Source organism: Aegilops tauschii, chromosome 7 (assembly GCF_002575655.3).
Source record: "Aegilops tauschii subsp. strangulata cultivar AL8/78 chromosome 7, Aet v6.0, whole genome shotgun sequence".
Taxonomy (NCBI): Eukaryota; Viridiplantae; Streptophyta; class Magnoliopsida; order Poales; family Poaceae; genus Aegilops; species Aegilops tauschii.
The window spans coordinates 231,457,091-231,529,179 of record NC_053041.3 but is presented as its reverse complement, the minus strand read 5'-3'; the positions used below and the strand labels follow the sequence as shown (position 1 = coordinate 231,529,179).

The window sequence follows — 72,089 nt, the reverse complement described above, 5'->3', positions numbered from 1 at the left end:
TCGCAAGAAGGGTCATCTTCACACAATCCCATGTAATGAACAAGAATGGGATAACGAGAGTTGGCTTACAATCGCCACTTCACACAATACATAAATTAATTCATACATCATCCAAAATCCACACATAGACCGACTACAGTCAAAACCAAATGAAAATAAGATAACCCCAAATGCTAGATCCCCGACCGTCCCAACTGGGCTCCACTACTGATCATCAGGAAAAGAAACATAGTAACGACCACGTTCCTCGTCGAACTCCCACTTGAGCTCGGTTGCGTCATTTGCACTGGCATCGTCGGCACCTGCAACTGTTTTGGTAGAATCTGTGAGTCACGAGGACTCAACAATCTCACACTCGCGAGATCAAGACTATTTAAGCTTATAGGAAAGGATGGTGTAATGAGGTGGAGCTGCAGCAGGCACTAAGCATATATGGTGGCTAACACACGCAAATGAGAGCGAGAAGAGAAGCAACGCAACGGCCGCGAAGCTAGAAATGATCAAGAAGTGATCCTGAAACTACTTACGTTCAAGCATAACTCAAACCGTGTTCACTTCCCGGACTCCGCCGAGAAGAGACCATCACGGCTACACACACAGTTGATGTATTTTAATTAAGTCAAGTGACAAGTTCTCTACAACCGGACATTAACAAATTCCCATCTGCCTCATAACCGCGGGCACGGCTTTCGAAAGGTAATACCCTGCAGGGGTGTCCCAACTTAGCCCATTATAAGCTCTCACGGTCAACGAAGGATAAACCTTCTCCCAGGAAGACCCGATCAGTCTTGGAATCCCGGTTTACAAGACATTTCGACAATGGTAAAACAAGACCTGCAAAGCCGCCCGAATGTGCCGACAAATCCCGATAGGAGCTGCAAATATCTCGTTCTCAGGGCACACCGGATGAGCAGTCCGTACAACTAAAACCAGGCCTCAAGTTTCCTCGAGGTGGCACTACAAAGGGCTCTAGTTTGGACCAGCACTCAGAGGAACACTGGCCCGGGGGTTTAAATAAAGATGACCCTCGGGCTCGCGAAAACCCAAGGTGTCATGGAATTGTCATGGCATATGTCCTCGCGCAAGGACTTAGTCGCGGAGCCATCGCAGCTAGGAAGCTTAAAGGGGTTAAACGGGACAAGGAACAAGAGGGTTATACTGGTTCGGCCCCTTACGGTGAAGGTAAAAGCCTACGTCCAGTTGAGGTTGTATTGATTAGGGTTTCGACGACCAGGAGCTAAACCGTCCTGCCTGGTTATCGATTTGGTCTTTCTTGTTCCTAAACCGCCGCCGGGTCGTCCCTTTATATAGAGAGGTTGACGCCCAGCGGCTCTCAGAGTCCCGGCCGGCTCATAACAGTGTCCTGCTCGGACTCTTAACTATTCTTGCCTTACACTACAAGTTTCACCATAACGGCGTTTATCACTACGGGCCTTAAGCCATCTCCGGGTCTTAAGCCCACTATTGACCCGCCGTCTTCAAGTTTGGTACTGGGCTTCGCGTGATGACCATTATGACGTAACCCGGCCCCTCCTGGGCGGGTGACTCTAATGGTTATATCCTCAACATTAGGCCCCAGATTGATTTGAACCGGTTCATGTCAATCTTCAATCCCTTTGAGAGAAAATCTTCTGGCTTATATTTGTGCGAAGGTTACAACCCGCCGTGACGTCATCTTCTGGATTCCTGGTAACCCGCCATGACGTCATCTTCCATTAAGTTCATTTTTTATTCTGCCATATTCCAACAGATCTTATCTTTAATGGCCATCCCGAAGATCGAGGCGCTTCTGTAGCGAGATAATCACGCCTTGGCCTCCTCGTTTCTCGCGCCCACTTATTAGCCGCACCTTATAAATAGGCCCGACCCGTAGCCTTCATTTACTTATCTCCTCCATCGTCTTCCTCCTCTGACACCCGAGAGCTCGAGCTCCGCCGCCGCCGCCGCTCCCCTGGTCTTCGTCAACCTCGGCCGCTGCATCACCCTGACCGGTCCAGAGAAACGGCGGCAACCTCCGCATCTCTTTCCGCACCAGTAAGTTCTTGCCACTCCATAGCGTAGATCCGCATTAGGGTTCTTGTCGTTCTCCTCTGTTCTTCGCAGTTCGTCGCCATTTCTTCACAGTTTTTCCTACACGGCCCCCTTGGATCCAGAAACCATATAGAACTCGTGCGGCTGTGGTTTCGCACCCATTTTCAATAGTAGCATGTCCCCTTTTCTTGCAAAGAGATCCCCTTAGAGCTCATGAACTTCTCTGTATCAGCTTTCTAGGTCTAGAAATTTTTCTTTCTAGTCGATCGTTTGATCCAAAATAATTACTGCAATCTGTGAAACTTGTTTGTGCCACACTTAGTCAAAAATTGCATCTGTTAGCTATGGCGGCTCATATCTCCGGCTTAAAAGAGGCCATGCACTGTGAAATTTCCAGCTCATTTATGATAGAGTTTTAAACAACTTGAATTACTCACGATGCCCACAGCGGCTTAGATAACCCGACACAATTAGCCATATGTCATTAGGCCCCTTCATAAGCCGCCATCTTGAATACTGAATTGTAAACTTCCTCCGGCTTATAGTTGAACCGGACATTTCCTTTTGTCATAGGCTTTCGTCTTTCACAATGCCGCCCAAGGCTCCCAAGGCACCCATCACGCGCAACTGGATGAGATCCAATGTTACTGATGATACTTTAGCTGATTTCGTGAAGACGGGTTACCTGCCAAAAAAGGAGGTCATGTCCTATCGGGCCCCTGGCCCGTCAGAAGAAAGACCTCAACCAAGAGACTGAGAGGTCGTGATATTTTCTGATCACATGAGCCGGGGCTTTGCTCCTCCCGGCTCAAAATTCTTCAGAGACGTTCTTAACTTTTTCGATCTGCGACCTCAAGACATTGGACCCAATTCCGTGTCGAACATTTGCAACTTTCAAGTGTTTTGTGAGGTATACCTTGGAGAGGAACCCAGCCTGCTACTCTTCAGGGAGTTATTTTACCTGAACCGCCAGAATGAATGCGCCAATGGGCCTAGCTTGGAACTTGGCGGAATTTCAATCCAACGACGGAGAGCTTGCCTCTTTCCCTATGCTGAACCGCCAAGCCACCCGAAGGACTGGAACCAGACATGGTTCTACTGCCAGGATACTTCTCCGGCTGATGAGAACCCTCTGCCCGGCTTTCGCGCCCTGCGTCTAGAGCCAAATCACCCCCTGCCAGACAAACTATCTCAAGCTGAGCATCAACCACTGATCCCCACCATCAACAAGATTAAGGCTCTCCTGGGAAATGGCCTCAACGGCATTGATCTGGTCCGGGTCTGGATTTCTTGGCAGGTGATTCCCTTGAGCCGCCGCCACGGCTTAATGTGTGATTATACGGGCCGGAAGGATGACCCTCTGCGGCACAGCCCCAATGACTTACCTGAGGACGTCGTTGATGATATGAACAAATCCCTTCTGAACGAGAGCTTGGCAGACTGCGGGAGGACAGGCTTAAACCCCTTCTGCAAAGCTAACTCGGCTCCGGCGGTAAGCCACTGTCCTGAGCACCTTGCTTTTCCTTTTAATAGTTTTCATCTGAACCTTAAGAAATCTTTGTTGTATTTTTCAGGCTAATGATAAGTTCTGGAAGGTCAAGTATGATCATGAAGCGGCTAAAAAAGCCAGGAAGGCTAAGAAAGCCGCTAGGAGAGCCGCTCCCCGCAAGAAGGGGAGTAAACCTAGCGCTTCAGACCTGCTTCATCTGGAGGACACCTCCGAGTCAGAGGTAACCCTTCATTCTTATGCTCTTCTCTTGTTATTTTGTTGTTCTTAACCACCTTATCGACACTGATTATCAGCAGGAGGACACCGGAGCGAGTAACCCGGTGATTGAAGAGGTAACTATACTTTCCTCCTACTCGGAGCCCCTTGCCAAGGCTGAAAGTCCGAAGAGTAACCCGGAAAGTAAGATTTTCACATCCTTTAGCTTATCAAGATCCTCAATTTCTTTTGAAGCAACAGATTCATGAGAGCCGGAGGCACACCCAGACCAACAAGGATGCAGACCTCTCCTCCGGCTTACCTGAAGCATCAAGGAAGCGCCGGACTGAGGTTATCTCCAACTTATACCCTTTCCATCCTTTAGCGGGCGTCACTCGTCAACCACTCAATTCGTCTGATTCAAACTATCAGGAAACTTCACCTTCCTCTGGTGACTCCATGCAATCTAACCTGCCGGCTTTCAAGACCGCACCCGGGTAATGATAATCATCTCATTTTGTGCTTATCTTATTTATGTTTTTGTACTAACCTTTTGACTTTCAGTGCACAAGCAAAGCTCAGCAAGAGGGCAAAGAAGAGTCACCCGGTCGAAGAGCCGGTCTTGGCTGAACCGGAGGCTTCTGGTCATGAGCCGCCGTCTGCCTCAGCCCCTGAAACCACCGCTCCAACTGACGAGCAAGTCATAGAGGGTTCTAATAACCCGGAGATCCCCAGCCCAGCTTAACAGGTCGATGATCCGGACATTGTAATCACCCGGACAGAGTTTGTCGAGCCGAGGAGACCCACTGTGCAGGCTAAATGCTCTGCCAAGGAAGAGCTGCTAGAGCGCCGCAGGGCCAAGATGGATATCACCAACTATGCTACCTTGAGCATTGGAGATATCGTCCCCGGCTATGTTAATCAGGTGCGCAACAGCCGGGACCTGGAGATTGACATGGTAAAGCAGATACAGCAAAAATCTGAGGTACAACTCTCTTGCTTACTCCATAGTCATCCTTACCATGCAAGCCCCCAAGTCTATTACTTATGATAGAATACGTTGTAGACTTAACTTCCGGCTTACCTTCATGAACCGGCAATTTCCAATAGAATCTTTCAGCATACATTAGCCCCCAAGTGCCAAGTGTCTTTGCTTGGAAAGTGCTTGGGACTTTAATGTTGCATAATAATCACTCATACTGTAACCCGGAATTTGTACAGGCTGCCTGCAAGAAATTTGAATCTGAAATCTCTGAGCTGAAGAACCGCCTGAAGACTCAGGAAACTGAGACCCGAAAGGCCAATGCCAAATTTGAGTTCAGTGTTGCTGCACAGGAAAAGCTGAAGAAAAAATTTGAAACAGAAAGAAAAACTTGGGCCGAGGAGAAAATTGCCTTGCTCAGCCAGGCCGAACAGGCAGAGGCTGCTCTGCTGAGAGAACCGCCGAACTCTCCGGCTTAAAACGCCATGTGTCACAGATGGTCTCCGCAATCTTTGGTGAGTCATTCTGCCAGCCTTTAACAAGTTACATTCTTTATGTCTTATAAGTCCCACTATTGCCATTCAGCTCACCTGACTTTGTTAAACAGGTCCCAGAAGCTCCAACCTTAATCAGAATGTTCTGACCAAGTTGAAGGCCGTGTACACCTTGGTGGAGCAACTCTACACCGGGTCACAGCGTGCTTTAGCTGTTGTGGCCCTGTCCAATGAGGTTCCGACTCACCTGGCAGACGTACTCAGGCGGCTCGCCGTTCTTCCTCAGCGCTTCCAAGAGCTAAGACGGGCCTCTGCAAGAGCCGGAGCTATAGATGCTCTAAGCCGGGCCAAGGCCTTCCTCCCAGAGCTAGACCCGGCCGACATCGCTCTTGGATACCCCAGCCTAAAGGAAGACGGGACCCCCTTCGATCAGAAAGACTTTGCCGCTTGCGTGAAAAGCATGCGCCCGGTGGCTACCATGATCGGGAACGACACAGATCTTACCAAGTATCAGCCGGGCTACGACGCGGAAAATCAGAGGATCCCAACTCCACGCTATGAAGCAGTCAGCCTGATCCCGCCGACTCGTAAGCACACCTTCGCCCCGGAAGTTGACCCGGCCGGGTTAATTGATGATGAGGCTCAATTTGAAGCTTTGAGCGGCATTGACTGGAAATCATCAACCTTCCAGGTCATGGGAACAGCCGGAGGAGCGGAGAGGGATGAGCCGGAAGCTTCGACCCTACAAGCATCTTGATTTTTGGTTAGGCGGCTCATGGTTACACTTTAAAACAATGCCTCACCTTTTGGACTCGGGGAGTCTTGTAATAGAGTAGGACAAACACTTAATTTTGTCGTGCCATCGTGCACGTGTTGAATGCTTAACTCCATTGAAGTTGCTTATTTATACTCCTCTGGGTTATGTTCGACCATCTATTCTCCTTAAGTTAAAGAGCTATCTTTAATCTTCTTGCATAGAAAACAAATCACAAGTCTCTGGGCGGCTTATCGCACTGGGAGTCATATACCTTATATATAACCCGGAATATGAACCAAAGTCACCAAAGACTGGCCCTCAAACTATATCTGCGATGTAACCATAATAGCATACTTGCCAGCCTTCAAGCATACTCCCGGTTTATGTAACCCGAATAATGAGGTTGAGAACTCAACTCCGGTTCACCAGCATCGATAATGCTTATTATGTACTATCAACATTGTTAATCAAAGTTAAGCCGGCGGAGCAAGAACCGCCCTTGCACACTGTTGATGTGATCAAAAAAACTTGTTGCAAACCAAAAGATCAAAACTTAAGGGCTTCCAGTTCGAATACGACCAGAGAACCGTCCAAAGGGGTTAAGCTAAGATTCGAATGCGATCATATAGCCCCCAGTGGCTTTGGCGTTGCCGATCAAGAGGGTACCGACAGCTATGTTCTCTTTGGTTTGAATACGACCTATGTTTGAACAGGAAGCCCCCAAATGACTTTGAGATTTGTTTAACGACGCTGATTCGAATATGATCCACGTCGGTTCCCAAAGGGGGTTGAGCTATGATTCAAATATGATCAAGAAAAACTCCCCAATGAGCTCGGCAATTTGCCAATCAAGTGGGTATCGACAGCTATGTTCTCTTTGGTTCGAATACGACCTATGTTTGAACAGGAAGCCCCCAAGTGATCATATTGTTAACGGCTAGATCCAAACACGATCATAAGCCGGATCCACCTCCAAGTGACCATGTGATGTTGTAATGGAAATAACACGTTTACCTTTGGAGGAGAAAAAAGGACAGAGGTCCTGCTTTATTATTTATCATAATATATACATGGCTATAGAAATATGTACATTATGAGAGCTGGTGGCTCAAGTGTAATAAGGCCGAAGCTGAGCTATGTTCCACGGCCGACGGGTCTCTTCCTCCGACTTGCGTGAATCTTTGTGCTCCCGAACATCAATAAGGTAGTATGACCCGTTGTGCAAGTTCTTGCTGACCACAAAGGGCCCTTCCCAAGGCGGGGATAACTTGTGTGCATCTGTTTGATCTTGGATGAGCCGGAGCACCAGATCACCTTCCTGGAAGACCCGGGACTTAACCCGGCGGCTGTGATAACGGCGCAAGTCTTGTTGGTAAATCACCGAGCGAGCTGCTGCCACATCACGTTGTTCGTCCAACAAGTCAAGAGCATCCTGGCGCGCCCGCTCATTATCCGCCTCAACATAAGCCGCCACTCGAGGCGAGTCATGACGGATGTCGCTAGGGAGGACTGCTTCCACTCCATAAACCATGAAGAAAGGCGTGTAACCCGTAGATCTGTTAGGAGTAGTATTGATGCTCCATAACACGGAGGGTAACTCCTCCACCCAACAACCCGGCGTCCGTTGCAAAGGGACCAAAAGCCGGGGCTTGATGCCCTTCAAAATCTCCTGATTAGCTCTCTCAGCTTGACCATTGGATTGAGGGTGAGCCACTGAGGAAACATCAAGTCGAATATGCTCTTGTTGACAAAACTCCTCCATGGCGCCCTTGGACAGATTGGTACCATTGTCAGTTATAATGCTGTGTGGAAAACCAAAGCAAAATATCACCCTTTTCATGAACTGAACCGCTGTGGCCGCGTCACACTTGCTAACTGGCTCTGCCTCAACCCACTTTGTGAACTTGTCAACTGCCACCAAGAGGTGGGTCTTCTTATCCTTGGATCTTTTAAAAGGCCCAACCATATCAAGCCCCCAGACTGCAAACGGCCAAGTAATTGGAATCATCCTCAATTCTTGAGCCGGCACATGAGCCCGTCACGAGAACCTCTGACAACCGTCACATTTACTGACCAAGCTCTCCGCATCAGCATGAGCCGTCAGCCAATAAAAACCATGACGAAAAGCCTTGGCCACAAGGGATTTTGAGCCGGCATGATGGCCACAATCCCCTTCATGAATCTCACGTAAGATTTCTTGACCCTCCTCAGGGGAAACACAATGCTGGAAAGTTCCAGTAACACTGCGACGATGCAGCTCGCCATTGATAATGACCATTGACTTAGACCGCCGGGTTATTTGTCTGGCCAAAGTTTCATCCTCAGGCAAATCTCCCCGGGTCATGTAAGCCAAGTAGGGTATTGTCCAGTCTGGGATGATGTGGAGAGCCGCCACCAAGTGCGCCTCCGGGTCAGGAACAGCCAAGTCTTCCTCTATAGGCAACTTGACAGAAGGGTTATGCAAAATGTCCAAGAAAGTATTAGGCGGCACCGGCTTTCGCTGAGAACCCAGCCGGCTTAAAGCATCAGCCGCCTCATTCTTCCTGCGATCAATGTGCTCTACTTGGTAACCCTGAAAGTGTCCAGCAATGGCATCAACTTCGCGGTGATAAGCCACCATGAGAGGGTCCTTGGAATCCCACTTTCCTGACACTTGTTGGGCCACTAAATCTGAGTCGCCAAAGCACCTTACCTGGCTCAAACTCATCTCCTTAGCCATCCGAAGACCATGGAGTAAGGCCTCGTACTCAGGTGCATTGTTAGTACAGGGAAACATCAACCGTAGCACATAGCAAAACTTGTCACCTCGAGGGGAAGCTAATACAACTCCAGCCCCCGAGCCCTCCAATTGCCTAGACCCGTCGAAGTGTATAGTCCAGTATGTATTATCCGGTTTCTCCTCAGGCACCTGCAGCTCTGTCCAATCATTGATGAAATCCACCAATGCTTGAGATTTGATAGCAGTGCGTGGCACGTATTTCAGACCATGAGGCCCAAGCTCTATAGCCCACTTAGCCACTCTTCCTGTGGCTTCTCTGTTTTGGATGATATCTCCTAGGGGAGCCGAACTAACCACAGTGATAGGGTGACCCTGGAAATAATGCTTAAGCTTCCGGCCTGCCATGAATACCCCATAAACAAGCTTCTGCCAATGTGGATACCGTTGCTTGGACTCAATGAGCACTTCGCTGACGTAGTAAACCGGCCGCTGAACCGGATACTCCTTACCCTCTTCCTTGCGCTCCACCACTACAGCCACACTGACGGCTTGCGTGTTAGCGGCTACATACAACAATAAGGGCTCCTTGTCAACAGGAGCAGCAAGAATCGGGGGCTCAGCCAGCTGTCTCTTCAAATCCTCAAAAGCAGCATTGGCAGCATCATTCCAAACAAAGTTATCTGTTTTCTTCATCAACTGGTACAGCGGCATGGCCTTTTCACCCAAACGGCTTATAAACCGGCTTAAAGCAGCGATGCGACCCGCCAGACGCTGGACTTCGTTTATACACGCCGGCTTAACCAGAGAGGTGATTGCCTTGATCTTTTCCGGGTTAGCTTCAATGCCTCTGTGAGAAACCAGGAAACCCAAGAGCTTGCCTGCAGGAACACCAAAAACACACTTGGCCCGGTTAAGCATCATCTTGTAGACCCGGAGATTATCAAAAGTCTCTCTCAGATCATCTATCAAGGTCTCCTTCTCCCTGGATTTAACCACGATATCATGCACATAAGCATGAACATTGCGCCCAATCTAGTTATGAAGACAATTCTGCACGCAACGCCGGTAAGTCGCCTGTGCACTCTTGAGCCCAAAAGGCATAGATACATAACAGAAGGCTCCAAAAGGAGTGATGACGCTGTCTTCTCCTGGTCCTTAACTGCCATTTTAATCTGATGGTATCCAGAATATGCATCCAAAAAACTTAAGCGCTCACAACCCGCCGTAGCATCAATAATCTGATCAATACGGGGGAGAGCAAAAGGATCAAACGGACAAGCCTTGTTTAAATCTGTGTAATCCACACACATCCGCCAGGTGCCATTCTTCTTAAGCACAAGCACCGGGTTAGCTAACCATTCTGGATGAAAAACTTTAACGATAAACCCGGCCGCCAAGAACCGGGCTACCTCCTCACCAATGGCTTTCCGCCTCTCCGCATTAAACCGCCGGAGGAATTGCCTGACCGGCTTAAACTTCGGATCAATATTGAGAGTGTGCTCAGCGAGTTCTCTAGGTACACCCGGCATGTCAGAAGGTTTCCATGCAAAGATGTCCCTGTTCTCACGGATGAACTCGATGAGCGCGCCTTCCTATTTCGGGTCCAGATTGGCACTGATGCTGAATTGTTGAGATGAGTCACCTGGAACAAAGTCAACAAGTTTAGTCTCATCAGCGGACTTAAACTTCATTACCGGCTCATGCTCCGTGGTTGGCTTCTTCAAAGACGTCATATCTGCCGGGTCAACATTGTCCTTGTAAAACTTCAACTCCTCTGTTGCACAAACAGATTCAGCGTAAGCTGCGTCACCTTCCTCACACTCCAAGGCTATCTTTCGGCTGCCATGAACCGTAATGGTCCCATTGTGACCCGGCATCTTGAGCTGCAAATATACATAACACGGCCGTGCCATGAACTTGGCGTAAGCCGGCCGCCCAAATAAAGCATGATACGGGCTTCTTATCTTAACCACCTCAAAGGTTAATTTTTCCGCCCTGTAATTGTACTCATCTCCAAAAGCCACTTCCAGCTCGATCTTACCAACTGGATACGCCGACTTACCAGGCACCACACCATGGAAAACAGTATTGGACTGGCAGAGATTCTTATCGATCAATCCCATACGACGGAAAGTCTCATAATAGAGGATGTTGATGCTGCTGCCTCCGTCCATGAGTACTTTAGTGAATTTATATCCCCCCACCTGAGGAGCCACCACCGGGGCCAGGTGACCCGGATTATCAACTCGGGGAGGGTGATCTTCCCTACTCCACACAATAGGCTGCTCAGACCATCTTAAATAGCGTGGAACCGCCGGCTCAACAGCATTCACAGCCCTCTTATGAAGCTTCTGATCTCGCTTGCACAGACTGGTGGTAAACACATGATACTGTCCACCATTGAGCTGCTTTGGATTGGTCTGGTATCCCCCCTGCTGCTGCTGATGACCCTGGCCAGACTGCTGTTGATTAAAGCCCCCTTGAACATTCTGAAGATTGGAATTTGAGCCGCCGCCCGGGCCATGAAAGCCGCTGGCGCCTGAGCCGCCGCTCGGGCCACAGTTGCCATTAAAAGCATTGGAATTCTTAAAGGCCTTCATGATCGCGCAATATTTCCATAGATGAGTAGCTGGCTTCTCCCTAGAGCCATGCCTTGGGCAAGGCTCATTCAACAACTGCTCCAGCGTCGGGCCTGACCCGCCGGCTCGGGGAGGTGGCCTCCCCTTACGCCGCTGGTTGTTGCCTTGTGAGCTAGCGTTGGCCACAAACTCTATGCTGCCATCCGCTTTACGCTTGCTACCTCCTTGGCTCACCGAGTTATGCTGAGGACCCTTGCCATTGCCGTTCTTCTTTCCCTTCCCTGTCCTTTCATCATCCGACGCGGGGTCCTTGGTACTATCAGAGTCGGCGTACTTGACGAGAGCCGCCATCAGCGTACCCATATCATTGCAATCGCGCTTGAGCCACCCGAGCTTCATCTTCAGGGGCAGGAAACGACAATTCTGCTCCAACATTAAGACTGCAGAGCCGGCATCCATCTTATCAGATGAATGTATTATCTCTTTGACCCGGCGAACCCAATGGGCTGTAGACTCACCCTCCTTCTGCTTACAGTTAGTCAAATCCACAATGGACATAGACTGCCTACAGGTATCTTTGAAGTTTTGGATGAACCGGGCCTTTAGCTCAGCCCAAGACCCGATAGAATTCGGTGGCAGCCCTTTCAACCAAGTGCGGGCAGTCCCATCTAACATCATGGTGAAGTTCTTGTCCATTGCCGCTTCACTGACCTCCAACAACTCCATAGCCATCTCATAACTCTCGATCCATGCTCCGGGTTGCAAATCAGCTGTGTAATTAGGCACTTTACTTGGCCCTTTAAAATCCTTGGGCAGACGTTCGTTACGGAGAGCCGGCACTAGACAAGGGACGCCTCCAGCCCTCGTAGATATGCCCACGTCGATGGAAGCCATCGGATAAGCCGGGGGTGGCTGGTAAGCCGTCAACTGAGGCACCTGCTCCGCCTCTTGCCGTGCTCTGTCTTGGTCTACCGCGTGAAAGGCTCCGTTATGAGCCGGACCGTGGCCTGGAGGCAAATCACGGTGTCGGACGTTGCTAGAGCCGGTTGCTGAGGCCATATGCCTGCTATAACTCGGGCTCCGGCCTGGACGAGGAGTTGAATGAATCCTGTCCCGGCTATAAGAATATGCCTCTTGCTGCGCCAAAGCCGTCTAAAGGAGTTCTCTGACCCGGCGGGTTTCAACCGCCGTCCGAGAGTCGCCCTCAATTGGGAGAGCTGCCAGTCGCGCCGCCGCGGCGACCATGTTTTCCAATGGGTTGGCATAATGACCCGGTGGTATTGGCACGTACTGAGGTGGGGTAGCGTTGACCCGGGGAGGCCCCATCACTTGGGGCTGAATTGGTGTTCCAGCCCCGGGCGCCATGATCTCTGGCGGGTTACTAGGCCCTGCACCGGGCGTGTTGAAGAGGTTTCGAGGATCGTAAACCAGAGGGAGTCGAGATTGGGCCTTTTGATGCCTCCTTCTCATGACCTCATCGGACGCGTTTTGATCCATCGTGGGCCGGAAAGACTATGCCTGAATCAGCTGAGTCTGGGCGTCGAGAGCCGCCCTCTCTGCAGCCATCCTGATCCCTTCCACCGCCAGATCCTCCTTGGCTTTTGCTAGATCCAATTTTAACTGTGCCACCTCCGCGTCATGCTGAACCTGATCCGCCGGGGCAACCGTAGCGGTCAATAGGACCGTCATCTTGTTTGTGAGATCCATCAGCACCTGAGCCGGCGAGGGCACAGGGCTTCCTGACCCGGCGGCGGGGTTTTGAACAGGTTGTGCGCCGGCCATGAAGATTCCAACCCGGCTCGGCGACTCAAAGGGGTCCGGAATGCTGTCACCGTCAGAACAACCCCTGAGCCTGCCATCTTGAAGTTGATACAACGAGTTTGACTCATCCGTAGACGACTCGCCGTCAGAGCCGGCGGCCGTCTCATCACCAGACCCAGATCCTTCAGAGAGTCCTCCATGGACACATCCCACAAAAGCATGCTTCAAGGCAGGTAGAGCCCGGGCGGGTCGTGCACGCTGAGCCATTTCGATGAGATCGGCGCAGAGGTCCGGCTCAGGGCCCGGCTCACCAATCTTGCCAATGAAGACATGGATTCCGCTGAAGGGGACCCGGTACCCGTACTCGATTCAGCCGGCGCCGGGGCCCCAGTTTGCATCGTCGATGTAAAGCTTGCCGCGACGACTCTTGGTCATCCGGCCCACAGCGTATCCCTTGAGCCCTTCGAAGCTGCCCTTCAAGAACTCAAATCCACCGTGCGCTGGCCCCACGGTGGGCGCCAACTATCGCGGAATTGTCACGGCAGATGTCCTCGCGCAAGGACTTAGTCGCGGAGCCATCGCAGCTAGGAAGTTTAAGGGGTTAAATGGGACAAGGAACACGAGGGTTATACTGGTTTGGCCCCTTACGGTGAAGGTAAAAGCCTACGTCCAGTTGAGGTTGTATTGATTAGGGTTTCGACGACCAGGAGCTAAACCGTCCTGCCTGGTTATCGATTTGGTCTTTCTTGTTCCTAAACCGCCGTCGGGTCGTCCCTTTATATAGAGAGGTTGACGCCCAGCGGCTCTCAGAGTCCCGGCCGGCTCATAACAGTGTCCTGCTCGGACTCTTAACTATTCTTGCCTTACACTACAAGTTTCACCATAACGGCGTTTATCACTACGGGCCTTAAGCCATCTCCGAGTCTTAAGCCCACTATTGACCCGCCGTCTTCAAGATTAGTACTGGACTTCGCGTGATGACCATTATGACGTAACCCGGCCCCTCCTGGGCGGGTGACTCTAATGGTTATATCCTCAACACAAGGGAAAAAGGCTTAGGTGGCAAATGGTAAAACCAAGGTTGGGCCTTGCTGGAGGAGTTTTATTCAAGGCAAACTGTCAAGGGGGTCCCATAAATCACCCGACCGCGTAAGGAACGCAAACTGAAGGAACATAATACCGGTATGACGGAAACTAAGGCGGCAAGAGTGGAACAAAACACCAGGCATAAGGCCGAGCCTTCCACCCTTTACCAAATATATAGATGCATTAATTAAATAAGAGATATTGTGATATCCAAAATATCCATGTTCCAACATGGAACCAACTTCAACTGCACCTGCAACTAGCAACGCTATAAGAAGGGCTGAGCAAAAGCGGTAACTTAGCCAAACAACGGTTTGCTAGGAAAGGATGGTTAGAGGCTTGACATGGCAATATGGGAGGCATGATATAGCAACTAGTAGGTAGCGCAGCATGGCAATAGAACAAACAACTAGCAAAGCAAAGATAGAAGTGATTTCGAGGGTATGGTCATCTTGCCTGCAAGGTTCTCAGAGTTGTCGAAAGCTTGATCCTCATAAGCGTACTCAACAGGTTCCTTGTTCACGAACTCGTCTCCCGGCTCTACCCACAGAAAGAACACAAGCAATGGAACCACAACCAATCGCGGGAAATGCACAAGCAACATGATGCAAAACATGAATGATATGCAAGATATGATATGCGATGCATATGCGTGCTCCGGAAGAAAAATGATGAACAAGGCAGTAACATGGCAAACCAAGCATGCCACTGGAAATATGAGATGATTTCAGTTGAAATCGATATAAAGATCACCGGAAACGGATGCACGGTTTGCAAATGGCAAGCAAAACAAGAATGACACGAATCTGCGATTAACAGCATGATAGCACTTAGAATACATTAAGAAACTTTGCTACAGCACTCCAACATAGCAACAAAGCATATGACAGTAATCTACAGGAGATGGTTGACAAAAGAGGAACAATGAGCTACGGCTAGATCACAACATAACAGGTTCAAACAAGCATGGCAAAAGTGCAAAAGATATCAGGTTCACAGACTTGGTGGAATTACTGGACATGGCTGAAACAGCATCAGGTAGCAATGTTCAGAGCAAGAAATCAATATGCTACATGAACCTAAGATCAAAAAACAAGGCATGGAATAAATCAACTAAATGCATAGAACAAAAGTCCCTTACTGACCATGAGCCAATAAGGACCAGAAGATATGATGGCAACCATGTAAACATAGCAAGTTTCGTTAACAGGTTTCAGACTTAGCAGAAAACAGAGCATGGCAGAAACAAACATTACGAGGGCATCTTGGTGAGCTTGATGCACTCACCACAAAGCAATTTATGACAAAAACCGCACACCTACAGCAAGATGGCATGTTTATGAAGCTATCCATGGCAAGAGCAAGTACATAGCATGTATGGATCAACTACAACAACCTTGGCAAAATTGAATATCATGTAAATAATCTGCCAGGAACATTTTATAGCAAAAGTAGAGCAAGATTAAGACATGCTATAGCACTCCATAATTGCAAACAGGGGCATGGATGGATATATCACAACTATATCTACTAAACATCCTTACTGGACATCACCAAAAGAAGCATGGATCTCTCTGTAGACACATGGATACATAGCAACAAAATAACAGCAGTCACAGACTTGGTAAAATTACAAAGTCCCTGAAAACAGAAACATCACGAAGCCTAGTTTGCATGCTTGTGCTAGTCACCACATAGATTAAAAAATTACATGGCATACACCTCTGTAATATGGCATGGCATACATCAAAACACATGTAGAGCTCATGTCCATAAGATGCACACATCAAATGCATCAAAAATAACAAATCCTCAAGTTCTGATAAGTAACAGCAGGTAACAGCATATAGCCCTCTTGCACCAGAGATTTCGGCATCAAGATGGACTCAAATGAACATGGAATGCTGAAATAAAATGAAGAGCATCTCGAGACGAACATTTAGATATATTACACGCACGAAACGGAGCTATATGCAGGGAGTTACGATGCAATGAACAGAGGCATATTATGCAAATATTTCCAGACTTAGAGAAATTCGAGCGGGAAGGAAAAAGTCAACCTCCACTATTTGGATCGGGATCTGGCGAGCTCGAGCTAGGGAGACGGAGCTCGCCGGAGCAGTGGCGGCCAGAGGAGAGGAGGGAGACGGCCGGCGGACGAGGAGGGGAACGGCGGGGCGGCGACCGGAGCAGGGGAAGGGGGCGGACGGCGGCGATGGACGGCGAGGCGGCGGGCGCGGGCTCCCGCAGCGGAGGCAGTGACAGGTGCGGCGACGCCGGCGAGTTGGCAGCGAACGGCGGCGGGGCGGCGGGGTGGCGGCGCCGACGGAGAGGACGGGCGGCGGGGCGCGGGAGGAGGAGGAGCGGGCGCGCGGGCGAGGAGACGGGCCGGCGGGGGCCAGGCGCGGCCTCGCGGGCCGCGGGCGTACGGGCGGCGGGTGCGGCCACCTGGCGCGCTGTGAGTGGGCGAGGGCGGTGGCGGCTGAGGCATCCGGCGGCGGTGGACACGTCCGGTGGCGGCAGGGCGATTTGATCTAGGGTTAGGGTGGTTTTTGCCCGAGATTTTTGAGGGGGGAGGTATTTTATAGGTAGAGGGAGATAGGAGACTCCAAATGGAGCACGGTTTTCGCCCACATGATCGTGATCGAACGACCGGGAGCATGGAGGGGACTTAGGTGGATTTTGGGCTGTTTGGAGGGGGGTTTTGCTGCAACACACAAAAGGACTTTGCGGTTACCCGATTAACCGTTGGAGTACCAAACGACCTCCAAATGGAACGAAACTTGACAGGTGGTCTATCGGTGGTATACCAAGGCAACTTGACAAGACTCGGTCCATTCCGAGAACGTTTAACACCTGCTCACGAAAAGAAACAAGAGGGACGCGCCTGTGCGCGTGGGAGTGCCGGATTGCAAAACGGACAACGGGGAAAATGCTCGGATGCATGAGACGAACTCGTATGCAAATGCAATGCACATGATGACATGATATGAGATGCATGACATGAACAAAATGCAAAACGAAAAACAAAACCCGACCACGAAGGGAATATCATAACACATAGCCGAAAATGGCAAGAGTTGGAGTTACAAATATGGAAAATTACATCCGGGGTGTTACACAAGCGCAAGGCCGTACCCTGTAGTGCCACGGATGTAGCGCAAAATGCACTTCACCATGGCGGAGAGGATTTAGGGCACGCAATTGCGGGGGCACGCGGATTCTGTGTCGTTGATCCGCGCCAAGATTTGCATATTTACGGATGTATAGACAAATTTCTATTTTCACTTTTATCCATAATGTGTTTGTATATCATGCGAATATACATGTTTGTGTGGGGTCGTATAATTGTTCCGTGGGGTGCCTAAACAGTGCAAAGGGGAAATAACAAACACTTATAGAATAGATAAGGAAAAACGATTAACCATGCTCTAGCTCTGGTTCTCGTTGTGCTTCCTCTTTGTTCTTTTGAGGGTGTCGGCGAGGTTTGGAGACGAGTGCCATACTCATTGACGGGGAGCTCGTTCTGAAAGAGCCCATGGAATTCCTCCAGCGCCAGCCCCCCTGCTGATTGCGGTTTTGGAGAAAGAGGCATCGAATCGCAATCTAGAGTGAGTGAGTCGTGGGATTCCGGTGGTTGACGATGCATGTGACTTGATCGGAGATGCGGCCGAGGACCCACCGGATGATGCACCAGTCCAATGCGTCCAGACCAAGTCATGGAGGCGAGTCCGGGCGTCCATGGAGCCGTCGACGTGGTCCTCGAGGTTGAAGGACATCAGCAGGGTGTGGAAGAATGTCAGCCATGTGGTGTAGTTGGCGACACCAGGTCGAGGACGACGTGCACCTGGGAGGGTATGTTCATGGTGAGAATGTTGGCTAGGGACACCAACAGAGAGGTGGAGGAAGAGGGCTCAGTGAAGGGTTTTGCGTCGACAAAGGGGTTGCTGCCGGAGGCATATGAGAGATCTGAAAGATCCATGGCGGAAGTGAAAAGGAGGATTGTGGGAAACATGACCAGTCTGATACCATGTAGAGACGAGAGCACACGCGATGGTCGAACTTACGGTTCTATTCAACAATGTTACGTGTATATACAGAGAGCAGCCCATACAAGCGAAAATGCTCTTTAGAGCTCGGGCTCCATGGAGCCCGAGTTTGACTCGATCAAAATTCAAATTTTCACGTTTCAAAAATTTTTGAAAAAAATACACACATACTTAGAGGCATAAAGCATATGTGTGTAAATTTTCAAGACGAAACACCTTAAAATGAGTGCTACACAAAAAGAACAAATATGAGGCTTTTTAGTAGATGCACTATTAATCCTCAAAGTTCATGAATTTGTTTTTTTTTTGCACAGATCGCATTTTAGGGTATTTCATCCTCAAATTTTACACACATACACATAACACCCTTGTTTACTTGTATGATTTTTTCAGATTTTTTTGAAACTGAAAAGTGTGAATTTTGAATTTTTCAAAAAATCCGGCCTCCATGGAGGCCGAGCTCCAAAACGCCCTACTCCCCATACAAGTCTCTAACCAACTGACTAGCTAAACTCTAGGAGATGAGCTTATCCAATCGTGGTTAGTGGGAGACGTTGGGCGGCAATGTGCAAGTGTGGACTGGTTCCAACATATTTAAAGGTTGAAATATAGTAGTGAATATGATTTTACACGCAACCGAGTCAGTCTTCATATTTTCTGGCGATCACGTCCCTGTCCATTATGAAAATTATGCCTGAGTTGCTTTCAGTACGACACTGAAAGCATAAACCAAGTCTAACAAGCGGGATGGGAGTAAAAGGGACCGACTAAAAGGCAGTCGCCTTAATTCAATTTGGTTTGGTCTTTTTATTTCTGTCGTGTCCAACAGAGTTAGCTCAGCTGGATGGTGAGAAACAAACGAAGGTTTGACGTGTACATGCAGGTGCAGCTCACCCAATGGGTACATGACAATGAATTCGTTCACATACCCGGCATTTACATGGTGTATGTGTGTGTCTCTGAACTAACGTACCCTCTTGATAAAGGGAGACACAATTAGTGGCATTGGTATTACCCTTTAAAAAAATATGAAAAGCAATAAAACAAATAATGACAAAATTTGCATACAATTTACACGTAATTTGTGTTTTTAAAATATACAAGAATAAACATATAATAGTGGAATTTGCACAGAAAAGGAAGTTTTCTAATAATGAATAAATTAGTTACAATGGCATTGCCATTAAAGAAGAAGGACATGAAAAACAAAATCAAAATCAAAATAATGATTTTTTGTAAAAAAAAGAATGAATTAGTGGCATTGATATTACCCTTTAAGAAGAAAGAAAATGAAAAGCAATTAAAAAATATCAAAAAATTGCACACCTTTTATACATAAATTGTGCTTTTTATAATACACAAGAATAAACATAAAATAGTGGAATTTGCCTGAAAAGGAAAGTTTCCTAAGAAGGAATAAATTGGTGACATTGGTATTACCATTAAAGATGAAAGAAATAAAATAAAAAACTGAAACTAAATAAAAATAGTGAATTTTTTCTAAGAAACGATGAATTGGTACCCTTTAAGAAGAAAGAAAATGAAACAAATACTAATACAAAATCAAAATAGTGAAGTTTTCTAAGGAAGAATGGATTACTAGCATTGGTATTATGTTTAGGAAGAATAAAAATGAAAACAAATCTAAAACAAAACACCAAATTAGAGAAGAAAGAAATTAAAATAATAACTAAAACAAAGTAAAAGTAATGAAGTTTAATATGCAACAATGAATTAGTACATTGGTATTATCTTTTAAAAGAAGAAGAAAAAGCGTGCACACAACCTTGCACTGAAATTGCACTATTTTATAGTATGCAAGAATAAACATATAATGTTGTACTTTTGTATATATTTTATATTTACACTCAGCCAACATCCCAAATATACCCAAAAGGACTAATAAAGAAAAGATCAAGAGCAAAACACATAAAAATGAGAAAACGGGAAAAAAAATCAAAGGGAGAAAGGGGTTGGCTGGGCCGCACAAGTAATGGGCTTTAACTAGCCCATCAAGGAATTGACCGTCCCAAATTGGTGTCAGTCAAAAGAACCAGCCCAAAACAATTCAGAACAGTCCAAAAAGAATATGAATGATATTCCAAAGGAATAACTAAAAAACTTAATAAAACTAATATGACTGCCATAGAGGGTCCAATGCTAAATAAAGAAGTATCTCCCCGGGATGGTAGAATATCTTCTTTAAAAAGTAGTTAATGCGTGACTTACCTAAAATCAATTTTCAGGCGACATGCATATAGCTAAAGTGCTAGAATTTTCAGACAATCATGAGTTTAGCTGTGTTATATCGTTGTTTGGGGCTGAGCATCCCTTGACCTTCTGCTCTAGGCATCATTCATACCACCTTTCGTTCGTGTGATGTATTGTACCACCTCTTTGTACTCATTTCACTCACTTCTATCAATGAAAAGATACGCAGTTTTTGCGTGGCACGGATGAACTCAAAACGCAAAACTGATGTGTAATTATTCTGGAAGCAATAACTAGCTGAATTTACTTACACTTTCGTCAACGACATCGTGGTTAATTATCAAATACTACTAACAATCACTGGTCTCGTATGCAGTAGTCGATGTACTGGTAGCTAGGAGAGAACTACAGCTTTGCTGAGGATCCAGAGCACGAGGGTCATCTCGAAGGCGAAGATGGTGTGGAGGAGGCCCCTGTCGAGCGTGAAGCCGAACAAGGTGATCCCGCCACTGTTGTGCCACAGGTACGTCACTGAACACACAGCAAGCACATCAACAAAGTTAGATTGTTAGATTAAGAAAATTCAGAAATCGATTGCTCCATTATTCCTTTATATATCTTCCTAAGAAAATAGTTTTGTTACCAAGAGCTTGTCTGCTTTTGTAGTCACATCCTGCTCCGGGGAGCAATGGCGCCGTCAGAGCGACCGGGTCGATGTCGCTCGCCGAGGTGCTGACGCCTGGTTTGCCGTGGTGCAGAGCGGCGGACACCATGCGCATGTGCCACTGGCTGGCGATGGACACGATCCGTTGGGCTCGGTGCGTGATCCTGGCCGCGCCGAACAGGCACATGAAGAACCCACTCAGCTGCACCGACGAACCAACCTGCAACAATGCAGCAATGCTTGTATTACTTTCCAGGCACGTACTCGCTCATGGACACATGGTGGTACTCTCCGTACGTACAAGGAGGTCGCCGGAGTTGGCGAAGCTCTTGCCGTCCTTGGAGGAGAGGGCGACGAGCAGGGCGCCGAGCTGGCTGACGGTGATGGTGACGAGGCAGCAGATGATGAACACCCTGTACCGGTGGCTGGTGGCCAGCAGCTGCGTCCGGATGCGGCGGTGCTCCACGAAGATCTCGTCGGCGGCGGCGCACGCCTCCGCGTCGAACATGTGGTAGATCCCCTCGAAGCGCAGGATCTGGAGCTCGCAGGTGAGGCGGAACAGCACGCACACCAGCAGGAACACCCCCGTGCGGTACACCCACGACGCCACCGTGGCCACCAGCGCCACCCCGCGCCACGGCACGTGCGGGAGCGGGAGCGGCGGCTCCACGCGCACGGTGGAGAAGAAGAAGACGGCCTTGTGCGCGGCCTCCACGCAGAGGGCCGGGACCAGCAGCGCCGCCAGGAGGCGGAACGCGCGGTCCAGCTCCCGCTCGTAGCGGCGGCGGACGAACGCGGTGTCGTCGCGGAGCCCCCCGTCCAGGAACAGCAGCTGCCGGAGGCCGCCGCAGCGGCGGAAGAAGACGGCCAGCGTGACGAAGGAGACGGCGGCGAGCCCCGACGCGGTGAGCGTGGCCACGCGGTTGAACGTGACCGCGGACGCGGAAGCCGGGGACAGCGAGGCGTCGGCGCGGAGGGAGGCCGTGACGGCGGCGGGCACGGCGAGCGCCAGCGCGAGGAAGGCCGTGTACGAGGCGGCGCGCGCGGCGGGGGAGGAGTGGTCGAGCGCGCACCACTGCAGGAACACGCGGAAGCTGCGCAGCTCGTCGTGGATGACCGACTTGCTCCGCGCGTAGGCCGGGTCCAGGAGCAGCGGCTGCGACGGCCAGGACATCGGCGTCCGCGGCGGGGACGGCTCCTCCAGCGAGCTCTGCTCCTCCTCCGACGCCATGTGTACGGGCTCCGGCTTGCCCACGCCGTGTCACCGCCGTAGGCGCTACTGACTCCGTTGACTCGCAGTTTGGCCCGCGCCATGTATATAGCAGCGCTCGGAGAGGAGAGGCCGGAGATGGATGGACGGGGGGAAAGGAGAGGCGCGGGGAGGGGAGCTCGTGATGATGGTTCACAAGGGCGGCAAGGCGCGTGACGCATATGAGCGCGCGGCAAGATGTGTGACTGGAAAAGCTACGTGCAGAAACGAAGCTGGAAAGGCTCGCGGGCTGCATGGACACCGGGACTCACACGGGAAGGTGCTGGTCACCACCGGCCGGCCTCAGATTGTTGCCTGTGGCTGTGGACGAACGGAGTAGTTCTTGGTCAAATGTTGTGTCAAGTGTCAACGTGTGGCGGGGCGGCCGAACAACAGTGTTGGAGCACCTCGGCATGGACTGGTCTACTGTAGCATTTGTGGCTAGGAGCTCTGTCCATGTGATCTGAATCAATGCCCTGAACAGATTTACGCAACAACAAAAAAACACTTTATAAATAAAACAGTGTAAAATCTTCAGAAGTTCAGGTTTGTAGAAAATAACTCGAGTAAAATACACAGAACCACCACTTTCGTGTCATAGCTCTCGGAAAACCACCACTCTTACAAAACGTGACACTTTGTACTGCACCGAAATTTTGATAGTGGCAAAAAACACTGAACACAAAAATGATCTCGTTTTGACGTGGCCAATCGCGTGCGGGCCGACAGCGGAGACGATGCGCTGCTAGCGGCTGGTAATGGTCGTTCAGAAGCGACTGACTCAACTCGGGCGAAAGCGGGCGGCGCGGGCTGGTCGACGCGCTGGCCGGCTGGCTCGTTCGTCCCGTAGCCAGTCGGTCCATGGGTCCGCTCTTTTTTTTCAGGTAGCCGTCGGTCGTTCGCAGCGTAGCCCTGGCCGTTCTGTTTCACATTGAATTCAAAAACCCTTGTCTTCCCCCCACTGCATTCAGTACCTGTCACTTCACTCGCACAGAAAATCACCACCGCTCCTCTCTCCTATCCTCCTGCCTCTATTCTCTCACCACCCACCACTCAATGTCGACGCCGCTGGCACCGCTGGCGCCCTTGCCGATGGCGAAGTCGAAGCTGATGCGCAGTTGGGAGAGGGCCACAGACGACTGGGCCGGCGATGACCCAACCAAGAAGGCCATCGGCAGGGACCTCGCCGAGCGGTTTAAGAGCTTGCTCGCGCCCGTCAACCACGCAAGAGGCCTCTTGCCGGTGTTCACGAATGACGAGAGGGCAAGCGTCTTCTAGGATGGCCGCAAGGCCATGCCGGCGGTAGCGGTCCTCGTGTGGTGCATGCTCGAGTCGATGTCCGGCCGCTGTAACACCCTGGATTTTGGCTTTTTCTTTTTCTTTTGATTTCATTTGAGTTATTGTTTTGATTTGCTTCTCCATGGCTCTGTGATCCAAAAACTTGGGAAGATCTTGTCTTCCTAGGTTTCATAGTGACTTGTCATGCTCTAAATCATCCCAAGACCCTGTCATTTCTCATGCTAGCCCAAATCCCAATATTCTTTTTATTGGGAATATTCCTTTTTCTATTAAAGGAATAATCCTTTTAGCCCTAGGTTGTGAAACAACCTATATTTCTATCACTCCCAAAATTCCCAAATAATTCTCATAAATTGCTTGGGTCATATATTCCACAGATATGTCAAAACCCTTCCTTGGCATCATCAACGATAATTCACAAATATTCATTTTCTCATTCTGCCCTAAGTGGTTTTTTCAGAAGGAAGTGTCATTTATCTTTGCTTGATTGATGTGATGACCTCGATTCAATCGTACACTAATCATACACGCAAATGTGTACGATCAAGATCAAGGACTCACGGGAAGATATCACAACACAACTCTAGACAGAAATTAAAAATAATACAAGCTTTATATTACAAACCAGGGGCCTCGAGGGCTCGAATACATAAGCTCGAATACACAAGAGTCAGCGGAAGCAACAATATCTGAGTACAGACATAAGTTAGACAAGTTTGCCTTAAGAAGGCTAGCAAAAAAGCATCTATGATCGAAAAGGCAAGGCCTCCTGCCTGGGAGCCTCCTAACTACTCCTGGTCATCGGCGGTCTCCACATAGTAGTAGGCATCGGCGGTGGCATCTGACTCCTGGGCTCCGACATCTGGTTGCATCAACCGAAAAGAAGAAGAAAAAGGGAAAAGGGGGTAGCAAAGCAACCGTGAGTACTCATCCAAAGTACTCGCAAGCAAGGATCTACACTACATATGCAACATTATCAAAGGAAGGCTGTATATGTGGACTGGGCTGCAGAAATGCCAGAATAGAGGCGAGGGCCTAGTCCTATCGAAGACTAGCATCTTCAAGCATCTCCAATGGTCTTGGAGCATTAGAAGAGTACATAATAGCATAATATAAAGTAGCGGTGGTGTTATCATCCTCACCCAGAGATCCTTCCTCGACTCCCAGCTCGAAAGCAATCCCAGAGCCATACTATCCATTTCTCATCACAAGTGTCCAGTTCTAGTTGTATCGATCGGGGTACAACTCCGAGTGTCCGTTACCGTAGGACAGGCTATCAATAGATGTTTTCTTCCCTGCAGGGGTGCACCAACTTACCCACCACGCTCGATTAACTCCGGCCGGACACACTTTCCTGGGTCATGCCCGGCCTCGGCCAAACACACTTTCCTGGGTCATGCCCGGCCTCGGCCAAACAATACGCCGCAACCCGACCTAGGCTTAATAGAGAGGTCAGCACGCCGGACTAAACCTATGCCCCCAGGGGTCATGGGCCATCTCCTCGGGAACTCCTGCACATTGCGAACGCGGCCGATGAGCAGACCTAGCTACCTCCTTAAACAAGGCAGGTGCTTACGCAGTCCAACCCGGCGTGCGCCGCACAGTCGCTGACGTCTATTAAGCTTCGGCTGATGCATACGACGCAGAACGCCCATACTATGCCCACGTGATGGTTAGTGCTATCAGGCCAGAGGCCCCTCGGATCAAATATCCAAATCGTAGTGGATTAGGAACGCGCGGTAACAAGCAGAGACTCACGAAAGATGTGCCTGTTGCCCCGTCTTGAGGACTTGCGACAAGGGCTAGGAATGCCCGGCCACGCCTCGTAATTATCTCGCGGGCACCCTCCAGGTCAACCCGTCTCCACATCACTCGCGGGTACCCCTCAGGGTCGACCCGCCTTTCCAAGTAACAGCTGTAAAGTCCAAGTATCCGTGTGTCCAAACATCAAGGGGAAAACCCGAGGAATCACCCCTGGCGAATTCCACTCGATGTAATAATCAAGGTGAACGTAAGAGGATCCACCCTCGAGGTTCACACTTGAGGGGTTGCACGACAGAGCCGTATCGGAAGTGGTTAAGGAGGAAATCACCCTCGATGACCACGACCGAATAGCTACACTATAGAGATCTCATCAGGAGTGATGTAAGAGGTTCCACCCTCGGCACTCGATGGTAACTCTGCAGAGTTGAGAAACAAAAGGGGCGTGATGTGATGTGAGGTGTTGGGGCCTGGTCTTCGATCCCGTTGATCGGGTCTTTGATGATGAAGCAGGGGCAACAAGGACAAGGTGGGGGTCACTGGTGGATCACTAACCAACCTATACTAAGCAGTTTAGGATAAGCAGGTAGGTAACAAAGCAGGTTACAAAAGCAGGCTATGCATCAGAATAGGAGCAAACAGTAACAGTAGCAAAATCTAATGCAAGCATGAGAGAATGGAATGGGCGATATCGGGATGACCAAAGGGGAGGCTTGCCTGGAAGCTCTGCTGAAAAGGAAGAAGTGTCGTCGTCGACGTAGTCGATCACAGGGGCATCATCGGTCTCGGGGTCTACCGGAGAGAAGTGGGGGAAGAAACAGTAAATACATAGCAAGCAAGGTATCACAAAGCATAACATGGCAATATGATGTGTCGGGTGTGACCTAACTTATGTCTACACGATAAAGGTGAAGGGGGAAAACAACCGGGAATGTTTTCCCGGTTCCGGACCTGTGTCAGCCAGACAGATGACCGAAGGGTGAATGTTCCATGTTCAGATAGTTAGAGGCATCTGACAGGTAAACGGACCGCGTATTCGGATTCATCTCGTCGTTCTGAGCAACTTTCATGTAGAAAACATTTTCATCCGAGTTACGGATTATTTTCTTTGAATTTTTAAAGTTCTAACAATATTCTGAAATTGTTTTAATTAATTAATTCGAAACATTTTAAAACTAAAAAGCTAGGTGTTCCCAAAAAGGTACCCAGCAGAACAGCACAGAGGCTGACTGGTGGGGCCCTGGTCAACTGTTCCAATCAAGGCTTGACTGGACCGTTGACTGGTCAAAAAGTGAACAGTGTAAGAAGGGCCCGCATGCCATTCTCACAACAGCTAAACTAACAGTTAAATTAGTCTAAAAGTAATTAGGGAAATTAAGTTTTAAATAGTTTAATTAAACCAAAATAATTAAGTTAATTAATTCACTAATTAATTAATTAAATTGTTTATTTATTTACATTACTATTTCTTAAACATTTTTATTTTCGTTTTAGGGGTTGGGCCCACCGGTCATTGCCTCAGGTGCCTTAGCGGGCAAAACTGCGCGGGCGTAGGCGTAACGGGTGGCGGCTAATGCGGCGGGCGCCGGACTGGGCATGTCCAGCCGGAGCCACGGCGAGGGGCACGTGAATTACATACGAAACCAAGCGTGAGGAACAATTTTGGAAGACAGGGATGTACAGAAGAGTCGGTTTCGATCCAGTGGAACTGTGGGTTATGGGCCCACCATGTGGGTTAAAAGCAGGAAAGCGCTAATCATTTTGCATGGTCATGGTAGCAAGGCATGGCAGAGGATAGCCTGTCAGTTATGTTGGCAACAATGTTGGTACCAAGGGCGAGGGACGAAGAGAACCATTTTCCTGCTCGTTGAACGAGGCGGACCAATAGGCAAAGTTCTCGTCCATCGGGGGTTACCAGGATGGCATCAGCAATAGTAACAGGGTCACACTGATAGAGTTGTTAACCGAGGTGTTTCCATAAGCAGGGAATTATTTCTGCGTATAACATATATAGATCACAAGAAAGGTTAAGCAAACCAATGGAAAGGAAAATGTGTTTATACACAAGATTTAGGAGTGTATCTTTTCCCAAGGAAAAGTAGAGCATGATATACATGTTAGATCAACAAGTACATCACCATTTGCATAAAGGGGCAAGGGAATTCATGATGTTATCCATACAACGATGTTTGGATAATAGAGCAAGAAACATTTGGCAATGCACTTCCAATGTTCTTGTTGTTGTTCGGCGTACCACAGTCATGCTTCGAGGTAACATTAACATGGTGTTTCAAGCAAAATTGAATCTGCAGGTCATAAGAAGTACAAAGGAATAATTCCAAGAATGTCAAGGAATGTAAGATATAATCAAAACATGACGAAGTCTGTATTGGCAGGAAGTCAAGGATGGTGTCGATGACAACACGAATCATCGACGGGCAAGGATGGTATTTCTCCTCAAGAATTCGATTGATATCTTAGAACAAGGCAGTATATTGATGGTGATCACGACAAAAATTTTGTCGAGAGGCTCTATGAAGATGCCATCGAGCAGCAACGACATCAAGCAAAAGGAATGATGAAGCAAAGGCTATTGGAACCACGTATAGGACACAAGCTCGGATTCAAGCTTGTTGTTCAAGGTGGAATGATAAGATGAGGAAGATCGACGTAAGCTTCGCTCATCGTTGAAAAGTTGTGCTCCAGGAATAAGGACCAGGTAGCACAGTTAAAATTTGCTCGATAATGATATAGCCGATCAAGATAGGAATGATGTGGAGTATCATTCCAATGAGAATTCACAAGAGGTAGTGCAATGACACACTATCCTCGAGATAACAGGGGGCAATACTCGAGGTAGATCAAAATAGAGGTTGGAGGATGAAATGATCTGCAGAAGACAAGTATTTTAACTTGTCCGGGAAATGGAATCAAGGAGAAAATATGGTCGGAACCACGATTGCAAAGGATAAATTCATGGATACAAGATGAGCTTGTACCAAGGAAATAATTATTTTTACGAGCAGCTTCCATGATAAGTTCTACATCGGGTCCATGGGCATGAACACAAAGATTCAAGGTCGACTCCCACTTCTTCAATGCATAACCTTTCATTCACTCCTCGTTTTCGAAGAAATTGTAGTGCAGAGGATTTATCTGGCGAAGTACCAGAAGAGTAAGACTCGTGAGAACTCTCGGGTTCACACGGATTATGGAAGGCATAAGTTCAACCCATCTGGGCATTTTTACGAATCTATACAACCATCAACCAAGCAAAAGATACGAGTTCAAAAGCAGAGTATCGAAGTCAAAGCAGATGATACAATTTACCGAAGGTATTATGTATCAGGGAAAAACTCACAAGATTTTGGATGTGAAGGACACTGTCGGATAACAACCCAGTAATGAATCTGGCGATTCACGACGGAGTTGATGTGAGTATCAGTATTCAACCAGAAGAAGAAGAAATGCAAAGGCATCGGCTTATATAAACGTCTGAATGATTCGATGCTTGGGTACAAAGGAATTATGATTTCAAGATGAAGGATCAGAAGCAGAGGCTCTGATCAAAAGATGAGTAAGTTGAATAGACTTAGAGGTGTACCCGATCAAATCTGGATTGGGCAAGAACCAGCTCATATCTGGAAGGATGTCCGAGCCGGAAAGAAAATTTCCAAGGATTGATTGATGATTGAGAGTATTCGCACACACGCTGAATCCATAGGAACAGAATGACAATCACAGAGAATTTTAAAGAATATTGCTAGACATATGGAATTAATTCCTAATGCAAGTAGGCAAGGAGAATCAAGAGCAATAGGCTGGAGAGGATTTTGAAAGATCAGATAGCCTTTTCAGGTATTTTGGAAAGCAAATGAACAACTGGGGATGAACGAACCCCGGTTAAGTGAATTATCCACAGTTCGAAAAGAAGCTGCAAAGCAGAAGGCACAAAGGATTCTCGGAACAACGGGGAGTACTAGTGGTATCTTGTAATAGCAGGAGCAACTAGGGATGAAGGTACAAGCGGCAAGGATGTTATTCAGGGGGATTATCGGTGGTCAGGAACTGCAAGGCAGTTGGCACAGGGTCTCGAGGAGCATCGAGGAGTATCCGCAGAATCTTCTGGCGAAGCAAGCGATCATCGATAATGTCGGGGCTCTCTGGGAGGAAGTGGGTACGAGAACCTAATGTCAGAGTTAGTAAAATGTTTAACCCGAATAGACGAGAGATCAGAGTCCCAGAGTATAGACGAGTAATAAAAGATCCTAATACCACCAAATGGCGACGTGGGCCCGTAAGACGCACAGCCATGTTAGTAAAAGTTTTTGTAGTGACTAGACTCGACTTCGGCCAAGGAGTTGGCAAGGGGGCTACCTACAGGCAGTCGGCTCTGATACCAACTTGTGATGCCCTTCATTCAATCGTACACTAATCATACACGCAAATGTGTACGATCAAGATCAAGGACTCACGGGAAGATATCACAACACAACTCTAGACACAAATTAAAAATAATACAAGATTTATATTACAAGCCAGGGGCCTTGAGGGCTCGAATACATAAGATCGAATACACAAGAGTCAGCGGAAGCAACAATATCTGAGTACAGACATAAGTTAGACAAGTTTGCCTTAAGAAGGCTAGCACAAAAGCATCTACGATCGAAAAGGCAAGGCCTCCTGCCTGGGAGCCTCCTAACTCCTCCTGGTCACCGGCGGTCTCCACATAGTAGTAGGCATCGGCGGTGGCATCCGACTCCTGGGCTCCGACATCTGGTTGCATCAACCGGAAAGAAGAAGAAAAGGGGAAAAGGGGGGTAGTAAAGCAACCGTGAGTACTCATCCAAAGTACTCGCAAGCAAGGATCTACACTAAATATGCAACATTATCAAAGGAAGGCTGTATATGTGGACTGGGCTGCAGAAATGCCAGAATAGAGGGGAGGGCCTAGTCCTATCGAAGACTAGCATCTTCAGCATCTTCAAGCATCTCCAATGGTCTTGCAGCATTAGAAGAGTACACAATAGCATAATATAAAGTAGCGGTGGTGTTATCATCCTCACCCAGAGATCCTTCCTCGACTCCCAGCGAGAAAGCAATCCCAGAGCCATACTATCCATTTCTCATCACAAGTGTCCAGTTCTAGTTGTATCGATCGGGATACAACTCCGAGTGTCCGTTACCATAGGACAGGCTATCGATAGATGTTTTCTTCCCTGCAGGGGTGCACCAACTTACCCACCACGCTCGATTAACTCCGGCCGGACACACTTTCCTGGGTCATGCCCGGCCTCGGCCAAACAATACGCCGCAACCCGACCTAGGCTTAATAGAGAGGTCAGCACGCCGGACTAAACCTATGCCCCCAGGGGTCATGGGCCATCTCCCTGGGAACTCCTGCACGTTGCGAACGCGGCCGGTGAGCGGACCTAGCTACCTCCTTAAACAACGCAGGTGCTTACGCAGTCCAACCCGGCGCGCGCCGCTTAGTCGCTGACGTTTATTAAGCTTCGGCTGATGCATACGATGCAGAACGCCCATACTATGCCCACGTGATGGTTAGTGCTATCAGGCCAAAGGCTCCTCGGATCAAATATCCAAATCGTAGTGGATTAGGAACGCGCGGTAACAAGCAGCAACTTACGAAATATGTGACCCCGTTGCCCCATCTCGAGGACTTGCAGCAAGGGCGAGGAATGCCCGGACATGCCTCGTAATTATCTCGCGGGCACCCTCCAGGTCAACACGTCTCCACATCACTCGCGGGTACCCCTCAGGGTCGACCCGCCTTTCCAAGTAACAGTTGTAAAGTCCAAGTATCCGTGTGTACAAACATCAAGGGGAAAACCCGAGGAATCACCCCCGGTGAATTCCACTCGATGTAATCATCAAGGTGAACGTAAGAGGATCCACCCTCGAGGTTCACACTTGAGGGGTTGCACGACAGAGCCGTATCGGAAGTGGTTAAGGAGGAAATCACCCTCGATGACCACGACCGAATAGCTACACTATAGAGATCTCATCAGGAGTGATGTAAGAGGTTCCACCCTCGGCACTCGATGGTAACTCTGCAGAGTCGAGAAACAAAAGGGGCATGATGTGATGTGAGGTGCCGGGGCCTGGTCTTCGATCCCGTTGATTGGGTCTTCGATGATGAAGCAGGGGCAACAAGGACAAGGTGGGGTCACTGGTGGATCACTAACCAACCTATACTAAGCAGTTTAGGATAAGCAGGTAGGTAACAAAGCAGGTTACAAAAGCAGGCTATGCATCAGAATAGGAGCAAACAGTAACAGTAGCAAAATCTAATGCAAGCATGAGAGAATGGAATGGGCGATATCGGGATGATCAAAGGGGGGGGGCTTGCCTGGAAGCTCTGTTGAAAAGGAAGAAGTGTCGTCGTCGACGTAGTCGATCACAGGGGCATCATCGGTCTCGGGGTCTGCCGGAGAGAAGAGGGGGAAGAAACAGTAAATACATAGCAAGGAAGGCATCACAAAGCATAACATGGCAATATGATGTGTCGGGTGTGACCTAACGTATGGCTACACGATAAAGGTGAAGGGGGAAAACAACCGGGAATGTTTTCCCGGTTCCGGACCTGTGTCAGACAAATGACCGGAGGGGGAATGTTCCATGTTCAGATAGTTAGAGGCATCTGACAGGTAAACGGACCGCGGATTCGGATTCGTCTCGTCGTTCTGAGCAACTTTCATGTAGAAAACATTTTCATCCGAGTTACATATTATTTTCTTTGAATTTTTAAAGTTCTAAGAGTATTCTGAAATTGCTTTAATTAATTAATTAGAAACATTTTAAAATTAAAAAGCTAGGTGTTCCCAAAAAGGTACCTAGCAGTACAACACAAAGGCTGACTGGTGGGGCCCTGGTCAACTGTTCCAGTCAAGGCTTGACTCGACCGTTGACTGGTCAAAAGGTGAACAGTGTAAGAAGGGCCCGCATGTCATTCTCACAGCAGCTAAACTAACAGTTAAATTAGTCTAAAAGTAATTAGGGCAATTAAGTTTGAAATAGTTTAATTAAACCAAAATAATTAAGATAATTAATTCACTAATTAATTAATTAAATTGTTTATTTATTTACATTACTATTTCTTAAACATTTTTATTTTCGTTTTAGGGGCTGGGCCCCATCGGTCATTGCCTCAGGTGCCTTAGCGGGCAAAACGGCGCGGGAGTAGGCGTAACGGGCGGCGGCTAATGCGGCGGGCACCGGACTGGGCACGTCCAGCCGGAGCCACGGCGAGGGGCACGAGCGCGCGGCTGGCGGAGCGGCGCGGAGTCGTTGGCCAGGGGCGGGCCGGAGTAGCAGGCAGCGGCTAGCACAGCGAGCGGGGGAGCGAGGCCGGACACATGCGAGCGAGACTGGGGCGCAGCGACCGCGCGATGACCGCGGCCACGGTCAGAAGCACGGACGGCGCGAACGGCGGCCTACGACGGTGAATCGAGGAGGGGGGAGGAGGAGGCCGCTCACAGCGTTGCAGGGGAGGCTCGGGGAGGCCGGTGGTGAGCGGCCCGACGGTAACGGCGTGCGGCGAGAGGTCGGGGCGGCCATGGACGGAGCTCGAGGAAGACGGGCGCGGTGCAGCATGGAGAGGAAGGAGGCCGGGAAGGGTAGCGCTCGAGGTGGTCGGAGGCGTTGGAGCGGGTCGGAGAGGAGGCCGACGGCGAGGTGGTGGTGGCAGGGCGGTGAAGCATCGTTAGAGTGGCTGTCGGTTGCAGCGGCGACGACACGAGGGCGGAGGTCAGGAGGGGCGGCGCTCGGCGCCGGTTGGCTACTGCTCCAGCAGAGTGATGGCGGTCCTCGAGCGCGGGGGTGCCGGGTGGAGGGGATCGAACAGGGGGCGCCCCTCCTCTGTGCGTCTGCATGTGTGTGTGTCGTGGGTGATGGCGCGGGGAGGGAACGAGGGAGAGTGGGGATCGTGGGGGGGGTGTGGGGTGCAGCAGTTAGGTCACGGGGGAGGGGTTAGGTGTAGGCTGGGGGTGGGCTGGCCTGGTGGCCTCTTGGCTAGTTGGGCCGGTTGGCCATCTGGGTCAAGGCCCAGCAGGGAGGGGGAACTTTTCCTTTTGTTTTTGCTTTGCCTTTTCTTTTTCTGATTTCTCTTTTATGTTAAAGTCAGAGACAACTAGGGAAAAGTTTGGGCTACCAAAATACTTTGAAAAAAATGCGGGACTAGGCCACTTAAATTCTATCTAGTATTAGGCACTGCCACAAAAAGTTTGGGGCCATCAGGAGTTGTCCAAGCATTTTTAGAAAATGAAAAGGACATCTTAAATACTGCTGGACTAGATAATAAATTCCCAGGGGCAATTTGGGAATTCCAAAAATCTTGGCTTCAACATGACAAATATCTAGGGATTATCTGCCATAGGATGAACCATTTTATTTGCATGAAAGAAGAAGCAAATATTTGACATGCAATTAGATTAGAATTAGAATTTGAATCAGATTTTGGACAAGTGGCATTTTGGCATGATGATCATGATGACATGACCTTCATTAGGGGGAGATTACTGTAGTGTGATGCTGGGGATGTTACAATTGACCCTAAACTTTTTGGACACCTTTTCATGTCCATATCATTGCCTGCTGTCAAAATTCAACTCAATTTTCCTAGTGAATATTCCTGAGCAATTTTTTAAAGTTCCTGTCTGAGGGAATTCTTTGTGAAGGAAGTACTAGCTAGGTTAATCCAAATGAGTTGAAATTTTGCAAGGTCCTTCATATGAGCAAATCACCACTCTCCTCAAGATTTGGGCTCATGTCATCACTCTATGTGAGCTCAGCATCAAATCTTGGTTTCTGTTCAGATTTTTAGGTTGTGAAGCAACCATATTTTATATTGCTTCAGTTAGGCTGAAAATTTACCAGGAGATTATCCTATCCATATAAACTCTCTCCACAATTTTTTGGCTCATTTTATCTGCCCAATTTTCCTCAGCTAATTTTCTTAAATTCTGTCCAGAGAGCTGCATTGTGAAGCAAGTACCATTTTGGTATTTTCAAATGGCATGAAACTTTCACAACAGCTTCATATCATCAAATAACTCATCTTCTCCAATTTTAAGCTCAATAAAATTAGCCATGAGAGTGCCACTTCAAGATTTGCATTTCTGACCAGTGGGGTGCATTGCACAACAAGTGCTAGCTAAATCCTTCCTCTTAAGCTGATTCTTGGTCATCTCAGTCATCTTGGTATGTGATCATCACCAGACAAATCCATTCCTTCGTTCGCAAGCTTGTGTCCCCACTGCACAGCACAAACACTTTACTGTTGATATGTTTTGGAGCCTCCTACCAGTCTCTTATTTGCCCCTGGACCAAATTCTTTCTTCATTTGGACTAAGGGTAGTATGGACTATCTACTGGACATGGTCGGTCTGGCCAAAACACGCCGCTTGTACCAGTGCATGCGGTGGTCACGCTTGCGTCATGCAAATAGCGAGCTCTGGCTCGTTCCGGCCGCTGTTCTCGTCCGCTCCCTCCGCGTCTCGACGTCCCTCCATGTCTAGTAGCTCCCCCATGAGCCTCTGCATCGACCCGTGCCTCTGCCTCGTCCTGGTTCGCCATGAATGCGTCACCGACGAGCTGCTCGTGAAGCTAACCTCCCCTGTCCTCCATTAGAGCCACACTCAAGCTCGCCCGTGAGCTCTAGAACCCTCCCCGCGGCTATTTAAGAGCCCCTGACTCCCTCACAGCTCTTCACCCCTCCCCCGCCTCTCTAGCCCACCGGAGCAGCCTCACCCCGCCTCTGTTCGCCGCCATCCACCATGTCCACATCGCCGAAACCGCCGCCGACGCCCATCCTCTGTACTCCTCCCTGCCGCCTCAACTCGTCGCTGTTTTGCGCCTCCCCAGCGCCCCCTCTGGCTGGGAGTGGGTGTGGTTGGCCGAGCCGTGCCCGCCGGTGCCCCCGCCCCGGCCGGGGATGGCCGGAGCCGGTCGGGCCCCTCGCCCCCACTCCTCTGTTTTCCTCCTCTGTCCCGTGCGGGGCAGGGAGCGAGGAAGACGACGACGAGCGCAGCTGTCCCCCCTGCCTGTAGGCCCCGCGCTGCCCGACCCCACACATCAGTGGCTCAAGCTTTGCCACGTCACGTAACTAGATACGGCTTTCCGAAAATACGTTTTCTTACTCTGAAACCGTATTTCTTTCGTCCTTTGGCTGAAATACGCTTTCGCTTCTCTGAAAGCGCATTCCCTTCTTGTGCAGCTCAAATACGCTTTTTCTGTTCTAAAAGCGTATTCTTTGAAAAAGCGTTTTCTTTTTTTCAGCCCAGGGACCTGTTTGTGGGGAAACTTTTTACAAATTGGTCCCTGGTGTTCAACCTCTCGTATCTTCGCGACCGTAGCTCCGTCTGAGGTAAATCCAATGCCTACTTCTTTGTCTCGTCGAGCTCTATCTTTTGGTATCATTTTCACTAGGTGGTCCCATTGTGAAAATGACCTTTATGCCCTTGCCCTATTCTAGCCCCCTCCGAGAGTGAAGCGTCCGGCGAATCGTCCCGTGACTTTGCCGTACCTCTTCCCAGAGTATCCGACAATCCCAGGCAAGCCATGACAGCCACTTGCATGATGGATTTTCAGTAGCCATGGTTTTCAACTTGAATATTTAAATAAGTTGTGCATGTTAAAGTTTTCATGAATGCTTTATATGCTTATGGATCCATGTTTATGCCATGATTATTTTCATCTCCTTGGTTACATGCTTACTTGCTAATAGTGTTGTCGTGTTCTTTTCTGGTAATTATGTTTTGGTGCTAGTGATCATGTTATGCCCATCTAAAGTGTTATTATGCTTGTTCTATTCATGATCATCAGTATGCCATGCTCATGTGCATCAGTAGTATAAATATTGTTGCTACGATTCATATGTTAATTGTTATGATTACCATCCATTTTCATGTTGTTATCATGCTCATATGCATTGTTGTTTCATCATGTTATTTTATTATGACTCAGCTTATTACATTCAAGTTTAACCGGACTTTAATCGAACTTGAACACCTGTTGGCTGAGTCGTAGTGCCATGGAATCGAGCTGACCAGTGCAACAACACTTGCCTTTTATGTGGGGGGGGGGTCCTAACTGGGTCTATTGTCATGCCTCTCACCGGTGCCTCCAACTAGGGACGGTTATAAGCGTGCGCTACCCTGATCAGGTAAGCCGGTATAAGCCTTGTGAGCCCGAGTTTGGTTATGTGCACATGTCCCTGTTTGGGACCGTTTTGTTTTGCCACGACGGTGGCCGTTGGGTGTCACGAGGTGACATCGGGGCCACCCATGACTTAGCCCAAAGGGGAGTTTGTCGGAGTGGCCGGGAGATTGTCATGGCGATAGATCGGTTTTATCGGAACGCCGTTGGTCCACCCGAATGGGAGCACGAGGCCTTGGGTTTCGTGGTGTGGGTATAGTGTGCTAACCTCTGCAGAGTGTTTTTAATCTACCGATAGCCGTGCCCACAGATAAGGGCCCAGTTCGTAGTAGGTCACACTATGGGTCAACAGTAATAATAACCTGTTTAACAACAACCCCAGTTTGATGATGAAAGAAGTGGTTGATTCTTATGTGATCGCGAGAGGATCACAGTAATATCGAGGGTACCGAAGATGGTTGAGGTTTATGGTATTATGCGAGAATCAAGGGTAAAGATCAAGATCCTTGTGTTCATGTAATGATTACTACGGTATTGTTAATACCAAGCTTGATTTGATCCTGAGGTGATCGTGTGATGACCATGATGGTAAGTGATACATGTGGTGGTTACGAGATAACCCCGAACAGAGTAAGTTGGTGCATAATATTGTCAACATGTTGCATGATAGTATCCTCATATGTTCATGCCATGCTCATCTGGTATTGTTCTAGCTATATCATGTTCATATTGTGCATGCCATGTGTTCTGCTAGTGTCATGTTCATCTTTGTTAAGTAACCTGTAAATGCCATGCAGTTGTCTGTCTTGATTGCTTTGGTTGCTGTGAGCTTGCAAGTACATTCAATGTACTGATCTGGCATGTCATGCCAGTTTGCAGGTCATGCCTTGTCTGTTTGCTTGTCTGCTGAGGATCTTGAGTTTGCGAGCTAGGATAAACGTTCCAGCCAGCGTCCTTGCGAAGTGGAGTCCATCGTCGTCGTTGTTGTTCCGTTGCTAGAATTTATTCCGCTGCTATGTGTTGTTCTGCTGCTTGCATAGACCAACCTTGGCAGGCGTAGCGTCGTTGTGCCGATGTAATTATATCCATGTTGTAATTAAGAGCTGATTTGTTCTATGCCAGCAGTGCCATATTCAAGAGGACTTCTCGATCTCTGGGCTGGAATACGGGGTGTTCCGGTCTCTCCGAGTCGGGGTGCCGGAGGTTGCTGAAAAGCAGGTTTCCGCAGATCTAGCAGATGCAGACGTGTTGGTCAAGGTGGCCGTGTCGGATCGTGTTGACCACAAGTATGAAGCCCACCTCCGCAATCCCCCATGCGGCACATCCTGTCATTTCCATCGATGGTGAGGATCCTGAGGTGCAGGTCGTCGCTCGCCCTCGCGTCGCATGGGCGGCCATCGACGAAGGAGAGACAAAAGCTAGTCGACATGGAGGTGATGCCTGGCATGGAAGTGCCCGATGTGGAGGTCCCAGTGAAGCTGGAGGAGCAGGAGGAGGAGCAGCCGGAGGAGGTGGAGCCCTTGGTGCAGAAGCAAAAGGAGAAGAAGCAACCTCTTCGACGCTCTGCTCGCCTCACCGGTGCGCGGCCGATGCCTCGCCGTTCTGCTCGTCTAATGAACTAAAGCAGTTCATCGGTCTGAAGACTTAAGAAAATTATCCTATGTAGTTAGTACTGATTAGTTAGTAGCGATCTTGATCATGTTTAGTATGAACTGGAGTACTGCTTGAAGTGTCTTTTGGAGTTGCAATGTGATGAACTTGCCATACTGAAATATCTCCTTTTTCTATCTGAACTATCTGAATTGGGTACTTCTGTTTATTTGTCTCTGTGTGTCCATTTTTGGAAGATGGTATGTTTGTCAGATAGTGATATTTGGCAGCAAGTAGGTTTCCAATTTGGGGAGTACTCCAATTTTGTAGCATCTCCAGCAAGTAGCTTTCCAATTTGGGAGCATCTTCCAGTAGCAGTTGCAGCTAAAATCGACACCAAATGAGTACAATAGAATGACCTCTTGCATTGAGTAAAACTGACTCCTACTATGTACATGTTTTATGATAAAAGTGGATCAAATTGGTACACCAAAATGGCCATATTGGTACAACACAAAATGATCAAATTTGGCAGAACAGAAACACTCATTCATGCATACCAAATTGGTACAACAAAGTGACCATATTTTATGATAAAAGTGGATCATCACATAGATAACTCACACATACATAATTTATTTAAAGCTAACACAATATCACATTACATTACAATCATCCATACAGTAGCATACCACATTCAATACCATATCACATTACTTCAGTTTGGACTCTGACAAAGCAAATAATTTAGTTTGCATAGACCATGACGTAATACATCACTCCCACTTTGCACCAATTGTTGTCAGGTAATCTCTCGTCTTGATAGTTGGTTTAATCAACCTTTTCGAAGGACCTATGCCAATAGTTGCTCTGGGGGCACAAAAAGTCCTAGACCTATTTGTTTTAGTCTGCCTGATAGCTGCAGCCCTTGATCTTGTGACAGGTTTGCCTACTGCTGCCATTGATCTTGTCACAGGAGATGTAGGTGGAGGCCTGGTTGCTGATGGAGCCCTAGCTGCAGGAGATGATGGAGCCCTGGTTGGAGCTCTTGTTGTAGCAGCTGATGTAGCCCTAAGTGGAGCCCTAGCTTCAGGAGATGCCCTTGGTGCAGTAGTTGCTGGAGCACGAGCTGCAGCAGTTGCCGGAGGAGCAGAGCTTATAGGAGTTGCCCTGACAGGTACATTTGGTCCACTCTTTCTTGTTGTACTTGAGGTTGTCTGTGCCCTGTCTTGTGCTGATGATCCAAGCTCCTCACTGTAGGAGCTCTTGTTTGGCTGCACATGAAAACAAATTGTAAGCATGCTACCTTAAGAAGTGAGAAATGAAAGAAACCAATTCCGAAGTACGTTATATTTGTTTTTCCTCATCTGAAGAGATGGTGAAAGAGTGATACCACAATTTGCGTATCTATGTCCTTGCTCTTTGCAATTACTGCAGGTTATGGTTGCCATCCTTGAGGAAATTTGGCCACGACAAACTCATCCTTGCCTTTCCTCCTAACAGTTTGTTGCACTCCTTTCTTGCTCTTGAAAACACATGGATTAATGTCCCATGGGTTGGTTTTGGGCCATAGGTCAGGACCAGGCACAAGATAGATGATGTGCTTGTAGGCTTCTCTATAGAGTGGCTTCTTGAAAAAGTCCAAGACAAAATCCTCAGGGTGGAGCTTGGCTTTAATGATGGCCGTCACAGCATGGGCGCATGGCACACCAGTCATATCCCACCTCCTACAACCACACGTCCATGCCTCAAGCTTCACTGCATATACCTTATCACCACTACTTACTTGCCACAATGGTGAGCCAGATTGTGCTACTTTGCAAAACCTAGAATACTTCTTGGACTTCTCTAGCCTCTCTTCATAGGTAGGGGTTATCTCCCACCTAGCCTCCTCTATCTTGTTCTTGGTTCCTTGATACTTCACCGTCAACTTTGATCTTATTCCATCTGTCATGGTTTTAATTGGCTTTGACCTCAACTCTAGTATGCACCTGTTGAAGACCTCACTAATGTTGTTCACAACCAAATCAATTTTGCAATTCATGTCCATTGCATGACTAGCCCAAGTTTCTTTTGGGATTCTAACCAACCATTTTCATGCTTCTTCATCCTCATCTTTAAGTTTAGACATTGCAACATCAAATCCATTTTCAGTATATGAATAACTAGCCTGATCCATATATTGCTTCAATTCCTCAGCCCAAAATCTAGCTGCTTGAAAATTTGCATAGATATACCTAAGGCAATACCTATGTGGTGAATTTGAAAAAAATTGGCCAACAACATTTAGCAAGCCCTAAGGAAATAAATACAAATTTCTCAATGTGATAATTAAACAAAAAAACATTTCTTGATTTAGTACCAAGTGTATGTTGTGCACTAATCTTCTGCCTCTCTGACATGAAAGTCTAATTGCCAAATTTATTACCCTCTCCAATGCGTTGCTTCAATTAATACAAGAACCAACTCCAAGATGGGGTATCTTCCTTGTCAACCACACAAAATGCAATAGGAAAGAGATTGTTATTTCCATCTCTGCCTGTTGCTGCCAGGATTTGCTGGCCACTGCTCAACTTTATGAAACATCCATCAACCCCTGCATCAAATAAGCAATGATTTGCGACAACTACAATGCACGGTAAAGGGTTACACCAAAGGTGCACTAATGAAAATACCTATGAATGGCCTTACAATCATTGAGAAAGCCTTCCCTAGATGCATTGACGCATATAAACATCCTATGGAACCTAGGGTTTGGGCTTGGTTGTTCTGCTACTCTTCTTGTTGTCACAATATACCTACTACCAGGATTTGTATCTAAAACTGCCTGCAAATAGTCTCTGGATCTAGTGTACTGTGCTTTAACATCTCCCTTAACAACTTTAAAAGCCTTCCTCTTAGCCCCGTAGGCCAAAATCTTGGGTATTTCCACCTCATACTTCTCCTTTGCATTTTTCTAATATTGTGTCAACCTTTGTCCTAGGATCTGTTCTAATTGCATGCTCACATTCCTTAGCAAACCAATCCGCTGTCACTTTTGTGTTCTCACTATCCGTAGGGCATGTGTGTGGCAGTCTCAATTTTCTAATGGTAAATGTCTTTTCATTCCCGATTTGAGAAGCTTTCATCATGAAGGGGCATCCATCAACTTTGCAATGAACAATTACCCCATCTTTGCAATTCTTCCAATAACTATAATTCCTCAACTAAACAACATGGAATTGTCTTAGAGCTCTTCTGAATTGGTACACATCTTCAAAACATCAGTGCTCACATATCTACTGATGAGGATTTTCGGCTTCCTCGTCATACCAAATCATGTCATCTTTCTTCTTATACCTTCTTTTCCTCTTGCCACAAAAAACTAAATTCCTCTTGACAGCTCCATCATAATCACTGTCATTAACATCTGAAGGATTGATAAGTTCATCATCATCATCTAAAGGCACCCAGTCATGAAAAGGAACAATTTCTTCATGACGAGCTCTGCTAGAATGCCCAACTCTCTTTGGCCTCTTCTTCTTTGGAGGAGAAGGCGCAGGCTCACTATCATCCATTTCCTCTTCCCTAGGCTGGTAAAGCTCATCCACATCCGTATCTACTTCATAGTGGTACAAGGATCCTCTCTCTGCAACTTGAGCTGCTCCAATCTATGAAGCAACTCAACCTCTTCTTCATCAACACCCAATGGTCTAGGATCGTAACCAAACTCAGGTGGCCAAATAAAATCCGCACTAAAAACCCTTTTCTTCTTGATCATCTTCACTTTCATCATCATCTTCCTCTGAATCCTCAGAATGCAACCCTAACTTGCCCTTTCTCTGAAAGTTACTGCCCTGCTGTGTGTTGATAACCCCCTGGCTACCAACTACATATACAACAGGCTCACATATGTTACTGATGGGGATCTTCTCCTCACATATTTGTGGAGCTCTATTCACACCAAGTGGAGTTGGGGCATGTCCTTTAAGTACAATGAATTTTTGCAGATCTATTATGCTCAAACTCTTTTAGCATTTCTTGAACCATTGCATTGTTGTCAAGAAACTCTAAACCGGCTATGCCAGTTCCCTCTTGCTTCACATAATAAATATAATCTATACTCCCAAAGCCCTCCAAATCCATAATAGCCAAAAGTGTGTTGTGTGTGATTTCAGAGCTAGGCATTGTCATGTCCAAGTTACCCCTACCATAGAATTGGAAACTCACTTTCCAAATGTCAGCTTCAACCCTAATTACATTAAAATGCAGCAACATTCAGTTAGTTCAGAAACAAAAAATCCATTACTAAGCTACATTCAGTTAGTTCAGATTCAGTACTAAGCTACATTCAGTCAAAAATGGGTAGCCATATTCAGTTAGTTCAGAAAGATTTAGTACTAAACTACATTGTGTAAAACATATGGCACCAACGTTCAACTGTTTCAGAAAGATTTAGTATCTCCTCCAGCTAGCATTGCAAATATGAAACCCTAGTTATAAGGATGGGTTCAGAAAGCTCAGGTGGGTGGCACTTTTGCAGTGGGTACGCCCTACACCACCCTGCGAGTGACATCAGCTGACGACTGTGTTCCCAACGAAGAGCAGAACACGCTGCTGCCGCAACAATCCTCCTCGTTGCAGCTGCCCCTGCCACGCCGCCATCTGGCCCCATCCGCCCTTCCTGCGCATTCCCCTCATCGCCAAAGGATCCGACGTCCCCGCCTCTGCGATGCCGCCTTAGTGAGGGTGAGGAAGAGCGGAGTGAGTGATGAGAGAGAGAGGGGGGAGGGGAGAGCGTGCGGGTTCGATCGGACCGAGTCGCTTCCGGCAGCCGACCGAACGGCCGTTACTGGCGCGATGTCTCTGTTGTTGGCCCGCGCATGATTGGCCACATCAAAACGAGATCATTTTTGGGTTTAGTGTTTTTTGCCACTGTCAAATTTTTTGTGTGGTGCAAAGTGTCATGTTTTGTAAAGTAGTGGTTTTTCCGAGATCTATGACGTGAAAGTGGTGGTTTTATCCATTTCACTCAAATAAATTGGAGCCATATAACACCATATCACGTGCATGTATCCACCGTCCGTCCACTCCGCTTGGAGATTCATGCCATTTTTTCGTAAAAAATATACTCCCTCGTACAAGGTTTTAGTAAATTAGCGATGCTTATTTTAAGACAAAGAGAGTAATATCTTACTTTGTGCTGTTATATGATGCTTCATGACTCCTTTGTCGTTTCAAAGTGTATCATAATGTTTCATTCAAAAAGGCTAGACCTATGAAAATCTTCATGTGTAACCTCCTCCCCCGCTAATCAACCCCCCCTAATTTTGAGGGTGGTCCCGCGCCCCAACTAATGATCATTAAAAAGATGACAAATCTTCCTCTTACTACGTAATGTTTACGTAGGTGTAGCAAATTTATGTTTCATTTCAGAGTGAATTGGCTGGTACACAATGAAATATTACATTTCAGAGTGAATTGGCTGGTACACAATGAAATAGCACAATACATTTTGAAACAAGATATAATAGCAACAAAACTTCTTGCATACTAAACACGAAAACTTTTTGTTGGGTGGAAATAAAGAATCACGTATGGGTCCACTAGTCTTATGCGGCTAGTCAGCATAAGTTCAAGATAGTCAACAAAAGTCCGAGCAAGTTAACATGACCATTAGAACAAAAGAGAAGGCGAAATAAAGGCAAAAGTCAGCGGTGAATGCAAGAAACAAAGGAGCCCAAGACTAGGTAAGGCCTAACTAGTTAAACACCCATTATTGCAAGGATAAAGCGTCATGGTGCACCCTAGGCTATGGACACGCCGACCCACCCACCCACCTTTGGCTAGTCTTCATGGACTCATGCACAAAAATTTGCCATACTGCCCCTTCTAGCTACCTACCACCACCATAGATATCCTTAAAACTGTCAAGGCACCCTCCCCTGTATAAGGCATCCGTGGGGTGCAACTTTTTCACTCACGCTTGAATAGACTCGAGGGGAGGGCACTATTGCTATTCGGCCTTTCGATAGCCTCAAGTCACATTAGAATTGATTTTGAGGAATCGCATTATGACTCGGATCGACCTCCAGTAGGGTTTGGGAAAGGTTTTCGAGGGGACAGGGAAGAAATCTCAAATTACAAGGCAAAGCATGAAGCGCTTTGACTTGCTTTGGTCCATAATCCAATTCGCCCGATGCCAAAGTCAATCTCACTCAGTCTTCTATTCATGAATAAGTCGGCTGATATGATTTGAAGCCTCTGATACGTCTCCAACGTATCTATAATTTATGAAGTATTAATGCCGTGTTTACAACAATTTTATATGGTTTTGGTATGATTTGATTAGAACTAACCCGGACTAACGTTGTTTCCAGCAGAACTACTGTGGTGTCGTTTTTTGTGCAGAAATAAAAGCTCACGGAATGGGATGAAAATTTACGGTGATTTTTTATGGACCAAAAGAGACTCCCGAAGCATCGAGGAAGGACCAGAAGCTTCACGAGGAAGCCACAAGCCAGGGGGTGCGCCTAGGCAGCTTGTGGGCCCCTCGGGCACCCCCTTGACGTAAGACTGATGCCAAAAATTCTTATAAATGCCAAAACCCCCGAATAGAACCCTAGATCGGAAGTTCCGCCGCCGCAAGCCTCTGTAGCCATGAAAAATCAATCTAGGCCCTCTCTGGCAGGGTGCCGGAGAGCGCCATCATCACTGGAGGCCATGGAGGGGGAAGCCGGAGGGGGCCATCATCACCATGGAGGCCAAGGACCAGAGGGAGAACCTCTCCCCATCTAGGGGAGAGGCCATGGAGGAGGAAACACATGGGGAGACTTTCTCCCCCTCCCTCTCGGTAGCACCGGAGTGCCGCCAGTGGAACCATCGACGCGGTGATCGTCTTCATCAACATCACCTTCTTCATCACCTTCCTCATCTCTTTTAAGCGGTCTACTCCCCCGCACCCCGCTGTAATCCCCTACTTGAACATGGTGCTTTATGCCACATATTATGATCCAATGATGTGTTGCCATCCTATGATGTTTTGAGTAGATTTCTTTTGTCTTTTGGGTTGATTGATGATCTAGATTGGTTTGAGTTGTATGTTTTATTTTGGTGCTGTCATATGGTGCTTAATACGTCTCCATCGTATCTACTTTTCTAAACTCTTTTTCCCTTGTTTTGGACTCTAACTTGCATGATTTGAATGGAACTAACCCGGACTGACGCTGTTTTCAGCAGAATTGCCATGGTGTTATTTTTGTGCAGAATAAAAAATTCTCAAAATGACCTGAAACTTCACGGAGATAACTTTTGGAATTAATAAAAAATGTTGGCAAAAGAATCTAGTGAAAGGGGCCCACACCCTAGTCACAAGGGTGGGGGCGCGCCACCCGACCTTGTGGGCCCCCTGGACCTCCGCCGACCTCAACTCCAACTCCATATATTATCTTTTGGGGAGAAAAAAATAAGAGAGAAGGATTCATCATGTTTTACGGTACTGAGCCGCCGCCAAGCCCTATTCTTCCTCGGGAGGGCAGATCTGGAGTCCGTTTCACGCTCTGGAGAGGGGAATCCGTCGCCATCGTCATCATCAACCATCCCCCATCACCAATTTCATGATGCTCACCGCCGTGCATGAGTAATCCCATCGTAGGCTTGCTGGACCGTGATGGGTTGGATGAGATTTACCATGTAATCAAGTTAGTTTTGTTAGGGTTTGATCCCTAGTATCCACTATGTTCTAAGATTGATGTTGCTATGACTTTGCTATGCTTAATGCTTGTCACTAGGGCCCGAGTGCCATGATTTCAGATCTGAACCTATTATGCTTTCATGAATATATTTGTGTTCTTGATGCTATCTTGCAAGTCAATAGTCACCTACTACGTGTTACGATCCGGCAACCCCGGAGTGACAATAGTCGGGACCACTCCCAGTGATGACGGTAGTTTAAGGAGTTCATGTATTCACTAAGTGCTAATGCTTTGGCCCGGTACTCTATTACAAGGAGGCCTTGATATCCCTTAGTTTCCAATAGGACCCCGCTGCCACGGGAGGGTAGGACAAAAGATGTCATGCAAGTTCTTTTCCATAAGCACGCATGACTATATTCGGAATACATGCCTACATTATATTGATGAACTGGAGCTAGTTCTGTGTCACCATGTGTTATAACCATTGCATGATGAATGCCATCCGACATAATTATCGATCATTGATCCATTGCCTACGAGCTTTTCACATATTGATCTTTGCTCCGTTACTTTTCCGTTGCCACTGTTACGATTGCTACAAAACTTCTACTGTTACTTTTGCCACTATTACCGTTACTTCCATGCTACTTTGCTACTAAACACTTTGCTGCAGATTTAAGTCTTTCAGGTGTGGTTGAGTTGACAACTCAGCTGCTAATACTTGAGAATATTCTTTGGCTCTCCTTGTGTCGAATCAATAAATTTGGGTTTAATACTCTACCGTCGAAAACAGTTGCGATCCCCTATACTTGTGGGTTATCAGTGCTCTTAGTGTTGCGCAAGCGTGAGGAGATGATTCGCTTATAGTGGGTTGCTAGAGTGACTGAAGCTTAAACCCGAGTAAGGGGGTTGTTTGCATATGGGAGTAAAGAGGACTTGATACTTTAATGCCATGGTTGGGTTTTACCTTAATGATCTTTAGTAGTTGCGGATGCTTGCTAGAGTTCCAATCATAAGTGCATATGATCCAAATAGAGAAAGTATGTTAGCTTATGCCTCTCCCTCATATAGAATTGCAATAATGATTATCGATCTTGTTAACAATTGCCTAGGATAATTCTGCACACCAATCCATCATTATTCCACACTAGCTTTTTGTAATATATTGTGATATATTCTAAATTTATGATAACAACACCTATTTTTATATTTTATTTCTCCTATATCATGCAAATCTATCCTCTTCATACCCACAACGTAGTTTTATTTCTTGTTTCTAGATGGAAGCAAACGTTTGGTGTACGTAGAGTTGTATCAGTGGCAGATAGGACTTGAGAGAATATTGATCTTACCTTTAGCTCCTTGTGGGTTAGACACTCCATACTTATCACTTCCACCTTTGGAAATTGCTACGATGATTCCTTGCACTTGGGGATTATCAAGCTCTTTTCTGGCGTCGTTGCCGGGGAGCAATAGCGTGGGGTTGATATTCTCGTGTGTGCTTATTTGCTTTCTTCACTAAGTAGATTTAGTTTTCCCTTTTGTTTTTGTTTTCTTTAGTTGTGGGTGAAACATTTTTTTAAAATAATTCAAAATACAAAAAAATTTACTTGCCTCATATGCCTAAAAACTTTTTCAAAAAGAGAAGTGATTGGAAGGTTATGCATTGGAGAAGTGAGGGTTGACCCTGAACACGTGTGTTCATGCTCATGGAAACAATGTAGATTTTTTCATGGAATTTTCTCAAAAATAATTATCCCCTTGTATATATCCGTTAAGATTTGCCTTGAGGATGATTAGATTGCTTTTTTTGCTATGTGCAGTGAAAAAAGCAGAAACTTTGGCTATAGTGCATGAATTTACATTTTTTACTGGGACGTCAAAAGTTTCTGAAATTTTTACACAGTACTGCTATGCAAATATTTCATTTTTTCCTAACTTTTCAGAATTTTTGGAGTTACATAAGTTGTTCAATGTTTAGATTGCTACAGACTGTCCTGTTTTTGACAGATTCTGTTTCCTATGTGTTGTTCACTTATTTTGATGAATCTATGGGTTGTATCGGGGGGTATGAACCATGGTGAAGTTGGAATATAGTAGATATAATGCTAATATGAAAATGAAATGAGTTTACAACAGTACCTAAAGTTAGTGATTTGCTAACGGATGTCACAAGGGTTTTGTTAAGTTTTGTGTGGAAGAAGTGTTCGAAGATCGAGCAGTTATCAACATGAGAAGAATAAGGAGAAGCGAGAGTTCAAGCTTGGGGATGCCCAAGGCACCCCAAGAAAATATTTCAGGGATACTCAAGCATCTAAGCTTGGGGATCCCCCGGAAGGCATCCCATCTTTATTCTTCAACAATTATCAGTATACCTCGGTTTTTGTTTTGTTCACATGATATGCATCTTTTATGTTTTTTTTCTTTTATTTTACTTTATGCACCTTGCTAGTATGATATAGTCCTTCATTGATTTATAGAATGCTTCATGCGCTTCACTTAAACCTTTTGAGTATGGCTTTATAGAATACTCTTTGTGCTTCACTTAAATCTTTTGATTATGGCTGTCTAGAATGCCTCGTGTGCTTCACTTATATATTTTGAGCATGGATATTGGTCAATCTACATCAATTGTAAATGCTCTATGAACTTCACTTATATATTTTAGAGTATGAGTAAAACTATCATCGAAATTGGGCTTGTAAGAGTATCATTAAAATATCACTACTTAGCTAAAAAGCTTTAAAGAAAAGTTCTTGTGTAGAGACAATCTAATATTTATCCTTACTATTTTTGTGTGTTCACATGGTTAATATACTGTAGTAATCACGTTTACAGTTTTTTTCAACAAAGTGCCAAGTAAAGCCTTTGGGACAGTGTGGATGACAGTTGACTTGATTCTGTGCAAAAACATAAACTTTTGCTTCCAGTAACAGAATTGTTTAAAATCACTAGAATGTGATAAAATTATGAATTTTCTACACATGATTGGTATACAAATTGCCTACGTTTTACAAATTTTTCATAATTTTTGGATTTACAGAAGTATGGTCATTCTCCAGATCTTTACAGACTGTTATGTTTTCGACAGATTTTGTTTTCAATGCATAGTTTGCTTGTGTTTTATAGTTTCTAAGGCTTATATTGGTCAATATAAATTGTGGAAATGATAGAGTACAGTAGGCCTTGTGTGAGAACAATTATGAATCTTGTCTTGATAGTACCCTAGTGAATGATTTGTTTTATCATACTAACCTATCTCACGAAGTTCCGTTAAGTTTTGTGTGATTGAAGTTTTCAAGTTTTGGGTGAGATATCGATATGAGAAGAATGAGGAGTGCAAACACCCTAAGCTCAGGGATGCCCAAGGCAACCCAAGGTAATATTCAAGGAAGACTCAAGCACCTAAGCTTGGGGATGCCCCGAAAGGCATCCCCTCTTTCGTCTTCAAAATTATTGGTATACCTTACTTGGAGCTATATTTTTATTCGTCACATGATATGTGCTTTGCTTGGACCGTATTTTCATTTTACTAGATATTTGAATAAAATCATTGGATCTGAAATCTTGAATGAGAGAGAGTCCTCACATGGCTATTTAACTACTTGACTACTTGATGAGGCTTGAACTACGTCGGTATTTCCCCAAAGAGGAAGGGATGATGCAACACAGCTACGGTAGGTATTTCCCTCAGTGATGAGACCAAGGTTATCGAACCAGTAGGAGAACCAAGCAACACTATGTAAACGGCACCTGCACACAAAGAATAAATACTTGCAACCCGATGTGTTAAAGGGGTTGGCAATCCCTTTTGGGTAACGGTGCCAGAAATTGTCGAGTTGTCAAGATAATTTTTTTGATAGATTGGATAAATAGATCTCGATAAAACGTAAAATAAAATAAATTGCAACAATATTTTTGGGTTTTTAATAATATAGATCTGAAAATAAAAGAAAAGGAAAATAGTAATGTAGATCTGAAAATATATGATGAGAAAATAGACCCAGGGGCCATAGATTTCACTAGTGGCTTCTCTCGAGAAGAATAGCATCGGTGGGTAAACCAATTATTGTTGGGCAATTGATAGAACTTCAAATAATTATTACGGTATCCAGGCAATGATCATTATATAGGCATCACGTCCAAGATTAGTAGACCGACCCCTGACTGCATCTACTACTATTACTCCACACATCGACCGCTATCCAGCAAGCATCTAGTGTATTAAGTTCATGGAGAAACGGAGTAATGCAATAAGAACGATGACATGATGTACACAAGATCTATTCATGTAGGAATAGACCCATCTTGTTATCCTTAATAGCAATGATACGTATGTGTCATTTCCCCTTCTTTCACTGGGATTGAGCACCGTAAAATCGAACCCATCACAAAGCACCTCTTCTCATGGCAAGAAAAATCGATCTAGTCGGCCTAACTAAACCAAAGATTTAAAGAAGAAATACGAGGATATAAGTAATCATGCATATAAGAGATCAAAACTCAAATAACTTTCATGCATAAAATAGATCTGATCATAAACTCAAAGTTCATCGGATCCCAACAAACACACCGCAAAAAAGAGTTACATCAAATAGATCTCCAAGAGATCATTGTATTGAGAAGTACTCACGCATCATCGAAGAGGCACCAATGAGGATGATGAACCCTCGGTGATGGTGTCTAGATTGGATCTATGGTTTCTAGAACTTGCGGCGGCTGGAATTTTGTTTCGTCGACTCCCCTAGGGTTTTTGGATTTTTGGGGTATTTATAGAGCAAAGAGGTGGTGCGGGAGGCGGCCGAGGTAGGCGCAACCCACCAGGGCGCGCCTGGGCCCCCAGGCATGCCCAGGTGGGTTGTGCTCCCCTCGGAGCCTCCCTCTGGTACTTCCTTGGCCCAACTTGTGCCTTCTGGTCTAGAAAAAAGCTCCAAAAAGTTTTGTTGCGTTTGGACACCGTTTGGTATTGATTTTCTGCGAAGTAAAAAACAAGCAAAAAAGAACAACTAGCACTGGGCACTATGTCAATAGGTTAGTCCCAAAAAATGATATAAAGTTGCTATAAAATGATTGTAAAACATCCAAGAATGATAATATAACAACATAGAACAATAAAAAATTATAGATACGTTGGAGACGTATCAGCATTCCCAAGCTTAATTCCCGCTCGTCCTCGAGTAGTTAAATGATAAGAACAGAATTTTTGATGTGGAATGTTGTGTAACATGTTCATCACATATTATTTTCTTTTGTAACATGGACATTTGGAATTTTATATGATTCAAAGCAATAGTGTAGTTTTGACATGAGGATTTCAACACTCAAGCATATCAACAAGCAACCATGTCTTTCAAAATATCAACACTAAAGCAATTTATCCCTAGCCCATTATGCTCAATCATTGATCCATTCATGAAACACACTCGCATATTAGCTACACCCAATGCTCAAGTACGATCATAGTGCCCTCAAATAAAAATAAAAATTGCACAAAGTAAAAAAAAAGAAAGGCCCTTCGCAAAGGGAAGTAGGGATTCGTAGAGGTGCCAGAGCTCAAAGCGAAAAATTAACACTACAGGAATCAGGCACTTTGTCGTCTGCCATGGCTAACGGCAAAGGCATGCCCGACGGACGACAAAGGCCTTTGCCGTCAGCCAGCAGACGGCAATAGGTCCGGCTGAATAAGCTACGACAAAGGGTTCTTTGCCGTCTACTGGCGGACGGCAAAGATGAAACGGTCTTTGCCGTCCGCCATCAGACGGCAAAGAGCCTGAACAGCACACGTGGCAGGTTAGGTCCATTAGGTGGCTAACGGCGTGCTTTGCCGTCTCCTAGCAGACGGCAAAGTGTCCAAAGTGTCCAGATGCACAGACGGCAAATCTCCTTCTTTGCCATCTCTGTCATTGATTTACCGTATGTTCAACAATTCATATTCATATGTATAGCCCATGCATATATCACAAATAGCAACACAGACCACAGGAAAATAAGAACATCACAAGATCATCCATACAAACATATATATCATACGACCTGTATCACAAAGTAAGACGAGATCACACAAGTGTTGACAAATAAGATCACAAAGGTTGGCCTCCACATAACACAAAACTTAGGTGAGCATCATTGGATCTAGCAACAACAACACCTAACCTACTGGATGGACACTGCAGTCCAGACCCAACTCCACAAGCACACTACATACTGATTTGCGACCGCGCCGGTGATGCAACCACCACAACCAAAATTAAAAAGTCAAGGGAGGTGGGTGGTCCAGGTTGCTGTCTCCACGCCGCCTGTGTTTGGCATCTCTAAATGCCAACAGGTCCACGTTGTGGTCATCAGCCTTCTTCATGCCATTAGCATGATCACCATTGCCTCCCGCACCCCGTCATCATCAGGCTGATTTGCTGCTGCCGCTCATCCTCCTACTCCATCTGCATGGACAAGAGAAAGTTAGTTGAATGGAATGCACGATAAAACTGCAAGGCATATATATTCATCTACATTAATTCTACTACAGTACATATTTTGCATGGATGGGTTTGACTTCAATAGAGACTGAAAGAAGAGCATTTTCCCCTCCCAATCCAAAACTGGTTGTACAAGTACATCTCTAAGAGAAGGAACCGTGGTACAACAAGAGGCGCTCCAAATCGAACTAAATCTCGGTTTCTTTATTTGCCTAAGAAACAACACAACCATAACTTCTGCCAAGCAAGCAGTTATCATACTATCAACTAAAGCAAAACAAAGGAAGATCACATGTCACTTTTAGGGAAAACATCAGAAGTAGATGACATGCAAAAGTAGATGATCATCAAATTCCCTCACACTCAACAATGAATAATGCTACTACTATTGATAGCAAGGACTGACTCTTCCCACTACCTGGATGCAGCGTCCTTCATTTTGCAAACAAAAAAGAGCACATTATCCAATTCCTTCACATACATAAATGAATAGCAGCAACCAAATTCAACGGTACTACCAAAATCAAATTACTAATATAATAGGTGAACTCCCATCATCAAAGTTGGTAACATAATCCAAGAAGTCCAGTAGCTAGTATTAATTAATATAATCTAGTTGATTAAGAGGAGCAAGCACGGATTGGGTTTGAAGCAGTCAACTTACATCTGGCGCTGCTTGAGGATGGTCTCCTACAAGGGTCCAGACCTCATCTTCTCGTCGATCTTGAGGATGGTCTCCTACAAGGGTCCTACGAGTAGCCTTTTTTCATGAAAGGAGTACAAGTAGCATTGCTTTGATTCTAATTGTAATTCCTAGTTGATTATCAAAATTCTATATGAGCAAATATCCATTGCCAAATACTCTTACATGACAGATCTAGCACATGACCAAAAGAAGTGCTCCATAGCCACAACCGGACTGACCAAAATGCAACTAAATATGACCAATAACTACCAATTCATGGATGATCTGAACCTCTACCCGCCTATGCTCGCCGTCGACTCCGCCATCAGTGCCGAGACGCCACCGTTGAGAATCTTGAAGGGCTGCGACCATCCCGACCACGCCCACGTCACTGTGCCCGCAGCAACAGCAGTTCGACGCCGCTGGGGCCTCCTCTAAATAAGACTGGAATAAAAAGCATGTATCTGCATGTAGAGACATTTGAAGTTCATTTCATCAGTAGTAGGAGTGCAAGTGGCAGCCTGCTTCGTCCCACGAAACTCATCCATTAGTTCAAAATTTGCTCAACATTTGCCTAAACGTAACACTACATTTGTACTACTATGTTACTGTTGGGAAACGTAGCATGCAATTTCAAAAATTTCCTACGCTCAAGCAAGATCTATCTAGGAGATGCATAGCAACGAGAGGGGGAGAGTGTGTCCACGTATACCCTCGTAGACCGAAAGCGGAAGCGTTTGACAACGCGATTGATGTAGTCGAACTTCTTCTCGTTTCAACCGATCAAGCACCGAACGTACGGCACCTCCGAGTTCTCCACACGTTCAGCTCGATGACATCCCTCGAACTCTTGATCCAACAAAGTGTCGAGGTAGAGTTTCGTCAGCACGACGGCATGGTAACGGTGATGGTGAAGTGATCCACGCAGGGCTTCGCCTAAGCACTACGTGAATATGACCGGAGGCGTAAACTGTGGAGGGGGGCGCCGCACACGGCTAACAATGTTTGTTTTATGTTCTAGCGGTGCCCCCCTCATATATATAGGTTGGAGGGGAGGAGAGGTAGCCAAGGGGGCTCCCCAAGTAGGAGGAATCCTACTTGGGCACCTCCCAATTTGACCTCCCCCCTTTCCTATTCCTATTTGGAGTAGGAAGGGAAGAGGGGGAAGGGGGAATCCTATTCCCTTTTTCCTTTCCTCCTTCCGCTTTCCTTCTCCAATTTGGCCAGCCCATATGGGGGGGGGTGCAGAAGCCCCTTGGTGGCTGGTGTGTTTCCCCTCTTGGCCCATAAGGCCCATATAGCTTTCCGGGGGTTGCCCGGAACCCCTTCCGGTGACCCGATACGTACCCGGTACCCTCAGAACAGTTCCGGTGTCCAAATACTATCGTCCTATATATGAATCTTTACCTCTCGACCATTTTGAGACTCCTCGTCATATCTGTGATCTCATCCGGGACTCCGAACACCATTCGGTCACCAAATCACATAACTCATATAATACAAATCATAATCAAACGTTAAGCGTGCGGACCCTATGGGTTCGAGAACTATGTAGACATGACCGAGACACCTCTCTGGTCAATAACCAATAGCGGAACCTGGATGCTCATATTGGTTCCCACATATTCTACGAAGATCTTTATCGGTCGTACCGTAATGACAACATACGTTATTCCCTTTGTCATCGGTATGTTACTTGCCCGAGATTCGATCGTCGGTATCTTCATACCTAGTTCAATCTTGTTATCGACAAGTCTCTTTACTCGTTCCGTAATGCATCATCCCGCAACTAACTCATTAGTCACATTGCTTGCAAGGCTTATCATGATGTGCATTACCGAGAGGGCCTAGAGATACCTCTCCGATACTCGGAGTGACAAATCCTAATCTCGATCTATGCCAACCCAACAAACACCTTCGGAGACACCTGTATAGCATCTTTATAATCATCCAGTTACGTTGTGACATTTGATAGTGCACAAGGTATTCCTCCAGTATCCGGGAGTTGCATAATCTCATAGTCAAAGGAATATGTATATGCCATGAAGAAAGCAATAGCAATAAAACTGAACGATCAATATGCTAAGCTAACAGATGGGTCTTGTCCATCACATCCTTCTCCTAATGATGTGATCCCGTTCATCAAATGACAACACATGTCTATGGTTAGGAAACTTAACCATCTTTGATTAACGAGCTAGTCTAGTAGAGGCTTACTAGGGACACGGTGTTTTGTCTATGTATCCACACATGTATCAAGTTTCCGGTTAATACAATTCTAGCATGAATAATAAACATTTATCATGATATAAGGAAATATAAAATACAACTTTATCATTGCCTCTAGGGCATATTTCCTTCAGTCTCCCACTTGCACTAGAGTCAATAATCTAGTTCACATCGCCATGTGAATAACACCTATAGTTCACATCGCCATGTGACCAACACCCAAAGGGTTTACTAGAGTCAATAATCTAGTTCACAACATCATGTGATTAACACCGAAAGAGTAATAAGGTGTGATCATGTTTTGCTTGTGAGAGAAGTTTAGTCAACGGGTCTGCCATGTTCAGATCCATATGTATCTTGCAAATTTCTATGTCTACAATGCTCTACATGGAGCTACTCTAGCAAATTTCTCCCACTTTCAATATGTATCTAGATCGAGACTCAGAGTCATCCAAATCGGTGTCAAAGCTTGCATCATATCCTTATTCGACAAACTCTTTGTCACCTCCGTAATCGAGAAACATATCCTTATTCCACTAAGGATAATATTGACCGCTGTCCAGTGATCCACTCCTGGATCACTATTGTACCCCTTTGCCAGACACGTGGCAAGGTACACAATAGGTCTGGTATACAGCATGGCATACTTTATAGAACCTATGGCTGAGGCATAGGGAATGACTTTCATTCTCTCTCTATCTTCTGCCGTGGTCGGGCATTGCATCTGACTCAACTTCACACCTTGTAACACAGGCAAGAACCCTTTCTTTGACTGATCCATTTTGAACTTCTTCAAAACTTTATCAAGGTATGTGCTTTGTGAAAGTCCAATTAAGCGTCTTGATCTATCTCTATAGATCTTGATTCCCAATATATAAGCAGCTTCACCGAGGTCTTTCATTGAAAAACTCTTATTCAAGTATCCTTTTATGCTATCCAGAAATTCTATATTATTTCCAATCAACAATATGTCATCCACATATAATATTAGAAATGCTACAGAGCTCCCACTCAATTTTTTGTAAATACAGGCTTCTCCAAAAGTCTGTATAAAACCATATGCTTTGATCACTTCATCAAAGCGTATATTCCAACTCCGAGATGCTTGCACCAGTCCATAAATGGATCGCTGGAGCTTACACACTTTGTTAGCACCTTTAGGATCGAAAAAACCTTCTGGTTGCATCATATACAACTCTTCTTTAAGAAATCCATTAACGAATGCAGTTTTGACGTTCATTTGTCAGATTTCATAATCATAAAATGCAGCAATTGCTAACATGATTTGGACGGACTTAAGCATCGCTACGGGTGAGAAGGTCTCATCGTAGTCAACTCCTTGAACTTGTCGAAAACCTTTCGCAACAAGTCAAGTTTTGTAGACAGTAACATTACCATCATCGTCAGTCTTCTTCTTGAAGATCCATTTATTCTCTATGGCTTGCCGATCATCGGGCAAGTCAACCAAAGTCCACTCTTTGTTCTCATACACGGATCTCATCTTAGATTTCATGGCCCCAAGCCATTTTGCGGAATCTGTGCTCATCATCGATTCCTCATAGTTCGTAGGTTCTTTATGGTCTAGTAACATGACTTCCAGAACAGGATTACCACACCACTCTGATGCGGAACGTACTCTAGTTGACCTACGAGGTTCGGTAGTAACTTGATCTGAAGTTTCATGATCATCATCTTTAACTTCCTCACTAGTTGGTGTAGGCATCACGGGAATGGTTTTCTATGATGAGCTACTTTCCAATTTGAGAGAAGGTACAATTATCTCATCAAGTTATACTTTCCTTCCACTCACTTCTTTCGAGAAAAACTCCTTCTCTAGAAAGGATACATTCTTAGCAACAAAGATCTTGCCTTCGGATCTGTGATAGAAGGTGTACCCAACAATTTCTTTTGGGTATCCTATGAAGACGCACTTCTCCAATTTGGGTTCGAGCTTATCAGGCTAAAGCTTTTTCACATAAGCATCTTAACCATAGTTCACACGGTGTCGTCTCAACGGATTTAGACGGTGCCCTATTTAAAGTGAATGCAGTTGTCTCTAATGCATAACCCCAAAACGATAGTGGTAAATTGGTAAGAGACATCATAGATTGTACCGTATCTGATAAAGTACGGTTACGTTGATCGGACACACCATTACACTGTGGTGTTCTAGGTGGCATGAGTTGTGAAACTATTCCACATTGTTTTAAATGAAGGCCAAACTCATAACTCAAATATTTGCCTCCGCGATCAGATTGTAGAAACTTTATTTTCTTGTTACGATGATTCTCCACTTCACTCTGAATTTCTTTGAACTTTTCAAATGTTTCATACTTGTGTTTCATTAAGTAGATATACCCATAACTGCTCAAATCATCTATGAAGGTCAGAAAATAACGATACCCACCGCGAGCCTCAACAATCATCGGACCGCATACATCGGTATGTATTATTTCCAATAAGTTATTGGCTCGCTCCATTGTTCTGGAGAATGGAGTTTTATTCATCTTGCCCATGAGGCATGGTTCGCAAGTATCAAATGATTCATAATCAAGTGATTCCAAAAGCCCATCTGCATGGAGTTTCTTCACGCGCTTTACACCAATATGACTTAAACGGCAGTGCCACAAATATGTTGCACTATCATTATCAACTTTGCATCTTTTGGCATCAATATTATGAATATGTGTATCACTACGATCGAGATTCAATAAACCATTCACCTTGGGTGTATGACCACAGAAGGTTTTATTCATGTAAACAGAACAACAATTACTCTCTGACTTAAATGAATAACCGTTTTGCAATAAACATGATCCAATCATATTCATGCTCAACGCAAACACCAAATAACATTTATTTTAGGTTCAAAACTAATCCCGAAGGTAGAGGGAGTGTGTGATGGTGATCGTATCAATCTTGGAATCACTTCCAACACACATCGTCACTTCGCTCCTAACTAGTCTGTGTTCATTCTGCAACTCCTGTTTTGAGTTACTAATCTCAGCAACTGATCCGGTATCAAATACCCAGGGGTTGCCATGAACACTAGTAAATTTACACATCAATAACATGTATATCATATATACCTTTGTTCACTTTGCCATCCTTCTTATCCGCCAAGTATTTGGGGTAGTTCCGCTTCCAGTGACCATTTCCTTTGCAGTAGAAGCACTCAGTTTCAGGCTTGGGTCTAGTTTTGGGCTTCTTTATGGGAGTGGCAACTTGCTTGCCATTCTTCTCGAAGTTCCCTTTCTTTCCCTTGCCCTTTTACTTGAAACTATTGGTCTTGTCAACCATCAACACTTGATGCTCTTTATTTATTTCTACCTTTGCCAATTTCAGCATTGCGAAGAGCTTTGGGAATCATTTTCGTCATCCCTTGCATATTATAGTTCATCAAGAAGTTCTAGTAACTTGGCGATAGTGACTAGAGAACTCTGTCAATCACTATCTTATCTGGAATATTAACTCCCACTTGATTCAAGTGATTGTAGTACCCAGACATTCTGAGCACATGCTCACTAGCTGAGCTATTCCCTCCATCTTGTAGGCAAAGTATTTGTGAGAGGTCTCATACCTCTCAACACGGGCATGAGTCTGAAATACCAATTTCAGCTCTTGGAACATCTGATATGCTCCGTGGCGTTCTAAACATTTTTGAAGTCCCGGTTCTAAGCCGTAAAGCATGGTGCACTAAACTATCAAGTAGTCATCATACCGAGCTTGCCAAACGTTCATAACGTCTGTACCTGCTCCTGCAATAGGTTTGTCACCTAGCAGTGCATCAAGGACATAATTTTTCTGTGCAACAATGAGGATAATCCTCAGATCATGGACCAAGTCCGCATAATTGCTACTATCATCTTTCAACTTATTTTTCTCTAGGAATATATCAGAAAAACATAAGGGAGCTACAACGTGAGATATTGAACATAATTTGCAAATACTATCGGGACTAAGTTCATGATAAATTAAAGTTCAATTAATCAAATTACTTAAGAACTCCCACTTAGATAGACATCCCTCGAGTCATCTAAATGATCACGTGATCCAAATCAACTAAACCATGTCCGATCATCACGTGAGATGGAGTAGTCTTCAATGGTGAACATCTCTATGTTGATCATATCTACTATATGATTCACGTTCGACCATTCGGTCTCCAGTGTTCCGAGGCCATGTTTGTACATGCTAGGCTCGTCAAGTTTAACCTGAGTATTCCACATGTGCAAAACTGTCTTGCACCCGTTGTATGTGAACATAGAGCCTATCACACCCGATCATCATGTGGTGTCTCAGCACGAAGAACTTTTGCAACGGTGCATACTCATGGAGAACACTTATACCTTGAAATTTAGTTAAGGGATCATCTTATAATGCTACCGTCGTACTAAGCAAAATAAGATGCATATAAAAGATAAACATCACATGCAATCAAAATATGTGACATGATATGGCCATCATCATCTTGTGCTTTTGATCTCCATCTCCAAAGCACCGTCATGATCTCCATCATCACCGGCTTGACACCTTAATCTCCATCGCAGCATCATGGTCGTCTCACCAACTATTGCTTCTACAATTATCGCTAACGCATAGTGATAAAGTAAAGCAATTACATGGCGTTTGCATTTCATACAATAAAGCGACAACCATAAGGCTCCTGCCAGTTGCTGATAACTTTTACAAAACATGATCATCTCATACAACAACATATATCACATCATGTCTTGACCATATCACATCACAACATGCCCTGCAAAAACAAGTTAGACGTCCTCTACTTTGTTGTTGCAAGTTTTACGTGGCTGCTACGGGCTTCAAGCAAGAATCATTCTTACCTATGCATCAAAACCACAACGATGTTTCGTCAAGTTTGTTGATTTAACCTTCAACAAGGACCGGCCGTAGTCAAATTAGATTCAACTAAAGTTGGAGAAACAGACACCCGCCAGCCACCTTTATGCAAAACAAGTTGCATGTCTGTCGGTGGAACCGGTCTCATGAACGTGGTCATGTAAGGTTGGTCCGGGCCGCTTCACCCAACAATACCGTCGAATCAAAATAAGACATTGGTGGTAAGCAGTATGACTATCATCGCCCACAACTCTTTGTGTTCTACTCGTGCATATCATCTACGCATAGACCTCGCTCTGATGCCACTGTTGGGAAACGTAGCATGCAATTTCAAAAATTTCCTATGCTCATGCAAGATCTATCTAGAATATGCATATCAACGAGAGGGGGAGAGTGTGTCCACGTACCCTCGTAGATGGAAAGCGGAAGCGTTTGACAACGCGGTTGATGTAGTCGAACTTCTTCTCGTTCCGACTGATCAAGCACTGAACGTAAGACACCTCCGAGTTCTGCACACGTTCATCTCGATGACCTCCCTCGAACTCTTGATCCAGCAAAGTGTCGAGGGAGAGTTCCGTCAGCACGACAGCATGGTGACGGTGATGGTGAAGTGATCCGCGCAGGGCTTCGCCTAAGCACTACGCGCGTGAATATGACCGGAGGCGTAAACTGTGGAGGGGGGTGCTGCACACGGCTAACCATGTTTGTTGTGTGTTCTAGCGGTACCCCCTCATATATATAGGTTGGAGGGGAGGAGAGGCAGCCAACGGGGTGCCCCAAGTAGGAAAAATCCTACTTGGGCACCTCCCAATTCGGCCTCCCCCTTTCCTATTCCTATTCGGAGTAGGAAGGGAAGAGGGGGAAGGGGGAATCCTATTCCCTTTTTTCCTTTCCTCCTTCCCCTTTCCTTCTCCAATTTGGCCAGCCCATATGGGGGGGGGTGCACAAGCCCCTTTGCGGCTGGTGTGTTTCCCCTCTTGGCCCATAAGGCCCATATAGATTGCCAGGGGTTGCCCGGAACCCCTTCCGGTGACCCGATGTACCTGGTACCCCCAGAACACTTCCGGTGTCCAAATACTATCATCCTATATATGAATCTTTACCCTCTCGACCATTTCGAGGCTCCTCGTCATGTCTGTGATCTCATCCGGTACTCCGAACAACATTCGCTCACCAAATCACATAACTCATATAATACAAATCGTCATCGAACGTTAAGCGTGCGGACCCTACGGGTTCGAGAACTATGTAGACATGACCGAGACACATCTCCGGTCAATAACCAATAGCAAACCTGGATGCTCGTATTGGTTCCCACATATTCTACGGAGATCTTTATCGGTCGTACCATAATGACAACATACGTTATTCCCTTTCTCATCGGTATGTTACTTGCCCGAGATTCGATCATCGATATCTTCATACCTAGTTCAATCTCATTACTGGCAAGTCTCTTTACTCATTCCGTAATGCATCATCCCGCAACTAACTCACTAGTCACATTGCTTGCAAGGCTTATCATGATGTGCATTACCGAGAGGGCCCAGGAATACCTCTCCGATACTCGGAGTGACAAATCCTAATCTCGATCTATGCCAACCCAACAAACACCTTCGGAGACACCTGTAGAGCATATTTATAATCACCCAGTTATGTTGTGACGTTTGATAGCACACAAGGTATTCCTCTGGTATCCGGGAGTTGCATAATCTCATAGTCAAAGGAATATGTATATGCCATGAAGAAAGCAATAGCAATAAAACTGAACGATCAATATGCTAAGCTAACGGATGTGTCTTGTCCATCACATCATTCTCCTAATGATGCGATCCCGTTCATCAAATGACAACACATGTCTATGGTTAGGAAACTTAACCATCTTTGATTAACGAGCTAGTCTAGTAGAGGGTTACTAGGGACACGGTGTTTTGTCTATGTATCCACACATGTATCAAGTTTCTGGTTAATACAATTCTAGCATGAATAATAAACATTTATCATGATATAAGGAAATATAAAATAACAACTTTATTATTGCCTCTAGGGCATATTTCCTTCAGTCTCCCACTTGCACTAGAGTCAATAATCTAGTTCACATCGCCATGTGAATAACACCTATAGTTCACATCGCCATGTGACCAACACCCAAAGGGTTTACTAGAGTCATTAATCTAGTTCACAACATCATGTGATTAACACCGAAAGAGTAATAAGGTGTGATCATGTTTTGCTTGTGAGAGAAGTTTAGTCAACAGGTCTGCCATGTTCAGATCCGTATGTATCTTGCAAATTTCTATGTCTACAATGCATAGTCAACGGGCATATTTCCTTCAGTTACTGTCCACTAGCCCGCCACACTTGCATTGCATCCTTAATCCGAAGTGATTGATGAGCTAGCTAATGAATGTCGTTTTGCTTGTACCACACAACTAGTCAGTCATGTGCTGCTTTTTGATCCCTAACCTATGACGCGAAGGCTTTCTGGAGCTGCTGCCGAAGCGGTGCTCTCAACGGGCGGGCTGCAGCCAGGGTCGCGTCCAGCTTGGCCTTCTTAACAATGAGGCCGACCTTCCTGGCTTCCGTAGTCCCGATTCCGGCGTCGTCCGAGTGCAACCCGATGCTCTACAACTCGTGCAGGGCTGCCTGCAGTTGAGACATAGAGCCCTTGAGCCTCTGCACTTCCTGACGAGCTCCCGCCTCGAACTGCTGCGACATTGCCCGGAACTCCTGCATCTCCTTCCTCTTAGACTCGTAGAAGCGGTCCCACTCCTCCGCCTTCCGCTGCGCGTCCTCGATCTCCCCGTTGGCCGAGCTGATGTCGCAGGCGACGACGAGGTGGCGCTTGTGGGGTGGCGTCGATGTCGGCGCGGGCGGCGAGGGCACGGGTGCGAGGTCCGCGGCGTGGCACTCGAGGAGGAGGCGGCGCCGCTTGAGGCGGCGGGCGGTGGCGGCCTTGGAAGCGAGGAGGCGGGACTTGGCGGCCTGGATATCCTTCTTGGCTTGGAGACGGGACATGCAGTGGTTGCGCGCGTCCTCCATTCGCTGGACGCGCTCCTTGAAAGCAGACGACAGCTCCATCGCGCGGCTCTCCTGGGTGAGGAGAGAAACCGGTCGGTGGAGATGGTGAGCGGGGAGAGGTGACCTCGGGGAGGAGAACTGGGCGGTGGGGAACGGCGGGGATCGCCGGAATCTGGCGGCGGCATGGGATGGAGAAAGGGGATCGAGTAATACGAAAGGGATGGGATCAAACGTGGGTGTGTGTGTGCGTGGGTTGGGCGTGTGTGCATCGCGGGTGGGGCCCGGGGCTGTGTGGGTCGTGGGTTGGTGTGTGCTAAGTTATTGATGCGTGGGATCAATCCGTGGCATGCATTTCTTCTTTGCCGTCTGCCGGGGGCGGGGGCGGCCGTTAGATACGTTAGGTTATTTCTTTGCCGTCTGCTTTCGGGCTCTTTGCCGTCTGCTAGCAAACGACAAAGAAAGTGACCATTAGGTCGTTCTCGTTAGTGGGCCACCCACCCTCTTTAGCGTCTACTAGCAGACGACAAAGATTCTATGCCGTCAGCTAGCTGACGGCAAAGAGCAGGCTGACGGCAAACTGAAAGTGCAACTATCCCTGGGTGGTTTTGGTAATTCCTAACAACATATAGCTCATTGAGCTAATACTATTTCAAGATAAATATTTCAGGAAAGCTCAATGATTGGCATGGTAGGGATTAGAAATGTGGACCCCTCAAAATGCTAAGGAAAGATTGGCTCAAGCTCTAAAGCTCAAGACTCTACATTTTACTTTTAATGATCCAAGATCACATTGAGTCCATAGGAAAAGCCAATACTATTAAAAGGGGAACATGTGTTGCTTAATGGGTTACTTGCTCGAAATGCTTAGTGATATGCTCCAAAAACCCTCAACCACTTTCTTATATCCACATTTGTCCCAAACCGAAAGTCAAACTCAGCCCCACCGAAAATTTCTATCCGGCACCACCGAGTTCAGTTGACATAGCCACTGCCACAAAACCCTAGTCATTTTGGTCTCACCGATAGGGATCTCGGTCCCACCGAGATGGGATTGCAAACTCTCTGTTTCCCTTCGTAACATTTCGGTCCAACCAAAATGAGCGATCGGTCCCGCCGAGTTCGCAATGCAAACTCTCTATTTCCCCTTCGTAACGTTTCGGTCCAACCGAGATGAGCGAATCGGTCCCACCGAGTTTGCCTGACCAACTCTCTAGTTAGCTTATTACCAAACTGGGTCTTACTGAGTTTGTGTAATCGGTCTCACCAAGATTATGTTATGCCCTAACCCTAATGAAATTGGTCCTACCGAGTTGACATGTCGGTCCCACCGAAAATCCTAACGTTCACATTTTGAACTAAATCGGTCTGACAGAGTTTCATTATTTGGTCCCACCGAGTTTGGTGATTTGTGTGTAACGGTTAGATTTTGTGTGGAGGCTATAAATACCCCTCCACCCACTCTTCATTCGTGGAGAGAGCCATCAGAACATGCCTACACTTCCAACATACATTTTCTGAGAGAGAACCACCTACTCATGTGTTGAGGTCAAGATATCCCATTCCAACCATATGAATCTTCATCTCTAGCCTTCTCCAAGTTGCTTTCCACTCAAATCATCTTTCCACTAAATCCAAATATGTGAGAGATAGTTGAGTGTTGGGGAGACTATCATTTGAAGCACAAGAGCAAGGAGTTCATCATCAACACACCATCTATTACCTTTTGGAGAGTGGCGTCTCCTAGATATGTTAGGTGTCACTTGGGAGCCTCCGTCAAGATTGTGGAGTTGAACCAAGGAGTTTGTATGGGCAAGGAGATTGCCTACTTCGTGATCATATGCTACCTTAATGATTGCCTGGATGATGTTATCTCTTATATTCCATATATGATCACTCACTTTGATTGGTGATGAGTGCATGTTTTTTAATTTTTATCATTCTGAGCACTCCACCAAGAGGTATGTGACATGGAAGAGTGACCCATGATCCTAATCGATTGTGCATTTGCATTCAAAAGCAAATTTTAAATAATGCACAAATTCAGGGGGAGCTCTTGCTTATCACATACTTCTCAAAGCGACTATGTATTTCAATCTTATGATCATTTGTTGAAGATTTGATCTATATGTTGTCATCAATTACCAAAATGGGGGAGATTGAAAGTGCACCTTTCCCTGGGTGGTTTTGGTAATTCCTAACAACATATCGCTCATTGAGCTAATACTATTTGAAGATAAATATTTCAGAAAAGCTCAATGATTGGCATGGCATGGATTAGAATTGTGGACCCCTCAAAATTCTAAGGACAAAAGATTGGCTCAAGCTCTAAAGCTCAAGACTCTAGATTTTACTTTTAGTGATCCAAGATCACATTGAGTCCATAGGAAAAGCCAATACTATTAAAAGGGGATGATGTGTTGCTTAATGGGTTACTTGCTCAAAATGCGTAGTGATATGCTCCAAAAATCCTCAACCACTTTCTCATATCCACATTTGTCCCAAACCAAAAGTCAAACTCGACCCCACCAAAACTTTCTATCCGGCGCCGCCGAGTTCAGTTGACATAGCCACTGCCACAAAACCCTAGTCATTTCGGTCTCACCGATAGGGATCTCAGTCTCACCAAGATGGGATTGCAAACTCTCTGTTTCCCTCCGTAACATTTCGGTCCAACCGAAATGAGCAATTGGTCCCACCGAGTTCGCAATGCAAATTCTCTATTTCCCCTTAGTAACGTGTCGGTCCAACCGAGATGAGCGAATCGGTCCCACCGAGTTTGCTCGACCAACTCTTTGGTTAGCTTATTACCAAAGTCGGTATTACCGAGTTTGTGTAATTAGATCTCGCTGAGATTACGTTATGCCGTAACCCTATTGAAATCGGTCCTACCGAGTTGACATGTCGGTCCCACCGAAAATCCTAACATTCACATTTTGAACTAAATCGGTCTAACCGAGTTTCATTATTCGGTCCCACCGAGTTTGGTGATTTGTGTGTAACGGTTAGATTTTGTGTGGAGGCTATAAATACCCCTCCACCCACTCTTCATTCGTGGAGAGAGCCATCAGAACATGCCTACACTTCCGACATACATTTTCTGAGAGAGAACCACCTACTCATCTGTTGAGGTCAAGATATCCCATTCCAACCATATGAATCTTGATCTCTGGCCTTCACCAAGTTGCTTTCCACTCAAATCATCTTTCCACCAAATCCAAATCTGTGAGAGAGAGTTGAGTGTTGGGGAGACTATCATTTGAAGCACAAGAGCAAGGAGTTCATCATCAACACACCATCTATTACCTTTTGGAGAGTGGTGTTTCCTAGATTGGTTAGGTGTCACTTGGGAGCCTCCGTCAAGATTGTGGACTTGAACCAAGGAGTTTGTATGGGCAAGGAGATTGCCTACTTCGTGAAGATCTACCCTAGTGAGGCAAGTCCTTCGTCCGCGATGGCCATGGTGGGATAGACAAGGTTGCTTCTTCATGGACCCTTCGTGGGTGGAGCCCTCCGTGGACTCGCGCAACCGTTACCCTTCGTGGGTTGAAGTCTCCATCAACGTGGATGTACGATAGTACTACCTATCGGAACCACGCCAAAAATCTCCGTGTCTACATTGCGTTTGCTCCCTCCAAACTCCTCCCTTTACCTTCATGTGCAATGTTTTACATTCCGCTGCTATACTCTTAGACTTGCATGTGTAGGTTGGTTGCTTGACTAGTGCTAAGTTGCTAAAATCTGCCAAGACTTAAAATTGGGAAAAGTCTAGATTTTTATTTGGTCAAGTAGTCTAATCACCCTCCCTCTAGACATACTTTCGATCCTACAAGTGGTATCTGAACTTTGGTCTCCATTTGCCTTGATTTCCATAGCTTTTGGTGATCATAGCCTTGGTTTCACAACCTAGGAGAGTATGGCGTCTACCGAGGGAAATTACCACCGTAGAGGTCCTTACTTTGATGGTACTAATTTTGCTAGTTGGAAGCATAAGATGAAAATGCAAATTCTTGGACATAACCCCGCCGTTTGGGCTATTGTGTGTATTGGCTTGCAAGGTGAATTCTTTGATGGGAGAGAACTGAACCGTGAAGCTACCGCAGAAGAGTTGAAGATGCTGCAATACAATGCTCAGGCTTGTGATACTCTCTTCAATGGATTGTGCCCCGAAGAATTCAACAAAATCAGCCGTCTTGAGAATGCAAAGCAAATTTGGGATACTTTGAGTGATATGCACGAAGGTACCGACTCCGTCAAGGAATCCAAATTGGATGTGCTTCAAAGTCAACTTGACAAGTTCAAAATGAAGGATGGTGAAGGTGTCGCTGAAATGTACTCTAGGCTTGCTCTCATCACAAATAAGATTGCCGGCTTAGGAAGTGAAGAGATGACCGACAGATTCATCATCAAGAAGATCCTAAGAGCCTTGGATGGAAAATATGATACCGTGTGCACATTGATCCAAATGATGCCCAATTACAAAGATCTCAAGCCAACGGAAGTCATTGGAAGAATTGTTGCTCATGAGATGTCACTTAAGGATAAGGAAGAGCTCCACAACAAGTCAAGTGGTGCTTACAAAGCCTCATCTGATGCTCCCACATCATCAAGTGAGAAACAAGCCTTCAATGAAGAATTGAGCCTAATGGTGAAGAACTTCAACAAGTTCTAAAGAGTAGAAGCAAGGAGAGAAGTTCCAATTAAAGGTCCTACAATGACAAAAGATCTTCAAGTCGTGAACGGAATTGCTACAATTGTGGAAGACCTGGACATTACTCCAATGAGTGTACGGCTCCCTACAAAAGAAGAGAAGATTCTCCTAAAAGAAGTAGAAGAGAAGAATCAGCACCAAGAGAGAGAAGGAGTGGAGATGATCACTATGAACATAGATCCTCTCGAAGAAGCAAGGATTCGGAAAGGAAGGACAAATCATCAAAGAGCTACACAAAATGAAGACATCAAGCTCATGTTGGTGAATGGGTATCCGGCTCCGACTCCGACCATCACTCTGAAAGAAGTTATCACTCCGACTCCGAATATAGTCAAGATGAAGGTGTTGCCGGACTAGCACTTGTGTCAACCAACTTCTAATACATATTTGACTCACCAAATGAAGTAATTGGAAGATGCTTCATGGCTAAAGGTCCAAAGGTATCACACCCCGAGTATGTTGATTTTAATAGTGATGAAGATGATTTGCTAGGAGATGATGATTTACTTGTTGAAAACTCTAGTTATGAAAACTTTGATGAACTTGCTATTAATCATGCTAATCAAGATAAAATGAATGATGATGATAAGAAGGAGATTGAGCGTCTAACTAAAGAACTAAACACTCTTAAGTTAGCTCATGAAACCACCTTGGAAGATCATCGAGAACTTTTAAAGACTCATGAGAAGCTATGCTTTGACAAGCTCAATCTTGAGCAAGAGCATGGGTTCTTAAAGGCAATCAATGATGATCTTCGCAAGAAAAGTTCTTCTTACATTGCCAAGCATTTACTCTTGTCTACTTACATGCCACAAGTAAAATCTAGCAACAAGAGTAAGAATGATTCTTCACCTAGTAGTAACAATAATCATGCTAAATCCAATATTGTTGCTTCTAGTAGTTCTCTTGATTCCACTAATGATTCTCTTAGCCAAGTTAAACTTGAGCAAGAAAATAGCTTATTGAAGGGAATAATAGAGAAATGTGTTTACAAGAGCCTTGCCGGAAGTAAGCAATTTGAGGAAATTGTACGCAAGCAAGGAAGGCACCGGAAGAATCAAGGAATTGGTTTTGAACGAAAGTTCAATGCCAATGGAGTTGAGTGGGAAGAAGACCAATACCCCAAGACGAAGTTTGTTTCTCAACAAGATAAGTATGATCCCACTTCTTTCCAAGGAACACAAGCTCAAGATGATCTTCCACCACAAGACCACAAGCAAAAAGGCAAGGACAAGCTTCAAGAGGAGATTGATGCATTTGAAGAAGCTCCCAAGGCCTTGGTCAAGTGGGTTCCCAAGACTACAACAAGTTGCACTTCATCAAGTACGACTACAACTCCAAGGATTCCCATCAAGATGGTGTGGATCCCAAAGAAAAAGAACTAGATTGTTCTTGAGGGTGACTCTGCCAACATACTTCAATCATATCTTTTGGCAAGGACATGTGCAAACAACTTCCATATCTTGCACTAGTGCAAGGAGTCACAAACCCTCTTGTTGGTAAGACAAGGGACAAGGTAACCTAATGCTTTCATGGACATCATCTTATGTAAACATCACTCTATGTCTATGGATATCCTTGTTTGTTCCTTGTGGGACTAACCCGTGTAGGTATTGAAAGTGCAACTCACTCCAATGGATTGCTCCAAATGATCTACATCAACATTGAGCATCTACATCTTCAACACCTACATGAAGTCATCATCGACAAAACCCAAGGTTAGTTCATCCCTCTTAGGGGGGATATCACATCTTGGGGGAGCTTTACTCTAACCAATTGAGCTAAAGCAACTCTAATGATGTGAACACAACAATGCTTTATGTAAAAGTGGTAACCCCACTTGTGCTTAAACGATGAGTATGACCTATGATCAATTGTTCTCATTTGACTCCTAAGTCAATATACTCATATATAGATGACCTAGTCATCGCCAAATTGCTTGATAGATGCTAGAGTGATTGTGCATGCTTTGTCACATATTTCATTTGCCATTTTATTGTGTGAGCATGTTGATTGCATATTTTACTCATTCGAGGACATCCATTTGTTTCTTTGATTGTTTGGCTTTTTCTCTTTTGCCAAATGGATGGATAAGAATGCCTAAGAACTCCCTCTAGCTATCTATGCTTTTCTCGTGTCAAACTCTATTATGCTACATCACAAAGTTTGATCACGTCAGATTCGAACCACTCTGTGTGAGGAGCACTTGGAGTCCCCGATTCGTCATAGACTTAAACTTCCAAAACCTCTTTGTGCATTTCGGTATGACCGAGTCATCCACTTCGGTCACACCGAGTTCACTAAGTTGATCTAGTTTTCCATCTCGGTGCAACTAATTTGAACTTTTCGGTCACACCGAGTTGTTCCACTCGGTCACACCGGCAGGGTCGGGATATATAAACCCACGGGTGAGATTTTGGAAATTTCTTCAAACTCCTCAGCCCGCGCGTGTGTCCTGCTCTGCCTCCTCGGGTCTCCGGATCGTCTCCTCGCCGCCAGCTACCTCCCGCCGCTGGTTTCCGTCGTCGTCAACGGATTTCTGCTCCGCCGTTGCCGCCATAGCAAACTCCCGCCGAACTAGGGTATGGGTTCGACTCTATGTGCTATTCCTTTAACTCTAATTCATAGCACATTGCTTTGCCATGATCATGACCACGTATGCAAACAATCCATCCACTGAAAACTTCCTTTAGGTTAGATTGGATTTGAAAATTTAGGGTTAGGTCTCCACCGAACTCATCTCAGACCGACCAAGTTGTAGAAATTGGTTTCACCGATTTGTCTTAGGCCATAGCACATGCATTTTCGGTCTGACCGAAAACTGCACATCGGTGCGACCGAGTTCGACTCTCTGTGAAACCCTAGCAGTCTCGGTGCCACCGAACTGTGACTCGGTCTGACCGAGTTCACTAGTTTAGGCTCCAAAATTGCTTCGGTATCACCGAGTTTAACAGATCGGTAGCTCCAAAATGCTTTATGTGGAGAACTAAAACTAAGTTTTTGAGTCATCTGTTTTGCAAAAAGAAAACTCTGCACTTTGTGACGCTCATCCACTCTACCTCATCTACATATATTCACAGGGTTTGCTGTCAGTAAGATTGCCAAGATGTCTGACCAGAGTGACAGTCAGAACAGATCTGAAGAACATGTGCAATTGAGTGAGTGTACACATCCCTCAAGCAGCTATGATGAGGGCAGTATAAGCACACCTAGCAACTTGCCCAAGGCAGCCACCAGAACCAGGTAGAAGAGAACCTCAAACTCTGAGGATGAGGATTATGTGGCCGTTGAGGATGAGGCCACCTCAAAGAAGAAAGTGCTGAAGAAAGAATATGGCACAGCTACTGCAACAAAGCCAGGGTTGCACAAGAAGGCGCCTTCCAGAAGGATCCCAATGTCTAAGGCCAGGGCATCCACTCAGGAACCCTCCAAGACAACTGGAGGAGAAGATGCTGCTGAAGACAAGAAAAAGAAGGAGAGAAAGAGGGGAAGATGGTGCAAGAAGGTAGACCCCATGGCTGAATTTGAGAAGCATTCTTCTCATGAAGAAGAAGAAGAAGAATAAGAGGTGCTCCAGCACCCAAAGCTCAGAGGCTCATGGGATATGCAATTAAGTCAGGGGCTGCTTCATCAAAGCCCAAGCCAGCTCCCAAAGCTCAAGCTCAGAAACCCCCAAAGCCCAAGAGGAACACCAGGAGCATTCCTGCAGAAGAGAAGAACAAGGCCCCAGTGCCTCAAGCTGAAGAAGAGGATGATGAGTCTCTTATTTTGAGAAAACTGAAACTCAAGATTCCAGACCACAATGATGCTCATCCAGTGGCTGAAGACATGCACATCAGAAAAGATGCTGGACTGAGATTGTGGAGATAGTCTGATCCCTATGCTGTGAGGAGAAGGACTGCAGTTGATTACAGATTTCATACCAAAGAACAACAAGACTTCTATGAGACATTTTTGCTTGACAAGAATCCAATTGCATGTGACATGAGATGGGTTGATTGGGTATACATCAAGGAGAGGGAAGATCACTTCCCAGGAGTCTATGACAGCTTCAAAGCATGTCGAGTTGACAAATTTGTTGGGCAGAAGCTCACAAAATGGAACGATGATTTGATCATGCAGTTTTACTCCACTACTCACTTTTACCCTGATGGGAAGATCATATATGGATGTCTGAAGGTACTAGGTACCAATCCACTGTTGAAGAATGGGCCAAGTTGATCAATGCCCCAAAGGAACATGAAGATGACTTGGATGTGTATGCCAAGAAGAAGAAAGACCACAACTCAATGGCAAACATGTACAAAGAGATCCCAGATAAAGCTTTGGAG

General features: G+C 46.0%; 2 protein-coding genes and 1 pseudogene across 2 annotated transcripts; all 3 read right to left on the bottom strand.

Annotated features, from left to right (window-relative positions):
* Positions 1–20,620: 20,620 nt before the first annotated feature.
* LOC109778871 (uncharacterized) lies at positions 20,621–22,451 on the bottom strand. The gene is made up of 3 exons (XM_020337457.4): positions 21,340–22,451; positions 21,018–21,258; positions 20,621–20,905 (listed from the first exon to the last, which is right to left on the bottom strand). Exons 1-3 carry the CDS (start codon positions 22,267–22,269, stop codon positions 20,769–20,771), a joined length of 1,308 nt encoding a protein of 435 aa, XP_020193046.1. The 5' UTR covers positions 22,270–22,451; the 3' UTR covers positions 20,621–20,768.
* Positions 22,452–39,550: 17,099 nt separating this feature from the next.
* On the bottom strand, positions 39,551–40,162 carry LOC141027061 (uncharacterized). The gene has a single exon (XM_073503981.1). The coding sequence runs from the start codon at positions 40,160–40,162 to the stop codon at positions 39,551–39,553; it is 612 nt and encodes a 203-aa protein (XP_073360082.1).
* Positions 40,163–62,465: 22,303 nt separating this feature from the next.
* Positions 62,466–63,110, bottom strand: LOC120968836 (uncharacterized; annotated as a pseudogene).
* Positions 63,111–72,089: the final 8,979 nt, after the last annotated feature.

Bases quoted from the DNA above. Each gene is read 5' to 3' on its own strand.
- LOC141027061 (XM_073503981.1), bottom strand. From the start codon at position 40,162: ATGGACATGAATTGCAAAATTGATTTGGTTGTGAACAACATTAGTGAG.
- LOC109778871 (XM_020337457.4), bottom strand. From the start codon at position 22,269: ATGGCGTCGGAGGAGGAGCAGAGCTCGCTGGAGGAGCCGTCCCCGCCG. The intron at 21,259-21,339 runs GTACGTACGGAG...GCATTGTTGCAG, and splicing joins CCAACTCCGGCGACCTCCTT to GTTGGTTCGTCGGTGCAGCT. The intron at 20,906-21,017 runs GTAACAAAACTA...CTGTGTGTTCAG, and splicing joins CAAAAGCAGACAAGCTCTTG to TGACGTACCTGTGGCACAAC.